Source organism: Rhipicephalus microplus, chromosome 3, assembly GCF_043290135.1.
Source record: "Rhipicephalus microplus isolate Deutch F79 chromosome 3, USDA_Rmic, whole genome shotgun sequence".
Taxonomy (NCBI): Eukaryota; Metazoa; Arthropoda; class Arachnida; order Ixodida; family Ixodidae; genus Rhipicephalus; species Rhipicephalus microplus.
In genome coordinates, this window is record NC_134702.1 from 87,556,817 (window position 1) to 87,615,957 (window position 59,141).

At 44.0% G+C, this 59,141-nt stretch overlaps 2 protein-coding genes across 2 annotated transcripts; both read left to right on the top strand.

Moving 5' to 3' along the window:
• The first annotated feature begins 33,154 nt into the window (after positions 1-33,154).
• Positions 33,155-34,683, top strand: LOC119172700 (uncharacterized). The gene is made up of 3 exons (XM_037423854.2): positions 33,155-33,194; positions 33,627-34,203; positions 34,561-34,683. Coding segments are annotated over exons 1-3 (582 nt in total). The 5' UTR covers positions 33,155-33,191; the 3' UTR covers positions 34,563-34,683.
• A 12,761-nt stretch (positions 34,684-47,444) lies between these two features.
• Positions 47,445-49,136, top strand: LOC119172689 (uncharacterized). Its single transcript, XM_037423842.2, has 3 exons — positions 47,445-47,498; positions 47,954-48,647; positions 49,006-49,136. Coding segments are annotated over exons 1-3 (699 nt in total). The 5' UTR covers positions 47,445-47,495; the 3' UTR covers positions 49,008-49,136.
• The last annotated feature ends 10,005 nt before the right edge of the window (positions 49,137-59,141 follow it).

Sequence of the window (59,141 nt, forward strand, 5' to 3'; positions counted from 1 at the left end):
ACGAAAAGACGAGTGTTTTGAACGCTTCATTGAAACTACACGGCGCTGCCAACTACCGGTCACCTTGCTTTCTAAAACAAATTCGTTTTTTCAAACCACCCCTAGATGGCACCCGTGTCTCTGGCAGCGCCTACTCACCAATTTTCTCGCACAAAACTTCAAATAAGCGCTGTATTTCCTCTCCAGAACAAACACTACCGTCTTTCGAGGACATTTGCCAAAGATGCAAACAGATACGCCACCATTTTTTTGAACACCATATCATCATCGTGTATTCAGAAGTAAGCGCTGAATAAAATTTCCATATTTAGGAATCATTATTATTGTTCGAGTGATTTTTGAGAGCAGTACGAACATGTTTCTGAAATTATGACGCCAAATTGCTGTCATATATGGTCGGTATATATGATTGAGAATTGCGTTTTTTAAAGTAGAAGCGCTAGGGAACATTGGGTTAACCCCCACCTACCTGCAAGTTTACCTCTTTCAATGACCCGGTAACTGTGGCACTAAATCTTCAGGCGGAATCCTTAGACGCCCCCCTCAAAGTGAAATTTGATCATCGGCATCATTGTCCCACGGCGTCAAAGACGAGAGATGCAGGAAACCGTCATTACTTGAACACTTCAACATATGACGTATCGAAGTGTTACGCGTATTGCCAGAAGTATTGAGATCGTTATGACGTGATTATGACAACGCACGATAACGCCATCACATGGTAAAACAGTTTTATCAAAGGGGGTTCAATCGCAGAGGCAATGCGAAATCAGAAGACTGACTCTGACCTCAGAGGCGGTGGTAAACCGTTCTACATGCACACAGCTTTCAAAGGGAGGCGAGGCTGCGTGAATACTATGAGTGAGAAGAACAAAAAGATGAACTTCACCTTCAGGCTGAATTAAGAGTGTGCCTAAGGGAACCTGTAAGTTTCTGTCAGTTGGGCCCACCAGTTTGGTGAGTATAGAAACCATACCAATGTTTAGAAAGCAAAATACCAAACGAAGACGATAAAATGTGACTGTATATAGACCTTTTAAAGCCCTTAGGAAGCCCCGCAAATAAACTTACCTGAAGTAATAAAAGGGCAGAATTTCGAACCTGAACATCCCAGGCAGCACTAACAAAGGAGCACGACTGATCCTTCCATCATAACAATTGCTATAACACTAAAGTGAATCATCTGTTCGCAGGAGTAGCTCATTGTTTATGGTACATTGAAGTATCCGAGCTTGCAGTGTGTGGCAGTGCTAGCACAGCTTCACGTGGATGAGCACATGGGGTGCTTGGAGACACATTTAAATTTCAAGAAATAATGCCCAGGATGATAAGTTAATCTTTGTGGTAGTCTAATGAGTTAACATACACCTTGGTGCATCATATTGTATCGTGGCATCAACAAAACAATATAGACACAGGCACTCAATATGCACTATTCAAAGCATCGTCATTTGACGTGAAGGACGTTAAGCTTATAGAAGTTTCAGGAGCGTTATATATTTCATACAGCAACATTTGTTTTCATTTACTATCTTGAAAGTGCACATATACAGTCCGTACATGGTTGACACATGGTGACATGTACAGAAAAATGGCACCATACCCACGAAGTGATTGACACTGAAGGGACTTGCTCCGAAGTTTATTTCTAGTAAACCGCGAATCCCCTCGACCATCATACCAATACGTGTCCCAGGGGCCGCGAAGATTTTATTATGTTAAACCCAAACAATTATTGATAATATAGTTATATATTATAGCGCAGGTTCGTCACAGCGCACCCCCTTCTTATTGCGCAACAATTGGTGGATTTGACCGGAAGTCGCAAGCGCTTCGTGCCATGCCACTATGGGCGCGCCAACGAACACTGGTCGCGTAGGTTATGTCTCGCGCCGGAGCTTGCGCTTTGCTAGCGTAGAAACGATGTCCCAGGGTGCCCTCTCGTGCAATAGGAGACGCACGCATGGCGTTCTATTTTGACACTGTCATTTGCTTCAAAAGGAGCGTGGATACTACGGCGAGATGAATGAATAAGGCCTGAACAAAAATTCCTCAAACGTGTTTTAAAATATAACGATGAAATTTGTTGTGGAGCGAACGGAGGCCTGATAACTGTCGGTATGTAGCCAGCCTTGGTACAATCAATTTTTGATTCACGAGTGGTCCATAGCTGCTGTGTTGTTGTCGTCGGAAGATATGAAACTGGCACATCACTTTTGTGTTGCTTGAATTTGGCTTGTCACCGAGATAAGAACAACGTGCTTCTGATATTGCGAAAAAAGATTCACGTGGGGCTCACATGTATGAAAAACGTAAATAATAAAAGTCTTTTTACCTTCTTATCAGTCGAACAGTCTGACTTGAAGTAGCCCGGCAGCAAATGCATGCCTAGCAAAATAGGTTTTCCGCGTCGGGTTATTACAAGCACGACCGGCGTGTAGCCAGAACTTTTCTCGGGGGAGGGTGGGGGGCACCTCCTTCATTACGAGAGGGACAACTCCTTGAAAGTGTCGTTTCTCGCTCTGTGTGCGATGCAGAAAAAAAAAATTGGACGTGGAGGAGCACTTGCTCAGTGGGCCACCCTCTGGCTACGCCTCTGATGCACAGTGCTAAGTCATTATTCGATGACCGGAAAATCCGCATTACTGGGAGACTATCTTGGGTTCCTCAAGAGATTGCGATGAATTTGCATGTTTTTTTTTTCAATTTCATGTTATTCATAACAATTCTGAAATTTGCCACACTGTTTCAGAATGGTATGCATATACCTTTCTGAAACCATGTTTCAGAATGGTATGCAACCTTGAAGGTAAGTAAGATGTCTATGATTTTAATCACGCCATAGAACACCGACGGTTAACCAATCAGCGTGTTTCCTGTGATAGGTCCTCAGGTGAGTCGTTGAGTTTAATTTTAAATAGGAAGTCTCCTAGATGGAGTCCTCACGGCCGCAGAATTGAAATTTGGCCATGACCATTCGAAGATATGCACTGTGGGTGACTTTACATAACACATTACGAATGTAGCGACATTAGCTTAGGTTTTCCTTCAAGGTACCCGCTGTATGCTCGATGATTGATATGTGGGGTTTAACGTCCCAAAACCACCATATGATTATGAGAGACGCCGTAGTGGAGGGCTCCGGAAATTTCGACCACCTGGGGTTCTTTAACGTGCACCCAAATCTGAGCACACGGGCCTACAACATTTCCGCCTCCATCGGAAATGCAGCCGCCGCAGCCGGGATTCGAACCCGCGACCTGCGGGTCAGCAGCCGAGTACCTTAGCCACTAGACCGCCGCGGCGGGGCACCCGCTGTATGCTCGTGGATCATTCTAAGCTCATTGGTTAGTTGTAGGCAGATCCCAGAGATGAATCGCTGCCGTAAAATTAATGTCTGCTAAGACATGTATGTAATCTGTACGTGGGCTTACGAATTAAGAACAGCTCGTATATGTAACACACAGGCACGCAGTGAATCGTGCTTATGGATAAGAACTATCAAAGCCAATATACAATTCAAAAAGTTCTATAGGGAGATAATTATTCAAGTGGCAACAAGGATACGAGACTAAGGATGTTGAAATAGCTATTTTGTGTGTGTTTTCGTCATCTAGACTATGCGCGGTGTTTGCGCTTTTCTGACGTGCTTATTTTGAGCTCGAAAAAACCAAAATCAAGTTGTCATTCAGATAAATAAAGACTAACGGCGCCATCTACTTTTCTTTACACGTACTACCAGTCGGTAGTTAAATTTATGGCGTAGCGGTGGAGCTACAATATTCATAAGCTCTGTCCAAATGTCGCATTCTGGCTCGCCGAAGCTCGTTCTTTCTATTATATCGACACTTCACTATATAAAAACAATAACTAAGGTAAGGGTGTGCACGCATAAGTTAATTTAAATAGAAATAAGCATGCAGTAGAGGAAAGTAATTTACAAACTGGTTGTTTCGGTCTGGATGGCCAAAAGACCTTCAGTAAAGTCCTCCGCAGCTCGTTCAAGCACGTACCGGGCGGCTCCTACGTCGGAAAAGAAAAAAAGTATTATTTCTTTCATCACAGACCCGTTAGTCTTTGTTAACACTAGCAAACAAACCTATTCACGAACACATTTCGGGTCAGGCCTTCCTGCTAACTTGACAGCGCTGTTGCTCGAGAACTCTGCAACACTGAAACCAAAATCGCAAACAAACCACTATAAAAGCACAGACAAGTGAATTTCTTGTTCCTTTTTTTAATATTGTAAACCTGCCTAAAACAAAGGCGAGAAGGTAATAAATAAAATATTCAAGCTACCTTGGAGATAAGAAAATTTCTTTTGGTATAACAGAACTGCACTTTATAAAGTGCCTCTTTTTCAATATTGGATATTTCAAAACAACTTGACACAAATCAACGTGATTTAATGGCCAACCAACCTAGTAGCAATATAATATTTGATCTGGAAACTGAAAATCTTTCTGAATGAGTAAACAGTAAAGAAGGCGAATCACTCATCAAAGAACAGGCCAAGAAATCTCACTCTACAATCTCTAGTATGAGTAATTTATTCAACACTGCCGAAAAGCCTGTCCAAAACCTACAGTGCGACAGGAAAGCGCCACACACATTACACAACCCATTCGATATGTGTACGCTCAATTGTGGCCTCACAATCTGCAGCACAAGCAATGCAGTGATTGAGTACGAGGCCGAAAAAGAAATAACTGAGTTTTCCAGACATAAGCATCCACAGACTAAAAAAATTTTTTTGACAAGGGAGATGCTGAAGGTGTAAGCAATGAGTCTCTGCAACCAACAACCACTTAAACACAGGACATAGAATAACGATGAAACATAGATCAGCATACAAATTTAGTTTTAGAGGCCGTTCTGAGCACAACGTGTCAGAACAACTTTGCAAAAAAAAGTCACTGCTATGTAAGGTGCGTACAAGGATGCTTGTATACTAAATTGGCCTATAGGAACATTATTAAAAAAGAGAACCTATCTGGGCACTCGACGAATACGAGGCACTACCGAAAGGAAACCTCTTACTCAATAAAAATATATATATATTAGTATAAGCCTTATGATAATCGATTTTCCAGTGAGAGTTCATAACACCATTTGAAAACTGTTTCTTTATGCGTAAGCGAGTTTTTATTGCGCGAAACATGACGAGGTGGCGCTAAGGATATGCACAAATGCACACATAGACACAGGTTACAGCTGCACGTGTTTTATATAGGCAGTTGTTCATAGCTGCGAACGATGATAACTGCAACATACACATTAGTAACACCAGAAGCGCTAAGCATATATGTAGCGTTGATTCTTGCGAGGATGGTGGCCCTACATAAACCAGCTTCAGCAGATGGAGCTTAACAGCAATTGACATTCACCCGACGTGACGGCTGTATCATGGGAGAACTTATGTGATGTTTATAAAATTAGATAGGCAGCGCTGCAACCACAATAAATTCTTCACGAACATTACGGTCTATTTGAAGAGCAGTTTCGAGGTCTGGTGTGGCTCTGTGATAGAACACTTCTTTGCAACGCAGAATGTTGGGTTTTAATTCCTGCTGGGACCCTGAGATTTATTCTTTGCATTCGTCGGGGTCAACGCCACTGATTCAAGCTTTTAAAGACGATATTCTTTCTTAGGAAGCTTCGACGCGAAAATTTTAGTCTCTCCGTCTGTCTGTACATTTGTATGTTTGTCCAGTCTTAACGGCATCGGGTACTTTTTTATTTTTTTATTTACTCATACTGTTGGCCTGTCGGCCATTACAGGGTGGGTCAAAGCGGGACATTTGCATGGTCAACATTGTGTGATTGGAAAAGAGAGAAAATAAGTATCCATATTAGATAAGAAAAATACACAAGCGAACATAAAAAAGAAAGAAATCATACTACATAAGAAACCATACATAAGATACCACACACAAGAAAACATAGGCGTACATAGGCGAAATAGTTCCTGTATACATGATCAAATTACATGACATCATAAATGCACAGTTAACAAGCGATGCTAGAAAATATAACCGATCATTACCGCACAAAAACACACAGCAGTACATGCGAAATAATCTGTACATACACCAATCAATCAATACAAAGCTAACAACACAATGCAACAACTGAACTCGGACAACCACTAAATAGACAGTATTCGTAAAGGCGTGTGTCATTAATGACCTACTAGGTTATTTTCAAACTGTTCTACACTATTACTTTCTCGCGTTTGTAGTGGCAATTGATTCCATTCTTGGGAAGAAAGAAAACGCGTAACTGTTAATGTGCATTTGAGGTATTTCGAAAGTACCATCTTTGATTCTTCGCAATGCTCTACCTTGTCGTGCTATCAAGTACTGACTGCTATTGATGTTGAATTTGTTTTAGAGAGAAGGTAAAAAACTTTAGTCTTGCTATGCGCCTGCGTTCAGCAAGCGTGGGCAAGTTTAGCAAACCGAGCATTTCGGCGACGGAATCTGTACGAGAGTATCGCGCTAGAATAAACCTTGCTGCTCGTCGTTGAACTCTTTCCAGTCTCTGAATTAACCCTGACTGATGAGGGTCCCAGTTTATACTGGCATACTCTAGCGTGGGCTGAACGTACGTCAAATAAGCTGTTAGTTTTACTGACTGTGAGGCTAATTGCAGTTTCCGTCGCAAGAGCCAGAGCTTCTTTTCCGCAGTTTCGCATATTTTGCCAACATGGTAAGACCAGCTTAAATTCGTGGATATATTTACGCCTAAGTATTTCAGCGCGTCAACCGTAGAAAGCACCCAGGAATTCACTGTGTAATTAAAGTAGAAGATGTTATTTACTTTATTTGTTACGCGCAATAAAACAGTTTTATTCTCATTTATTTTCATTTTCCATTTGTCGCACCATTCTTCTACTGTCCTAAGAGCGTCACTGAGTAACTCCTGATCAACCGGGCTATAAATTTCTTTGTACAATAGACAATCATCAGCGAAAAGCTGGACAGTGATCCTTTCGTCAATTTCAGAGGCGATATCATTAATATAGACTAGGAATAGCACTGGGCTTAACACAGACACCTGGGGAACACCTGACGTCACGTTCAACGGTTTTTATTTAATGTGGTCTACTTCTACGTACTGCGTTCTGCCCCGAAGGTATGCGGTTATCCATTTTACTATTGGTTCGTTTATTCCCATAACTGCCAGTTTCAGAAGCAGTTCTGCTTGTAGCACTCTGTCGAATGCTTTCGACAGATCAAGACAGATGGCATCTATCTGTTTCTTTTTGTTTAACGTCATGGCAAAGTCAATAATTGTTTCAAGAAGCTGTGTTGCTGTGGAAAGGCGCTGTCGGAATCCATGTTGGTTGGGAAAAAATTTGTTGTCATTTTCAATATACGTGAAAATTGACTTGGCTACAATGCGTTCTAGGAGCTTGCAGCAAACGCAGGTCATCGATATTGGACGACAGTTTTCAATGAATTGCTTATCACCAGATTTGTGCACAGGTATAACCTTCACCGTAAGCCAATCCTCAGGGATTGGGCAATCTGCGAGTGATGTGTCAAATATAATCTTTAAGTAATGAGCAACCCATTCCGCATACCTGTGCAGAAACGCATTCTGTATTTCATCAGGGCCTACTGACTTTTTACGTCAATATTCAGTAGTTGGACCACAATTCCCTCATAAGAGACTTCTACATCTGGCATTTTTGCCGAGCGAAGCAATGGAGAGGGAGCGGATTCGACACCGGATTGTGACGGAGTAGAAAACACCGACGGAAAAAATTCGTTGTAAGAAGAAGCGACTACTGCAGGATCAGTAACCACTGTGTTATCCACTACAATGCTAAGTGACTCGTTATCTTTTTTCGACATGTGACGCCAAAATTTATCAGGAGACTTTGTCATAAACTCTGTCAGTGTTTCTTTGTAATATCTATTTTTGGCTTCTGTCATCATGGAACACAGTTGTGCAGACAATTCAGTTATTTTTGCGCGGTCTTTTGTTACTTTGCGTCTCTAGCGGCTTATTCTACGCTTCAGTTGGATTATTTCTCTGCTTATCCAAGGGTTCCGCTTAGCTTTCCTTCTTTTCTGAAACGGTAAAAAATTTCTGATACAATGGAAGATAATATCTTTAAAAGATTCCCACATGGCATTGACGTCACCTTGAGAATCAAACCTGTCCAGTGCAAATGACAAGTAGTCAATGATACTTGTGTCATCAGCCTCAAAAAAGTTGGGAACATTGGTGATCGCTTCTTTATGTTTTGACATTCTTTCATTATGTGTTATTTCGACAAAGACAGCTTCATGGTCTGAGATACCCATATAAACTGACACTTTGAACAGCTCGAAGCGCCCGTCAAGGAATACCAGATCCAAAATAGACGAACTTTGCCCCGATTTCCGCGTACTTTGGTGAACAACTTGTGAAAGGTCATAGGTGAATGCAATGCCTTGGAGTAAATTGCAGTGTGCCTGTTCCCGACACTCTGCTGTGAACGTGCCCCAGTTAATTGCAGGTAAATTAAAATCGCCGGTTAGAAGCAGCCGACAGTTGCGTTTTTTGTTTGATTCTATGTAACTCTGTATCGACTTCAAGAAGGAAAGAGGGTAGTTTGGCGGTCGGTGAACGGTACCGAGAAAGACTAGTGACGTTCCAATATGCATTTCACACCAAACACTTTCGTGGCCTGCAATACCGCCTAGTGTTTTGAATTCAATATCTTCCTTCATTATTTTTGCAACGCCGCCTTTTCGAGACTGTCGATCCCAACGCATTATCTTGTATCCGGGAGGTACAATCTCATTATCTTGAATCTTTGAATGTAACCACGTCTCCTTGATTGTAACTACATGAGGATCATATTTGACTAAAATGTATTCTAAGTCTGCCGTCTTCTTGACAATACTTCTAGCATTAAAGTTGACTATACGGAATTTCTGTTGCTCTCTCCATTTTGTTCAATCCTGGCTTGCCGCTGACAGCGCGTTGTTATCACGCCTGATTTTGACTCGACGATTCTTTTCGTCGTCCCAATTGAACATATCAGCATCAATGAACAGTTTATCATAATCAAGACGTACACGCTGTCCTCGTTTTTGTTCATCCTCCGCAGCATTCCAGAGAAGCTTGCGTTTGGCAACTGTTACCCTGCTGTAGTCATCAGCAATAGATATACCAGTTTCCTTCAGTTTCTTACAGTTTTTATATACTTTTGATTTTTTTCTGGAATAATAAAGTTTCAGAATAACAGGACGCGGCTTGGTCTGCCGCCTCCCAATCCTGTGTATTCGTTCAACTGTGTGCAGGGTTACGTTCAGCTGTTTATCAAATAAATCGCTGAGCACCTTTGTAGTTAGTTCCTCCGTTGTTTCTTTTTCGCCCTCTGGAATTCCAAAACCCAGAAGGTTATTTCGTCGGCTTCTGTCTTCAAGTGAACCAAGCCTATTGTGCATCGTTTTTACAGTCGCGTTCAGGGTTTTGTTTGTGTTATTCAACTAGGCTATCAATTTGCCTTGGCCCTTGACAACCTGTACCACATTCTCAACTTGTTTTATTTTTTCGCCCAACGCGGCTAAATCAGTTTTGATGGCCTGTTGCCCTTCAAGTAGTTCTTTCAAGAGCGCTGGCGTGTTAGGTTGGTTGGTTGTGAAACTTTATTGAGGTCCTGCAAGGCGCGCGTCAGCGCGCAGCGGGCGACTCCCACGTCGGGACCGTTAGGCCAAGCCATCGGCCGTGTTAGGACCTGGAATCATTTCGATGTCCCCAGATAGCAATGTACACAAAGAAGTGAATGACAAATAAAGCACTGTCGGGCATGGCAGCACTACAATGAAGCGATTATCGTTCTTGTAAACATAGTGCGAATAGAAACCAACCTGTTCAAGGAACAGAAGACGAGTTACAGGTGACATGGCTTCTGCGGTGCCACCGTGCCCACTGATGCAGGCTGGTGAGCCCACTGCCTTTAGAAGACTGGACGACGTTCTCGTCATCCTTCCGTAGTATCTGGCGGCGATGCCGTCGCTAACAGGCACTTCCCAGTCGAAGATGGTCCTATCAGGATCCGGTCCGGCGATACACGTGTTGGATACGTTGTGGCGGGATGCGAAGATCAACAGCACCTGTTCAAGGAACAGAAGACGAGTTACAGGTCCCATGGCTTCTGCGGTGCCACCGTGCCCACCGTGCCACCGTGCCCACTTGAAATGGCCAACCCCATCCGCAGCGCCAACCTATGTTGCTCAAGGTTGAGCGTTCATGCTTGTGCAATTGTAACTTAAAAATACAATTATTGCGCATGTCTGGGGCACCATAACAACACGTATATATTCTGCATGTGCGCCTCTTACTATAAAAGGCATACATAAGTAATTTTAAGGACCGTAGCGCTTATCACGCAGTGCCGACCATGCAACGCTTGCACGGAAAGGCAAGTGTTTCCAACGCTTTTCTAAAACGAAACGGTGGTCGCACCTACCCGTCGCCTTGCGTTATACACCTTATCACCTCTGAGATGGGCGCGCACACCCGTCTTAGAGCAACGCGTTTTTTTTCTAAGACAACTGCCAGATGCCGCTTATGTATCACGTGTGAGACACAAGCGGAGTTCGGTTCGGACTGTCACGGTGGATGGACGTGTTTTTTGAACGCTCCGGATCAACTGTGCAGATAAGTTGTTTTGCATGTGTTGAGCTTGTCTTTATAATTATAGGGCAGCAGTTAAAATCTCTGTAGCACCAATTTTAATGTACGGCTTTTTCGGGGGTCAGTCACCAGGTATTTATTAGTTTGTGCGTGTGTGTGTTTGGTTTTTTTGTTTTTTGTTGTTTTTCTTTTTCTTTATGCCATTCCGTGGAGATGTGTACGTACATTGAACACTCAAATTTTTGTAGTAGAGTTTAGATTTTGTCTTTTTCGTACGGCAGGACTCGAGTTTTGTACTTATCGAGTGAGACAAGTCATAGGGACAATTGGTGTCGGAAAGACATGGTTAGAAAGGCTGTGAAGTGTTCAGAATGTGGCGTTAGTTTGAAAGTGGACCCAAGTGTAGAAACGGAAGGAGAAGAGGCTGACGCGAAGTGTAGGCAATGTGAAGTCGAGGAAAAAATGGAGAAAATGATGGTTACCCAGAGTGACCTGCTGATAAGAATCACCGAGCTCGAGACAGCGTTGGTGACAGAGCAAGGGAAAACGAGGGCTATGGGAGAAAAGCTGAAGACCGCCGAGGAAGCACTAGCCAAGGTAAACTGAGAAGCGGCCTACGGAGAGAACAGTAGAAAACTGGCAACCAGAACTGCGGAGAAGAAAGAGCAAGCAAGTTTGAAAAAAAAAAACAGGTTCAGCTGGTTCATTTGCCGCAAGGCCCAGCTTCAGCGAAGTAGTGGTGAGGCCGGGAGGGGACAAAGCAGCCGGCGTCACAGGTGCAAGTAACCCCCAGGTGCATGACCCTCCAGCTGAAAAGTCACAGCATGTGATAATCGCCGGGGACTCGAATTCAAATTGATGCGCAGAAGCAATCAAAGAGAGGGTAAAAGATCACAAGAGGGTTGCAGTAGGGACGTTCCCAGGATGCAAGCTGGAAATCGTCATGAGGCAAGCAAATGCAAAACTCAAAGCTACAGCTGATAGACGAAACCTCGTGATAATTTCAGGCGGTTTAAACGATCTCTTAATTCAGGATACGGTAGGACCAGCGACCACACTGGCGAAAGGGGTCAATGACATGCGCGCCACTTCTTATGTACAGGTAGTGATATGCCTGATACCGGAGGTACCGGAGCGTGACGGCAATCTGAAAGGAGTGGTTGTCAATGCAGACCAAGAGATATGGCGGATGAGTCGAGAGGAAGGCTTTTAGGTGGTGGAAATAAACAAAGAGGTGCATGGGGGGGGGGGGGTTCAACGAGACAGAATTCACTTCGACGGGCGGCTAGGTCATGAGATGGGTTGGCGACTTGCAGGACACGCAGTAGTTCTTTTTTCGGGGCACACGTGCCCCTCGGTGTGCAGGATGGCTAGTATAGAGGAAAACAACCAGGGAGACTCTTTGACAGGTGGTATGGACAGATACGACTCCAAAGTGGCACCAGTATCTATGATAGGTAGAGTCCGGGGTGAAAATAGACGTAGCCACGAGCGCCGAGCCAAATTCAGACATCGGGTATATTAACATGCAGGGTGGTAGGATCAGGCTGAAGTGGGAAGAGATAGAAAAACAGCTAAGGGAGGAGAGGCCGCTGGTATACGGTTTTGTAGAAACACATCTCAGGGACATGGAACAACCTCCTAACGATGAGGACAACGCATGGGAATATTGTAATAGAACAGAAGGCAGCAGAAAGGGGGTGGCATTTGGGCGTTCATTCATGAAAGTACAGACCGGCAAAGGGTCAAGCAGGAGTGCAAAGAACATTTGTGGCTAAAAGGGAAAGTGGCAGGGCAAATGACACTCCTTGATTTCGTTTATTTGTGGACGGGAGCAAAGGCCAGAGAGGAAAACCAGGCAATGGCTGAGTGTATATCAAAGGACATTTATGAGTTAGGAGGAGAGTGCGAGATAACTATACTAGGAGATATGAATGCACACATAGAAGATATAGATGGGTATACCGACCCGACAGGCCAAATGATCATGGATATGTGTGAAAGGCTTGATTTGATCGTTTGCAACAGTACCGAGAACTGTGAAGGGCAAATAACATGGGAGGTAGGAAGGCAGCAGTCGACGATAGATTACGCACTGATGTCACATAGGATCTAGGATAAGCTCAGGGGAATGCACATAGATGAAGGTGGCTCCAGAAGTCTGGGTAGTGATCAGAAACGTATCAAGCTAAGTTTTGGAAGAGCAGTGAAAGTGAGAAGGAGACAAGATGAGCAACTGCCGGAAAATTTTTATTCAGAAAGGCAAATTTAAATAGCCACTAAACAAATTGAGAAATTAATCACTGAGGATAATAAAACAATGTGGACATACACGAATATTATTAGATTGTTTGAGCTAGAGCTTGCTAAGGCACGTGAAAAGTCACCCCGGAAAAGAAGACACAAACTCAAAATTTGGTGGGTTGAGGAAGTTAAGAGAGCCATAGCAAAACGTCAGGAAGCCTCTAGGGAACACAGACATGCTGAGCCGCGGGGTCAACCGACAGATGATGTTGAAAGAACATGGGAAATCTTTTTAAGCTGTAGAAGGAATGCATCCCTTCTGATCAATAAAAAAATTAGAAGAAAAGGAGCCCAGTGGCTGGCAGAAGTACATAAAAAGATAGAAAGGCAGCTGCGAAATTTTAGAACCATCTAAACTCCCTAAGAAATGAGACGAGTCTAGAGCAGAGGTTTATAACTACAACTCAAGGTGCTAGGCTAGAAGGGCACGCAGCTATTGAATATATAAGAACAAGGGGGACAGAAAAATTTAAACAAAGAAGTGCTTTATGCACCAAAATAGACAAGGATGAATCAAGTGGCGCAATGGCTCCATTTTCACAACAAGAGTGGGAAAGTACTGAGAAAAGGGTTCCTAGTAGTACATCAACATGCCCAGATGGCATTCCAATTACGCTGATAAAGACCTTAGGTTCGAAGTCTAAGAAGGCTTTGAGAGAGGCAGTGAGCAAAATAATAATCAATGGAGAAGTTCCCGATGGACGGAAACTTGGCAGGATGAGCATGATCTGTAAAGGAAAGGGGGATAAAGCTGACATGAACAACTACCGCCCTATAGCAGTGACATCAGTGGTCGACAGGCTGGCGATGCTGATCATAAAGGAAAGTATGCTGGCATAAATAGAGGATGAGGGGGTGCCGGCGGAACTGCAGAATGGGTTTCGGAAACGCAGGAGGTTGGAAGACAATCTGTTCTCACTGACGCAGCGCATCGAAATAGCAGAAAAGGAACACAGGCCCCCGTGGCTAGCATTTTTGTATATCAAGGGAGCGTACAATAGCGTGGTTCAAGAGGAATTGTGGGGAATACTAGACACACTAGGCATGAAAGATGTAGTCACTAATCTTTGATGTAGTCTTTAAAGATATGTATAAAGATATGTATAAAGGCCAAATTAGAGGGAAGTGGACTTGGCTTCAACCTCTCTTTCGTCAAACAAGAAAAACTCATTGAACAGGCACTACCAGCATTCATGTACGCAGATTATATAGTGCTAATAGCCGACAACAAGGAAGATTTGCAGAGATTGGTGGACGTCTGCGGTAATGAGGGAGATAGGTTAGATTTCAGATTCAGTAAGGAAAAATCAGCAGTCATGATTTTTAATATCAATGAAGGCTGTGAGCTTAGAATACAGGAGGTCACGCTAGACATAACAGATAAATAGAAATATTTGGGCGTATGGATAAGCAATGAAGCCGAGTACCTAAGGGAACACGAAATAAACGTGTCGACTAAAGGTAACAGGAGTGCAGCGGTAATGAAAAACAGGGTACTGTGGAATTACAATAGATATGGCACTATTTACTGATCGGGCGGTGGCTAATTACACTAGCCACCGCCCGATTCAAAGGGTACAGCCATATCCATCCATCCATTCATCTATCCATCCATCCATCCATGAATCCATCCATCCATCCATCCATCTATCCATCCATGACGTGACTTGATGCGCTCGTTTGCCTCCGCTGCACGTTCGAGACACCTAATGCAGCGCCTCCCGAATACCCTTCACCAATTTTCTTGCACAGAACGTCAAATAAATGTCTTGTTCACTCTCTCCACACGCAAGACTATCGTCTTTCGACGAAATTTGCAGATTACTTGCAGATACAGAGCCAATTTTTTTTTCAGGCTCACGCGTTGAAATTACTCATGCATGTTAACGACGTTCCTGGGTAGATACGAACTGTCAATTACCTTTGGCTCTTACTTGCACGCCTTTCGCAAAGACACACCATCGGGTATGTGCCACACGTTTGGGGATAAAGGTTTGACGACGTACGGGACGTAATTTTGACAATATTTATGTCATGACCAGCAAGTCGTATTGGTCAAACCATTTTACCTCCCATACCAATTTTGGTTTACACCAAGATAAAGGGGTCATGACGACAGCACCTCGACATAGATAGATAGATAGATAGATAGATAGATAGATAGATAGATAGATAGATAGATAGATAGATAGATAGATAGATAGATAGATAGATAGATAGATAGATTCGCATTTAATAAGAGACGGCTGCGCAGCATGGTTGCGCCTGAGACGGAATTGTAGACACAACATGTAGTAAACGGGGTAATACAAGAGACAAGTACTGCATGTGCATCTCGCTTGAGATACAGCATGGGTTACAACTGTTTCCCAGGTGAGTGGTACCTCCGTAGCCCGGCCGCGTAGTGTTATCGAGGGACCGTTTCCGTCTTCTATGGCTATTTCACTAACATCAATGCGTCGCTTGGAAGCAAACTGCAAACTTTGTGTATGTACCTTAAGCACAAGTAAATACATTACAATTAAAGCCGGTAGCAAATTGTCCAACTTTTTGAGACCCACAAATATGGCTATGATACATGGTGTTACATTCGATTCACTACGCATATACATTCAGCGAGGCAAAGCCTACTAGCCTCTCGCAAAAACAGGCACCAATCTCTGGTTTTTTCAATTAGCGGAAGCCATTCGAAAATATTTCCACTGCTATATTCATGCCGGTGCATCGAAACTTGTACATTGCAAATTTGTCGAGCAGTTTTTGCCTTACAGCATACAATGAAGCTTCGAAGAGAATGAGCAATGCTAGTGAGCTTGTTTACATAAGTTAGTTCTACATTCTCACAAGAAAAAGCCATTTTATTTTTTGGGCCTGTTTCCAAAGCCCCGACTTATAAAGTGAAGTTTTCTTTTGAAGACAAAAAAGACCCTCCTTTCACGAAGGCTTTCATTCCAGAATCTAGAGTTTCATTTCTACAGATGCGAAACTTCTACTACCTCCAAGCTGCCGAGCTTCAAGGACTCTGGCATCGGCTCACCCAACGGAATAAAGTTTATTCTTTTTTTCTCAAAACAGAAAAAAGAAAATGGGTTCTCACAGTTTTTTTTCTTTTTTTGGCTGGTGGGAACTCTGGGAAAAATAAACCGGGCAAAAATATGGTGACAATATGGGTTGGATGTTTTTCGCAATGTAGCTCAACAATATGCGCAATCTGCCATGGGCATGAATGGCACTGCGTACACTTGACCTCAACATTTGTTAAAGTTTTCCAAGATGGTTCTTTTCTATACGCTCAGGTAACTTTGCCTTCGGTGCCTTAAATTGTCATTTTCTCACCCAATAGAGTAACAAGTAGGAATAGTATGTAACTTTTGAAGGAAGGAAAAGGAAAATGGGAAGAAAAGAACGGCAGGGAGGTTAACCAGTCTATAGGCAGCCGGTTTGCTACCCTGCGCATGGGAGAGGGATGGGGGAGATGAAAGATAGAGAACAGAGAGGGAAGAGATATAAACACAGCACATTCGGCAGCCCACGCGCGCACACTCAGTCATAGTCCAGTCTTTTCTTCCTCGGTGTGTGACATTGCAGTTACAGCCACTTGTTCAAGTCCGTGTCGCATAGGAATTTCAACAGAGCTTTTGTCGCCTTCTGTTGCAATGTCTTCTCTCGGGCACTTCACAGAATAGTGTCCACAGACATTTGGCTGTTGTCGATGCGCGCAAAAACGGACGCCAGTGACTGTCTCTGGATGTAGAGAAAGATGGATAAATAGAGAGGAAAGGCAGGGAGCTCAACCAAGCTAGGCTCGGTTGACTACCCTACCCATGGCGTTGGGTAAAGAGAGAATAATAGAAAGGAAAGAGCCCAGCGCCAGCGCTAGCGAGGAAACGCTTGAGCACATTCTATGTCATTGCCCAGCGTACCAGTCTGAACGACGTATTGTGGAAGCCAAGCTCCGTCAGCTGGATTCACGGCCGCTTACTGAAGAGAAGATCCTGGGACCATGGCCGACGGTCTCCCATACACGCAGAGCCACGAAAGCTCTCTTGCACTTCTTAAGGACCACCAGACTTCACGACCGCTTGTGAAAGAACAGTGTGGCACCATGCTGTGTAGTCTCGAGTTGACTATTCATCCGTCTCTGGATGTAGTTTTGTGTTGCGATTACGGCCTCGAAGTGGAAGCGGAAATGTGGGTACGTTGGAACCTTCCTCTAACTAACATTTTTACAGTAACGAAAGCTGAGAAGAAAACTTGTCTTTTTTTACACGCAAATAAAGTCCCATTTAGCATGATATACCAGTTTAGCAAGCATCTGTGGCTGTCCTAAATAAGTGATGTCAGGAGAATAGTTGTTTTTAATTTCTTAACGCAATTATCAATGACAAGATGTGTTTATGTTTTGCCGATGAGAAATGACATGAGTTTGTTGGCATGCTCATCAAGCGATGCTGACCAAAAGATGCTTATCCAGTTTGCTGCCCTTCGGTAAGGAAGACGTAAAGGACAAAAAAAAACAAAGAGTAAAATTACAGTAAATGCAACTACTAGCACACTTAAAGGGACAGACAACTGGCCAGAAGACGTGATTAGATGCTAGTAGAAATACAACGGCCACCAAATAGAGTCAGAGATTCCAGCATTTTTTCGCATTTTGACGAAGATTCATATTATCATATTGTCACGGAGTCGTGGCCGAAGACAGGAGACTTCGTGTTGGGATTTAACTGTTTATTTGGGCGAACCTGTGCCCGGTAAAAGGAAAGTCCAATTACAACAGCAGTCTTGCACAGATAGCAGTCTCGGACTGATAGCGGCGAACGGAGCGTCGGCCTTCGATCAACAACTGACAAGCGGCGAAGCGCGTCGGCATTTATACTCTTGCCGTCGAATGTTCTAGCGTTATCGCTGGCGGTGGCGTAGGTTCCAGAACAATCTGTACCGTTCACATAGTGGGCGTGATCTTATCGAAACGATCTACTACAGTCCGGAACCTTCTCGAAAACTGCAGGCGCGGTTTGCGCTGAGAATCGTGTATTGTTTTGGGACGATAACAAAAGCTTGGGAAATGGAACGTGGCAGTGCCCCCCTCTGAAAAAAGGCATCGTCCCGATGCTTTAACTAAAGATGAAGGTACAATCACGATGCAAGAAAGTACAATGAATAAATTACGATACAACAATAATACAAAAAAAACACTGTTTTAGTTTGTTAACGCGCATGAAACGGCTTGAGGCGCGCGACATGGACGACTTCAGGTCGCGATCGGCGTCGTTGAGAGTTCGTGATGCCATCGGGGACAACCTCGTAATCAAGTGGGCCGAGACGTCGAACCACCCTGTACGGTCCGAAGTACCGTCGCAGAAACTTTTCACTTAGCCCACGTCGGCGTTTCGGCGTCCACACCCAAACACGTTCACCGGGCTGGTATTTCACGAAGCGTCGTCGAAGGTTGTAACGGTGGCTGTCGGTCGTCTGTTGATTCTTGATACGGAGACGCGCAAGTTGTCGGGCTTCTTCGGCGCGTTGAAGGTACTCGCTCACATCGAGGTTTTCTTCGTCGGGGACGTTGGGTAACATGGCATCGAGCGTCGTTGCCGGGCTCCTTCCGTAGACCAATTTGTATGGAGATATCTGCGTCGTCTCCTGCACCACCGTGTTGTATACGAAGGTCACATACGGAAGAATGGCGTCCCACGTCTTGTGCTCGACATCGACGTACATTGACAGCATGTCGGCGATCGTCTTCTTAAGCCGCTCGGTTAGGCCGTTGGTCTGTGGGTGGTACGCTGTCGTCCGGCGGTGGTTTGTTTGGCTGTATGCCAAGATCGCTTGAGTTAAGTCGGCAGTGAATGCCGTTCCTCTGTCGGTGATAAGGACCTCCGGGGCGCCGTGACGTAGGACGATATTTTCGACGAAGAACTTAGCTACCTCGAATGCACTGCCTTTTGGCAGGGCTTTTGTCTCGGCGTAGCGGGTGAGGTAGTCAGTAGCTACCCCGATCCACTTGTTTCCGAAAGCCGACGTCGGGAACGGCCCCAGTAGGTCCATACCAATCTGCTGGAAAGGTCGGCAAGGTGGATCAATTGGCTGCGGAAGTCCTGCTGGCCTTGTCAGTGGTGTCTTGCGTCGCTGACAGTCCCGGCATGTTCTCACATAACGAGTGACGTCAGTGGTAAGACGTGGCCAGTAGTACCTTTCTTGTATCCTCGCGAGCGTGCGAGAAACACCGAAGTGCCCTGCCGTCGGATCGTCGTGCAGGGCCTGCAGGAGTTCTGGTCGCAGAGCTGAAGGCACCACAAGGAGGTACTTAGCTCGAAGCGGTGAAAAGTTTTTCTTTTGTAGAAGACCGTTTCGTAGAAAGTACGACGCAAGTGCGCGCTTGAATACCTTCGGGACTTCGGCGGTCCTGCCTTCGAGGTATTCTATTAGGGCCTTAAGTTCCGGGTCGGCCCGCTGTCGTTCAGCGAAGTCGTCGGTAATTATCGTTCCCAAGAAGTAGTCGTCATCCGGGTCGTCGCGTAGCGGTTGGTCGACAGGCGCACGAGAGAGACATTCGGCGTCGGAGTGTTTTTTGCCGGACTTGTAAATGACAGTAATGTCATATTCTTGAAGTCTCAGGCTCCATCGTGCGAGGCGACCTGAAGGTTCCTTCAAGGTGGCTAGCCAACACAAGGCGTGGTGGTCGCTCACAACTTCGAAGGGCCTGCCGTAGAGGTAGGGGCGAAATTTCGACGTAGCCCAGATGATGGCGAGGCACTCCTTTTCTGTTGTGGAATAATTTGCTTCTGCTTGGGATAGCGATCGGCTGGCGTAACTAATAACCCTTTCAAGTCCGTCAGTCCTCTGCACAAGAACGGTGCCAAAACCTACGCTGCTTGCGTCAGTATGTATTTCTGTCTCGGCGAATTCGTCGAAATGGGCAAGTAGCGGAGGCATCTGGAGGCGATGTTTAAGCTCCTGGAAAGCGTGTTCCTGTGGCGTTTCCCACTTGAACTCCATGTCGGCCTTGGTAAGGTTAGTAAGAGGATCGGCGATGCGGGTGAAGTTTTTCACGAATCGCCTATAATAGGCGCACAGGCCCGAAAATTGGCGCACGGCTTTCTGGTCAGTGGGCCGCGGGAAGTCGGCGATGGTGGCTGTTTTCCGTGGATTGGGACGAACTCCAGACTTGCAGATAACGTGCCCCAGAAGCAAGAGCTCCTCATACGCAAATCTGCACTTTTCTGGCTTCAGTGTGAGCCCGGAACTCTTGATGGCTTGAAGTACAGCTTCAAGGCGCCGAAGATGCTCGTCGAAACTCGAGGAAAACACGACGACGTCGTCCAAGTACACAAGGCAAGTCTGCCACTTCAATCCTGCCAGTACTGTATCCATAACGCGTTGAAAAGTTGCAGGCGCTGAGCAAAGGCCGAAGGGCATCACTTTAAACTCGAAGAGGCCGTCCGGTGTTATAAACGCCGTCTTCTCTAGGTCTCTTTCGTCGACTTTGATTTGCCAATAGCCAGTTTCAAGGTCCATTGACGAAAAGTACTTGGCGTTATGGAGCCGATCAAGTGCGTCGTCTATTCGTGGGAGTGGATACACGTCCTTTCTTGTGATTTTGTTCAGGTGGCGATAATCGACGCAGAAACGTAGGGTCCCATTCTTTTTCTTCACTAACACCACGGGGGATGCCCATGGACTCTTGGACGGCTGGATAATGTCATCCCGCAGCATTTCATCAACCTGTCTCTTCATGGCCTCACGTTCTCGCGTCGAAACCCTGTACGGACTCTGACGGAGTGGTCTGGCATTTTTTTCGGTTATGATGCGATGTTTCGTGATTGGGGTCTGCCGAATTTTCGATGACGACGAAAAGCAATCTTCGTATTGAAGGAGCAGGGCCTTGAGCTGTTCTTGCTTATCGTTCGGAAGTCTGGGATTGACGTCGACAGCTATGGGAGGGGCTTGGTTCCTCTGAGCAGGTTCCGCAGAATCAGCGAGGGCGAATGCACTGGTGGCTTCGACAATTTCTTCGATGTATGCGACCGTTGCTCCTTTGTTCACGTGTTTGTACTCATTGCTGAAATTCGTGAGCATAACCGTTGCTTTTCCTCCCCGCAGCTCTGCAATTCCTCTTGCGACGCAAATATTTCGGGTGACCAACAGATGCTGACTGCCTTCAACGACGCCTTCCAAGTCAGGTGATTTAGGAGCGCCGACTGAAATAATGACGCTTGATCGAGGCGGAATGGTGACTTGTTCTTCCAGCACATTCAAGGCAAGGTGTTCTGACGGCGTGCGCAGCGGTAGTGCTCCTTCTGGTGATAACGTTATCGACTTCGTTTTTAGGTTGATGACAGCACCATGGAGGCATAAGAAGTCCATGCCAAGGATGACATCTCTCGAGCAACGCTGCAGGACTACGAAGTCTGTAGGATAAAGACGGCCGTTAATGGTGACTCTCGCTGTGCAGATTCCTGCAGGCGTTACGAGATGACTTCCAGCTGTGCGGATTTCAGGGCCTTTCCAAGCTGTCCTAACTTTCTTTAACTTCGCGGCGAACGACCCACTGATGACAGAATAGTCGGCTCCAGTATCGACGAGAGCGGTCACACTGTGGCCGTCGATAAGAACGTCGAGGTCGCTAGTTCGCCGTCTCGCATTACAGTTAGGGCATGGCGTCGGGTCACGGCTGCGTCGGCTTGTTCCGCTGCTTCCATGTTGCGTCGTCAGGCCACCTTCGGTAAGTGAGCTTTTGCCGTCAGGGATTTGCCTGGTTGGCGTTGTGTTCGGAAAGCTCCGTCGCGGCGTCGTCGTCGTCGGAGGATCTCCGGTAGTTCGTCGCACAGCAACCGCACCTCCACCGGTTGCTGCCCTTAGTTTCCCGGATACGGGCTAGGAGACCGGCCCCGCGTTGGGCCAGAGTACTGCCGGTGGTGCGGTGACGTGCGGCGGCTGGGCGACGGCGAATGCGAGGGGCTTCGTGGTGTCCACCGAGTTCCTGTCAGGTAGTCGGCGATGTCACGTGGTCGTTGTCCTGGCTGTGGACGTGGTGCATTGACGGCGAAGCCAAGCAGTCCCATCTGTCGGTACTGGCAACGGTGGTATGTGTGTCCGGCCTCGCCGCAGTGGTAGCAGAGCGGGCGATGGTCAGGGGTGCGCCAGACGTCAATCTTCCTCGGTGCACTGCACTGGGCCGCTCGCGAATGGTACGACGTCAGTGGGGGTGGTGGCGGCGGTGGCGTTTGTCGACGGAAGTGCGATGGGGCGGCGTTTTGGCGGGGACGGTGAGGAGCGCTGTGGCGCAGTGCAGCGGCGTAGCTCGTAGCTTCCGGCTCGGGCAGCGGTGCGTGGGGAATTTGAAGCGATTGCCGAACTTCTTTTCGCACAATGTCGGCGATTGAATCCACTTGAGGCTGCACCGAAGGGAACAGCTTGCGCAGCTCTTCCCGCACGATCGCTCGGATCGTTTCACGCAGGTCTCCGGAGTTACTGGCTTGAGCAGCAGCGCAGTCTGCAGTCAGGCGACGATTATACTGTCTGGTGCGCATGTCCAGGGTGTTTTCGATAGTGGTCGCTTCGGCTACAAATTCTTGGACGGTTTTCGGTGGGTTTCTCATCAGTCCCGCGAAGAGCTCCTGTTTCACCCCTCGCATGAGGAAACGAACTTTTTCCTCCTCAGGCATGTCTGGGTCAGCGTGACGGAATAGTCGGGTCATTTCTTCTGTGAAAATGGCGACATTTTCATTTGGTAGCTGAACCCGGGTCTCTAATAAAGCAGCGGCCCTCTCCTTGCGAGCGACGCTCGCGAACGTTTGCAAGAATGCGCTGCAGAAAACATCCCACGTTCGGAGCGTGGACTCTCGATTTTCGAGCCAGGTTCTTGCGGTGTCTTCCAAATAGAAGAACACACGACGCAGCTTTTCGTGATGGTCCCAGTGGTTGAGGGCGGCCACACGGTCGTATGTTTCTAGCCAGGACTACGGGTCTTCGAACGGTGACCCATGGAAAATTGGTGGTTCTCTGGGTTGATGCATGACCATCGTGGGCTGGGACGCTGCGGTTGTCATTGTCGCTGCAGTCGCGGTCATGGCCTTGGTCTTCCGCACCTTGTCTAATAGAAGCCCGTACTCCGGTGGTAGCCCTTGCTGTCGGCGGCTTGTTCGCTGCTCCTGGTTGGCGTCGGTGTCTTCTCCACGACGTGGGCTGGGTTCACGGCTTGACGGGGGCGTCCGGAAAACGAACGAAGCAGCACCTCCACCAGATGTCACGGGGTCGTGACGTGGCTGAAGACAGGAGACTTCGTGTTGGGATTTAACTGTTTATTTGGGCGAACCTGTGCCCGGTAAAAGGAAAGTCCAATTACAACAGCAGTCTCGCACAGATAGCAGTCTCGGACTGATAGCGGCGAACGGAGCGTCGGCCTTCGATCAATAACTGACAAGCGGCGAAGCTCTTCGGCATTTATACTCTTGCCGTCGAATGTTCTAGCGTTATCGCTGGCGGTGGCGTAGGTTCCAGAACAATCTGTACCGTTCACATAGTGGGCGTGATCTTATCGAAACGATCTACTACAGTCCGGAACCTTCTCGAAAACTGCAGGCGCGGTTTGCGCTGAGAATCGTGTATTGTTTTGGGACGATAACAAAAGCTTGGGAAATGGAACGTGGCAATATCATACCCAAATTTATTAAAAACCGTCATGTACAGCAGCCTAGCGGAAGAGAACTGAAGCTGGATTATGAAAAAATTTGCAACATATCGACTGAGTGAATGATGATGAGTGGAGGGAAGTGTGCATCCTGCCACTCATGCATCCGCCCGCCCATCCATCCGTGCGCTAATCCGTGCATCCATGCATCCATTCATTCGTCCATTCATGCCTCCGTCCGCCTATCCGTCGATTTGTGCGTCCATTTGCACGTCCGGCCATGTGCTCGCCCGTTCGCGAGTACGTCTGTCTGTCTGTCTGTCAGTCTGTCGGTCTGTCTGCCTGCCTGGTGACGAGCACGACCCTCCACGGCCCTCCGCGCCCGCCACTATGCTTCATCTATACCCCACCAATGATCTGAAACGTACGGCACCGATCCAGGAGACTAGGAGAGCCACTCGTTCTCTGCACACCCAGGCACAGCCCACGTGGCCGCCAATCACAGAGTAGCTGTACTGCGCCACCTAGAGTATCCAGACTCTTGGTGTTTCACACAATATTACCTAAAGAGGAATCTGTCACTGCGATCATGTACCCTCATGGGAATTATGGAACATACTGGCTTCGAATTGGATTGCGTTAGCTAGCGCACCGTGTACAAACATTTTTGTACTGTTTCAGTCTCATTCTTTGCGTAGCGTGGGTAGTGGACTGTGGTAAAAAGCAGTGAAGCAGTGCTTTGTTGTTGAAAGAGGCTCAAGACAGCTTGGTCTCTTGACTTGCTTCAGCGTTGGAGCATTACACGTTGTATTTTATAGTTTTGGCGAAGTGTTGTCCACTCACCACTGTCCATGGATGTAGCGTCCTACGCCAGTGCAGGATATTAATGAATTTCACGTTAGTTTTAATAGTGAGTCTTGCCAAAACCTATTACATTGGCTGTAAAACGACGACGAAGCTAACTAGACGCACATTCACGCTCCTCTGATTTGACTTCAGAACAAAACGAGAGATGTGTTGAGGGCAGAGACGCACCTGACATCGCAACAGACCAAGCGTTAAGTGTTCCTCACTTTATACTCTACTGTTATTTTCATAAATAGATAACGAGCACTTTCAAGGGCAAAACGAGGATGTTTATTTTGAAGTGTTGCAAAAATAATTCATTATATTTTGATGCCGAATTTGACCGCGATGGCAGAGCAATGCATACCCTGATGGTTATATTTGCACAGGTTGAACTTCTACGCTATGTTTGCGGAAGTCTTTTGCATTAGGTGTCACGTACAAAAAATGAAGCAAGTTTCTATTGGATGTATTTTATTATACGTTTGTTTTACAATGGACAAATGAGTGTCTCGAATCTCAAGAACGTGATACAACCGAATCCTGCATTTCTCGACATTTCCGTGGTGGCATTAGCGCCGCTGAAGGAGCCCACGTAGACACTAGCGCCAGATTTTCCTCCAGGTACTATTGTATGAAACTCAACGTCCTCACTCAACTGAAGTTTGAATGAATGAATAGATGGATGGATGGATGGATGGATGGATGGATGGATGGATGGATGGATGGATGGATGGATGGATGGATGGATGGATGGATGGATGGATGAATGGATGGATGGATGGATGGATGGATGGATGGATGAATGGATGGATGAATGAATGGATGGATGGATGGATGGATGGATGGATGGATGGATGGATGGATGGATGGATGGACTTATCCGGCTGTGCCCTTTAGATAGGGCGGTGGCGTACGCCACTTAGCCATAAAGTTAAGTACTATCAGTATGTAATTCAGAATTGCATTTCCCTCACGCTTTAATTGTAGCTACTAATGAGTTGGCCTCCTTTTAGTTGTTTCTACCCATTTTAAGTCTATTTTGCCTCCACTATGCCTAAATCCTAACGCTTTAAAAAATTCCCCGCCATTATCCTTGACTATAGAATGGAGTCTTTTACAGAACATTATCAAATGTTCAGACGTTTCCTCCTTTGCTCCACATGCAATACATAACGTGTCTGTGCCCCCGTATCTGGCTCGGTACGTTTTGGTCCACAATATTTCCGTCTGGCCTCGAGCAGCAAGGACTACCTCGAGAATTATAATAAATCTTTTACAATTTTCTGCTTCAAAGTTCGGTAGGTGTCCAGAGATAATTCCTTAAGCATTCCGATCTTCCACGTGTCCCTCAGTTTCCTTCACCTTTTTCTTAACCAATGTTTCCTTTTGGCTTGGTATTGTGTTGTTGTCTAAATACTTGCTTGTTCGCTTGCTCCATTTAGTATCAACATTGTTCATATACAAGTGGCTGAAAACTCTCCTAGCGGAACGCTCCTCCCTCATTATTCTTATTTGCTCCTTAAATTCTATCTTGAGGCTAGTTTGCTTGCACTCGAACGATGTCCATTCCATGTCACCCAGTACCCCCTGGTTAGGGGTACTTCCGCGTTCTCCCAAAGCACGTCTACCTATGCCACCTTGTTTAATTTCCAATCTTGCGTGTACTTCTGTGTGACAGCACCACCTATTATACTCTTTGGGAGACACTACCAGTTACGTATGACGTGATACAACGTTCGACAGCAGAGCTTCGCTCCTAAAACATGGAGTTGATCACGTGGCAGCGTAGTCTGATGTTGTCGTCCGTGCCAGTTTTCGAAATTGGAATATGTATATTAATATTATCCAGCCGCACTCAACTCTGTGCTGCTTACGACGTAAGAGGTGCTGCACGTTGAAATGCCACGTTGCCGTCACCGCCGCTAGTTGACCAAGTCAAGCCGTGGCGCATGAATGCGAGGTGCACACATGCGTCGTAAACACTCTCCTGCTAACTGTCTGCAGCATGCGAGTATGCGAGTTCATATTCGCTGTAGATAGAAAAATCCCGATTGCGAACGTTTCGCGGCGTTGTCATTTCATTATAAGGCTCACGGAGTGATAAGCTTTCCGTTCCAATAAAAAAAATGGCACCATAAAAATTGGTTCTGGCCTGGGAGTGACATTGCTTTAGCGAATCCGGTTGATCGCCTTCAACTGGCGATGTTACTCGATGGGGAGAGTTTTTTGCCTTTTTTTTTGCATCCCTTATAGCTCGGAATTATGGCTATCACGCTTCCGTCGTTTTTCTTCGATAAAGGCGATGTCATCGTATATGGTGGCAACCGTCTTTATTGTTTCTTTTATTTAGCTCTTTTCTTTCCCGTTTCAGGCGATGACTGGTTTTCCAATAACTTATGCCATTGCGAGCGTTTCTGAATTTGACACCCCCCTCTCCTTCCCGCCACGTTTTACAGGCTCCCCCCACCCTTCCTGCTTCATTGAAATTGTGGCTATGCTTCGGAGCGTTATGTCTTATCGGAAGATTTCATCTTGCTTCGCCCCGCATTTGCGGAGCCATCAAGATATTTCGAAATACCAATGAAAAGCGCTTTGCGACCACTCTTCCAGATAGCATCCTGCTTTCCTTGGTGTGGTGTGGGCCCTCTGTTACGTCTTCTTCGTGTCCCTTTTTCTTTCGCGCTCACACCTAGACCTTAGATTGTGACGCTTGCTGACACTAGCCTTTCTTAATTTTTCCCCAGAATGGTTGGCCAAGAAGTGCAATGAAAGCATGTTTCTCGATAATAAACCATCTGCGTTGCCGGCCTCCGTGCTTGCTTGTTCTTTGCTCGAAGGCCAGCAGTTCTGCGTGTCCGGATACGTAAAACCCGATTTATTTCGATATTCGTACTGGCCTACCATTGAAGGTAAATTTTATACTTTTTCTATTGCACTTTGAAGTCTATATCCTGAAGCTTGTTCCATTAAGATACACGGGCTACTTCAGATTGAGATGACTCCATCTGGCGATTGTTCCTAGAATGCGCATGTGGATTATGTGGTTGCCAAAGCTGCGGTGGCATGTTCGAAAGAATTTGAAATGTCCATATTCTCACCTTATAAGCCCAGCTTACCAACCTTGTGTTCATCCAATTTTATAATATGCTTGTACTCTTCGGGATCCGCCACAAATAGGTTTGAATGACAAATTAGCGAAAACTCGAAACATAGCAGCCGGATTAGTCTTGAATCGGTATGGAAAAAAATTAATTGTACGAAAATAAGAAACGAATTAATCTGGGAGTTACCATCATGCCAATATGAAAAATACAAGGGAAATTATTTTATATAGGAGATATTTTATAATAAAACAGCAATCGACATATACAATTACTAAAAACTGTCACATCAAATATTTGAACGTATAGTTCACATACACAAAATAAGGCAATGCCGGCCCAAGATAAACCTGTGCTCAATTTTTTTTCGAAAACTAATAATCAATGGTATAGTCTGCTGTCTGACAATGAAGATGCATTATTTCATGTTTTTGAATCCCCTGTTGTAAAGCCTCTGAGCAAAGTGGGCATATGTAGGAATAGAGAATGTAGAATGAAAAAAAAAAACCATCAATACCTTTTGATTCGCTTCGCCTTCATCTACAGCATAAATGAAACTAATTTCCCGCCTTTTTAGGCACTGCACGACTGTCTGTTGCGGTGTAAGAAAGGTGGCGATCAGGAGGGGACGTGAAGGGCCCCTGATTTCCCGCTGGCTACTCCACCGCTAAGTAAAAATGGGAATTCAGCAAGCTTGTACGGATTAGTTAGTTTTGAAAGAAAAAAAAATGAATAAAGTCTTTCTGAGGTTTTTCGTTGTGCCATTTTTATAAGACGCCACTGTTGCCAGATCTTGAAAGGATCTTCATCCGAATTCGTTAAGTCTCTGGCATCATGGTAGATCACCGAATGCGAAGAGCAGAATTTGTAACGTGAGTTTAGAACACGTTAAAGTCTGTGCTTTTTACTTGCGCACGTCAGGCTCATTTCTTAAGGGATCCCACAGGGGCAGGACTGCTCTGCCTGGCGACGAGAATTTCCAACAGCTTTTTGGCGTAGCATCTTGCAGCACCGCTTCTACGGGGCACCACGATGGCTACAGAAGCGATGTATACATGGCGCGATTCTGCCTTCAAGCATGCACCCTTGCATTTGTGGTGTTCTATTGTTATAAATAAAGGAACGTCTATCTTTTGAATATAGTGGATTGAGTGGCCGGGAGGGCGGAGAAGGGGGTGGATATTGAAGTCGGGTAAACTAGGCTAGCCTTCATTTATTTCTGAGCTTCCCACGAACACACTCATAGGCGCCAGTTTTGTGACGGTAATGACCAGCGCTAAGCATTGACGTGAAGTGACTCAAAATAAGCTTCGTGTAAATAACACGTGCCAATCAACTATATATCACCCCGAAAAGTAAATTCCATTTACCCTTTAAAAGGAGAAATAACAAAACTTAAGAACAATTCGAAGTTTGCGACAAAACCAACTCCACATGGTGTGTTGATTTTAAACTTGTAAATACAATATTCTAGCTTATTTTGAAACCTTACGATGTAGCTGGTATAAAGAAGCAATTTTTGAAAACCTGGTCACCATTGTGTTATTTACTCAAGTGCAGTCAATGTCAGAAGATTGATCGTGTTAGCCGAGTTTGCTGGTACATAGTGGTTTGGAGCTGTTGTGTAGAGCGCCGCCATGAAAAATTCTGCCTCAATGTACCAACTAACATGGCTTGTAAGAAGCATCATCATTGCGCTGTCAATTGAAGAAAAATTGTCACACGTAATGAAAAAGATGGTATAAAGAACAGCTAAACACTGAAAAAAGCGTCTGTTTTTTGCCTGTCAGAAAGTGACAATGACGTTTCTATCAAAAGGGAGGCGTTAAAATACAACTGCCCAACCTGTACCATCATCGCAATTTTCGACGCCATAAGATAACTGAAATTTTATTTGCTGCCAGGTGCTACCACCATCGCCATACCCTTTGCAATCAATCAACAGTTCACAGTTAGAGAACCGAAAAGACGCAGAGACTATGAACGCGATGGCGCATTGCACTATTGCCCATTCCACTGACTATGACTGCAACAAACTCGCGTTATTGGTTACATTTTCGAAGTTTTTTATATGAAAAATATCTACACTTGCTCCCGAAGTGTACTAATGGCCGTGGATGCCTTCCACGGCCATTAACAACAAGTCCTTGGAAGCATTCAATAACACCTTGGGTTGCAGACTACTATATCTGAGTCAGTCGATGTGGAAGAATGCTCTGCGACAGTTCGCAGCTAAAAATATTCAGGGCTTACGTCATGAATGTTGCTATGCATATGAGCGTACTGGTTGTCCTCTATTTGTTTCTTTAAATTTTTCTATTTCTTTCACTGTTTACGTTTCCTCCAGTGCTGGTGTACCAAACAGGGTACAAATTCATTGACCTTGGACACCTTATACCGGGAGTCTCAAACTCACCGCAGCAAGCGGGGAGCATTCATGGGATATGGTCTTACATGGGCTAGGGCAGGGAAGAAAGTGAGAGTGGGGGAGTAGAGTGAATAGCCTCTACGAAGGGTCAAAAAATTCTACCTTTGAAAAAAAAAGCTTCATAAATATTAAATACGAGTCAATTTGGAAGACAATTTGGCCCCCAGGATATGCGCCATTTCTTGATACCAGCCTAAAAAATAGGTAAAATCTAGACGCTGGTTCTCGAAAATAAAAAAAATGTATTGCACTTTTTAGCGTCAGCACAGAATGGACACACCATGTGTCTTACCAAAACAGCGCTTAAGACTAGTCATGCCCCTGTAACTTATGTACACACATATTAACAAAAATAAATGATGATACCAAGACAGTCGTGTGCGAGTCATGGGCTGCATGAGGCCCGCGAACCGCGTCTTTGACATGTCGGCCCTTGACTTTGCCTCTCCCTCTCTTCTTTCAAATTCGCCTCAAAGGGCGCATTTGATCTTTACGCTGGCTGTAGAAGTGTCGTTGATGTCATAGATAGAGGTGCTTAGCTGCAACACAGGGAAAGGAACGCAGCTATCTCCAATCTTCTCGAATAGCTGACACGCCCTTGATTGATTCCTCGGCCTTCCCTGGATATGAAATTATTCACTTGCACGCACTTTGATGACACCCGCAAAATAATTTAAATAGTACAATACCGTAACTTGTGAAATCTTCTCAGAAAGCGTACAAAATGCTTTTTTAAGGGAATCGCAAGCTATATGCGGTGTAGCTAGTGTAACATTTCCATTATTCGGTTGTCCTTCTGTCATATCTTTGGAAATTTCTTTCTACATTCGCTCTTTTACTAAGCAGGAATCTTCTTTGAATCACACAGTAGTGTTACCTGCTCCGCTTTCTTCACTTGGTAGAAACCCCACCCCCATCCAACCTTATGATATGCTACACGCATTATTGTACAATATATAGGGCCACATCAAGCAGGAACTTCTATTGAACTTACCTTCATATAATTGCTCTTAGTTATAATGTAAATGGGAAATCGAAACAAACCCATTAGTTATAAAAGGCTGTTATTCATACCTCTGTTTGAGACTCGATAATAAATATTATTTTTGATTTGAGATGCCCGGAACATAATTTCGGTTTTATATTGCCTAATTTTCTCAGTTTTGTTTTGTTATCGTAAACATCAAGTTATTCTAACATTTTAATGACAATAATTGTCAATTAGCCACAGGTAATTCTATCTTTCAAGGAAAGTCTTCTTAATCTGCTCGTAAATGTGGCTATTCTAGTCCTTAATAGCTTGCTGACCTATTTCCGTCTATGAATATAGTTCTTTCATATCTTACCACAGAGAAGCAGTGCACAGCTTTACTTATGGTAACCCGTGGTTATGAGACATTAAGTTGTATTTCAATACTACTAAGCAGCGACAGCAAGAGGAATTGAAAAGGTGCCTGGTATTTGAACATAACGCAATCATTGTAAAGTTAATAAAGAGGCTAAACAGAGTGAGAGCTTTACGTCTCGAAGTATTCTTTTTATTATTGCAATACCAAGCGTTTAATTATGGAGTTAAGTGTAACAGATAATATCATTGCGAGGAATTTTCTCCGAAAAATATTCTGCCTATTCAGTCTTAAAAAAATAATACTTCACTGCTAGTCAATTCCCGACATAGAAGGGCAGGTTGCGAAGAACGCTTGAGCTACGGAGAAAAAAAAACAAATAAATCTTTAGTGATGACATTGCCCAAGTGGCCCCAGTAGACAAGAAAGGTGTATGGACAGTGAGTACTAATTTCTGGCAGTTGTAGCAGCGAGACAACGTCCATTAATGTATTTGTGGCACGGAGTAAAGCTCGAAGCACTACTTAGGTGTCCGAGACGATGATGTCACTGCTTATCCTAAACTACATAAGGCATCTAATGCCACGTGGTGACAATCACAATCATCATCGTTTCCAAATCCTTCTGTGTTTTCCAAGATATACTCTCTGGTAAACCACGCACGGTGCAAACTCTTTTCCCAGATGGCCCCTTTATTTCACATGGTCTGAGAGTGACAAAATATTCCCAGTGTACCGCCGAATGACAATCCTACGTTCGTCGTGAGGGAGGCGGCCCTGTCCGGTTCAGACTTAGTGCATCAAGTAGACCATGTTTCACCGAGCCCGGGCAGCTGCCAGAGCCAATGGTATTCCGGACAGGAGGTCTAACCGCTAGTGACTTATATACTGACAATAAACCTTTTATCTTTTTTCCCTTCCTGATCAATATGAAAAGCACAGTGCCTTCGTCATTTCGTTCGTGGGATGTTCAACAAGCGTTTATATATTCTGGCAAGTCTAAAGAAGCCCTTTGTGGCCGATAGCCAATTATGTTTAGGCAAGCATGCTCCAACGCAAGACCTCAAGACAGATGAGGTGGAGATGTGCGTGCAGTGTCATAACTTACCACAGTGGTGATTTCGTATATTGCAATAAAGTAATTCATTATTTTTGTTGGTATGTGTGCAATGAAAATCGATAAAGCAGCATACAGTGATCTGAACTTGCCTTTTGGGTCTCTAGAACTGCCGCAAAAATAATATAAATTTCACACATCCTGATGCTGAATCCCTACCATAGCATATATATTTTCGCCTGTAGCACTAATGACGAACAAATACAGTTTCCGTGGTTATCACCAGTTACATTACATGTAATTACTACATTGTTATATACATTACCAGCCGTTTCATGCTTAGAATGAAGGCATCCAAATGCAAATCGTTCATGCAAGTAATGACAAAAAGGACAGTAACAATCTTTCATAAAATGTCAGCCGCAAGGGTGTTTTCTGTGAACGCATCTGGTCTCGGCTATTATAACTATTCTGCATAAATCACATCACATTGTAATTCTATCCTTGAAAATGAACACGGAACATCTTTCTTCGAGCCTCCCAGAATAAGGCTTCCAATACGTAAAAGGCTACGAAAGCCGCAAAAAACGTCTCTACTGAACTGATGATTGTGTCGAAGCTCATAAATTTTCGAAATGCGTTTCTGCATTTTTATGCTTCGCATGCTGTCAGGCCCCGGTGCCCTAAGGTACCGGCTATGCAAGATCATCAACTTTTTTTCTTATTTAGCTTACTTACGTGCATAAATAAGCATAGCTCGTGCTGGTATAAATGCAACCGCAGACGAGGCACACACCAGCAGTTCGCACAAAAGTGGCTGTAGGTTCAAGATGGTAAGAAAGTTCTGATACCCCTTTTTCTACTTTCTGAACTAGCACAAAACAACTTATTACTTGCCCATATACTTCCTTCAACGAATATGTTGTCCCACTTATGACACTAGCATTCAGGAGAGACTCTAAATTTTATTTGGGAGCTAATAAAGTGAATTTCTTCAACAATAAAGATACCTTATCCAGATGATTTCAAAAAAAACATAGAGTGAGGTGGGCTGACTATGCGCAGCTCAGGTATATTTTCATAAAATATGTAAGCTTCAGAGCACTCCAATAAAGCACCTCAGTGTGAACAGCGTATATTATTTCTCACCTGTGTGCTTAGTGGGTGAGTTTTCGGAACAAAAAATATTCTAAACTTTTCTACGAATAAGATGTCGGTGCTATGTACGTCGCCATCATTCCAAAGCTTCAAGTTTTCTTTTACAGATCCGTGCTTGCATTGTTCTGGCTTTCGCCACCAGCGCTTTCGCTGGTTTTGTTGGCACCACTAGCTACGGTGTTGGCCTGGCTGCTGCTCCAGCCGTGGCCACCATTGCTCACGCTGCCCCAGTGGCCTCCTACGCTACTGTTGCCCACGCCCCAGTGGCCACCGCTGTTGCTTCCCCAGTCGCTTCTTACGCTGTTGCTCCAGCTGTGACACCTGTCGCCACTGTTGCCCAAGCTGCACCAGTTGCCACCGTGGCTGCTGCCCCAGTCGCCTCTTACGCTGTTGCTCCAGCTCTGGCCCCTGTTGCCACTGTTGCCCACGCCACTCCAGTGTCGACCTACGCTGCTGCCCCAGCTGTCACTGCCGTTCACGCCACCCCAGCTGTTGCCACCGTTGCCCACGCTGCCCCAGCTGTCGCTGCCTACCACGCCGCCCCAGTGTATGGCTATGGTGTGGGCACCCTCGGCTACGGTGCTGGCCACTATGAATTCGGCCATGGTCTTCTTGGCTATGGCCTTAACTACGGCTACGGTCTTGGCTCTCCTCTGAACTACGCCACCCTCCTCCGAAAAAAATGTAAGTATATGAGGTATGTTACTTCTAAAGAGGCGCATTGTTTGGTCATTTAGTTATTTTTGTTTTGTGTATTCCTAAGTCAGTCATGTTCTCAAGCAACGTTTCTATTTGGATATAAAACGTATTTAAAAAAATTTGTCACTGACAAATTGTCATCGCTAACTTTCGCATTTGTGCAACTTAACATCACTTTGCGAGACTGCTAACAGGAAATATTTCTAATAATTGCGAGTTTGATGCCCGAAGGTGAATAACGATTTGTGACACTTTTGTTCACACAATGTGCTTTACGATCTATATTCTGAAAGAACATGCCGGCTTTGTACTTCCATAATATTTTTTTTGTTTTGTTTGCAGAAACAACTTTCGTAGTGGCAAGAAGAGAGGCAATCGTGGACTAAATTATTACGGCTGTCTTTGGTTTATACGTCAACGATGCTTGAACACTACATCAAATGAAATAAAGTTGTTCTCTTTGCATTTGTCTACATTTGCTTTGATTTGTTAGTTTCTCGGTTATTCAGCACGTATATGTACCAGGAAGGCGTAAAACACTTTCCTAACATTGTATAAGAAATACTGCAGACGATTCCCGCACCATATATGCGGAAATGAACTTGTGAGACTTCCGTTATTTCTTTTTGAAGTGTTGTCTGTAACCGGACATTTAGTAAAATAATTGCACCACTATGTATACTTACCAGGATTAGAATGATAGTGGCTCTCTTAGGGGAATGGGTTAAACTTTCAACATATCTTCTTTTATACTGAGTTCATCAAAATGCATCTAAAATTACTCAAATAAAATTATTTTATTCTATTTATCAGGCAATATCTTACATTCAATCATTTGACAAAGTATTCCCCAGACTACGTCGGCCCGACGTGGTGGTCTAATGGCAAATGCTGTAGGCCCGTGTGCTCAGATTTGGGTGCACGTTAAACAACCTCAGGTGGTGGAAATTTTCAGAGCTTTTCACTACGGTGTCTCTCTTGATCATTTCATGGCTTTAGAACGTTGAAGACCATATATCAATCTCGGCCACATGCTAAATGATAATTAGAAGAAAAACAAATATTTATAAGCGAAAATGTTGTGTGAGGTGCCTTACAAAGTCGGGAACTGCTCTCAGGGTGCTCAACATTGCAAATATTATTTTAGGAAGGTTTTCTTCTTCCTCGTGGCCCTTCACGACATAACCTCTCTGTATTGAATATTGATGCTTTTTGCAATATGCAACCCAGACTATTTGCATTTGATCTGCTCTGCAAATATTACAGGCAGTGCTTTGAGACAACGGGAAAGGGCTATTTATAGTTTATTTTGTGTGCCCTGTTCACGCTGTCTACCCATCAGAGTCGGAGAAAAAATTTAAAGTGTTTTAATATGATAACAAAGCTCCCGACACTGAGTAACTAAGCCAGCCTCACCGTAGCGGACAGTATACGAACGAGTCAACACAGTTCCACTGAGTGGCTAACACTATGCCCTGAATGTACCCTAAATCACCGAATGCACTATCTGGGTCACTGGATGACAATGCAGTCATTGTTGTATAAGTCCACCATGAGCAAATAGCACAATCTACCTCAAGAACGACAGTAGTTACTGGCGCCCCTCGACGACACACTAACATGAATAACAACTGAAAATTTATCCCTTCAGTATCAAAACGAAACCTCTTCTGAACTAGCGGCGCTAGGGATATAGTCAATGCGTTCTCGGGCACTGCGTACTCTTTTTAGGGTTGTCGATACCAGTGTTTCTATTTAGAACAGCAATCGGAAAATACTTAGACCATTGTGTGTGTATTCCTCTAACGAAAAAAAAAACGTAGTGGTTGGTGGAGTTTCAAATTCTAAGCAAAAGGTAAGCTCCACTATAGTGACACCAAAGGAAGTTCGTAACACGAGCACCCACAGATTGCCGTTGTTATATAGACCATAACAATATAGAACTTCGAATAATATATATATATATATATATATATATATATATATATATATATATATATATATATATATGGGAAACAAATGTATACCTAAGGGCTCGTTTTGCGTCTTTTTTTACCCAATACTACAATATTAATGAGATCTAACAGACAATAATGTCATAACCAGTATGGATAAGATAGTCGAGGTGGCGGAAGAGTTTTACAGAGAGCTGTACAGAAGCCAAAACAATCACGATGATATCGAGAGAAACAATATTAGTCCGATCAAATTTGGCATATACATATATATATATATATATATATATACATATATATATATATAAATATATATATATATATATATATATATATATATAAGGGAAAGAAGTGTATACCTAAGGGCTCGTTTTTTCGTGTTTTTAACACAATAATAATGAGATATAACAGACAGTAATGCCAAGGAATGTACAGGGGAAGTTATTAACATTAATGGAATGTAAATAAGAAGAAAGAAAAGTGGATGAAAAAATTACCAACTGTAAGCAGGAATCGAACCTACGACCTTCGAGTTACGCGTTCGATGCTCTAACCACTGAGCTATTACAGCGGCACTCCCTCCATCCACTTTTTTGGGTTTATCTGTGAATTTAGAAGTGGGAGCGACAGTCAGCGCCATCTATAAGCCAAACAACGAGTGTGAAAACACACACATATATATATATATATATATATATATATATATATATATATATATATATATATATATATATGTATATATATATATATATATATATATATATATATATATATATATATATAAAAATTTTTCAATGAATACAGCAATTAACCCGTGGCCCTCATACCCCTGCGGTGGTGAAGCGACACTCCAGGGCGGTGGTCAGATCTGGGACGCACCGCAGGGTGCTAAGTATCTCTGGGTCCGAACAGGCCGCCATTGAAATATCAAAGTCACTACAATGAACGCTAGAACACTAACTAGTGGGGCTGGCATCGCTGTGCTATTCAAGAAATTGGAGGGTGTGAAATGCGATGTTGTAGTAGTACTCAGCGAAGTTGGGAAGACTTGTGAAGCTAATGCAGTGCTGAAAAACGAATACGTTCTATGCTACCGTAGATTACTTGACAGAAAAGAACTAGGCTTGAGGTTTCTTATACACAAGAATGTCACTGACAACATAGAAAACACTTCCGCCACAGCGAGAGGGTGGCAAGGATCATAATTAGGCTTACTAAAAGGTACAAGATGAAGGTTGTACAAGACTGCACGCTTACATTGAGCCTTAATGATCATTTGGTTGAACGCTTATATGAAGACGTGGTTTCAGCCAATAATAAAGAAAAAACACAGTATAACATTTTGATGGGCAATTTATTGCCAAAGAAGGCAAAAACAGGCCGGAGATCATTCAATGGGGGATTATGGCATCTGCTCTAGAAATGCCAGGATAGGGTTAGTAGAGTTCCCAGATTGTAAGAACTTGCAGATCTTGAATACATTCCTCAAAAAACAGACTGACCGCAAGTGGACGTGGCGAAATCCTAATGGTGAAACTAAAAATAAAATAGACTTCATTCAGTGCGCGCACCGAGGCATTGTACAAAATGTAGTTGGCAAGATCTGTTGCATGACAAAATATTGGTAAGAGCTTGATATACATCCAGCGTTAAATTAGCAAAGACAAATTTATGCCTTAGATGCCAATTACTGAGCTAGCGATGAAAGGGAGAGTATTGGAACTCAGAGTTTTGTTTCAGAATAGATTCAAGGCTCTAATGAGTTAATCGATGTTATCGTTGACACAATGAACGATAATATTACTAGTATAATCAAATATTGTGCAATAAAAGTCTGTGCGGTCACTAGACAGGACGCTCAGGAGAAATTTCTCAGGAGACAAAAGATCTCATAAGAGATGACGAATTATGAAAGCCTCGAATTCAACCGACAATAAAGAGCTAGTCGAGAATTCGAAGTTAATCAATAGGTGAAAGGCATATGATATCACAAGGTATAACATGGAGAGAATTGAGCAGGCTGCGAAAAGCGGCAGAAGCCTAAAAGCTGCGAAGGCAATCTTACGCATATGCAAAAATTGGATGTATGCATTAGAAACAAGGAAGGCAATGTCATAACTAGTATGGATAAGATAGTCGAGGTGGCGGAAGAGTTTTACAAAGAGCTGTACAGAAGCCAAAACAATCACGATGATATCGAGAGAAACAGTAATATTCCAAGAAACTTTGGCATCCTACTAGTAACGTCAGGGGAAGTAAAGAAAGCCCTAGAAGTATTGTAAAGAGGCAAAGCCGCTGGCGAGGATAAGGTAACCATGAGCCCCCTGAATTATGGTGGAGAAATTGTGCTTGAAGAATTAGCCACCTTATATACGAAGTGTCTCTTGACGGGAAGGGTACCAGAATATTAGAAAAACGCCAACATCATCCTAATTCACAAGAAAGGAGACATCAAGGAGTTGAAAATTTACAGGCCGATGAGCTTACTGTTCATTCTCTACCAACTATATACAAAAATAATAGTTATTAGGATAAACAGGACAGTACAGTTAAATCAACCAAAAGACCAAGCAGGATTTCAAACAGGGTACTCCATAATAGACCAAATTCATACTATCAATCAGGGAATAGAGAAATGCGCTAATTACAATCGACATATATATTTTATCTTTCAATTATTAGGAGAAGGCATTTGACTCAGTTGAGACATCAACAGTAATTCGGGCACCATGGAATCGGGGCATCGACGAACTCTACATAAACGTAATGGAAAAAAATTACAGCGAATACACAGCCATCATAGTTTTTCATAACGAAAGTGACAGAATTCCAATAAAGAAGGATGTGAAGCCGGGAAAGCAATCTCTCCGATGCTATTCATTGCGTGTTCACGGGAGGTCTTCAGGGCCCTAGAATGGGAAGAGTTTGGGATAAGAGTTGATGGAGAACATCTTAGTAACCTGCTGTTCGCTGATGAAATTGCCTTGATGAGTAACTCAGGGGACCATTTACGGCTAGTGATTACTTAGTGATTAAAAAGAGAGAGGGAGAAGTTGAGTGCGAAGCAGATCGTGGAATAGAAAAAAAAATTATCCGGTTCGCTGTTATACACTGAGGAAAGGGTAAAGAGTGATAAAAGATAGAAATGATGAAAATGAGAAGCGGAAAACGCACCACATGATAGCTTGTTTTATTTAACGTCGCGGGCAGCGATATGACTAAATTGTACGCCATTGTAGAGGGCTACATAAGAATAGCAGCACATCCACGGAGTGCATGGTGATGAGAGGGGTAAAGCGTCTATCAGTTCGTCCGCACCTCTATCGTCCGTCCATTAGTTGTTGCTTCCGTCTGTACATGCGACAATCCATGCGTCCAATAATGCGTCCATCCATGCGTCTATCCGCCTGTGCATCCGTCCCTCCGTCTATCTGTCCATCCGTCCGTCCATCTGGCATCTTCGCATCATATATTCACCATATAGAAATACCGCCATCGAGCGGACGTTCAAAAAACTAGACGAGAGGTGGCCCGGCCGTAGTAAAATAACAGCACACGCGCACTTTCTTACGGCCTGCGTGTCGTATTTTGTTTCCAACTTTCCCCGCCGCTAGTTCATGGCACTGCTGCCCAACCTCGCTAAAACCAAGGAGGTTACGGCCAGCGGGTGCCTTCGGTGCCTTTCATGGTCAGATAGTGCTCAAAGTGCGTCCTTCTGTTGCTAGTTTTTTTTTAAGTAAAGATCAAGTTCAAGGCAAATTTTATTTCAGATTTAGTCACGGGTACTCGTTTCTGTAAGTTACTTCATTAGAAACAACGATCTTTTTGCTTAGGATTAACGTGCGTGGGTTTCCTCTTCGACTGAAAAGAGTGCGCGCATGCTGCTCCACTTCTCCGGCCGTGAAAGTGGCTGCGTACTACTACGACTACTGCTGCTGCTGCTGCTGCTACTACTACTACTACTACTACTACTACTACTACTACTACTACTACTACTACTACTACTACTACTACTACTACTACTACTACTACGACTACTACATACATCGTGGATGCAAGACCCACGGCTTAAGGAGCTTCACCTCTAAAATTTGGAGCTTGTGGTGCTCGTTAACATCCACCTAAACTGAAGTGCACTAGCCTGAAGCATTCTCCTCCTACATAGTAAATGCCTCCACCACGACCAGGATATTAGCCCGAGAACTACAGTTCAGCAGTCATGCTCACATTTACTAGCCGACCGTGGCTTTTGACGCACAGACGCTAAAGCGCGGGGCGTCATAGTATATGCGAGCCCACTTGACCGCGCTTAATCGCCGCATTACTCAAGGGAAGAGACCTTCTTGTTGTTATTGAATCTATTATAGCTCAGGAGGGCTATCACCCTAAGAGGGCTATCCTCATGTCGTCTTTCTGTCTTAAGTAAATATATATCGCCGTATATAACACCAACCTTCTTTAGCGTTTTTTTTTTTGCACTTTTCTTGCTTATTTAAAACGCGGACCAGTTATCGCTTCAAATCGCACTGTACGCTAGCGCTTATCAATTTGATTCCTTCCCACTCCTTCCTCATCCTTCCATTTTTTGCAAGCTCCCTTCTTCCTTGAACTTCAAACTATGCCCTGGAGGCTTATATCGTATCACGAAATACGGGAAACCATTCTGATTTCTCCATGCCGTCTGGCTTTGCGACGTAATCGTTGAGGCCCCGACGTATTTCGAAATGGCCTATGAAGAGCGTGGTTTAGGACGAAACTTTTGCGGAGGTCATTCCGCATTCCGTGGTGTGGCATAGGCCCTCTGTTATGTCTGCTGTATGTCCCTTTCTCTTCCACGCTCCCACCTGTTGATAAAATTGTGACGCTCGCCGACACTCTGTTTCCTATACTTCTGTACCAGCGTTTTTGGTCAAGGTCATAGAAAGCGCGTCTCTCGATAATAAACTAGACCTTTTCAGAGAGCCTTCATGCTTATCATCTCTTCATCAACTGCAGGCGCTTGTGGTGCCGCCTCATACATAACACCCTGCCTTTTTTTTCGATAATTCATCTAAAATTAAACACCAATTTCATGCTTCTGTAAAACTTGCAGCTGTGAAATGTCGGGGAGACGTCGGATTCAGCGGCTTTGCAGAACCTCTGTAAGCCAAACCCGCTTTTCGAGCTCTTATTTTATTCGTCTTCATCGTTATTAAAACACCAACTCTGGACATTTTTAAAAACTGCACAACTATCTGTGGCAACGGAAGAAAGAGTGATGGCATCGGAGAGGAGAGGGGTGAAGCCCCAAAGCTCCCGCTTGCTACGCCATTGCGAAGTAGAACTGAGAATTAGTAGAGCTGGTACGGACGCATTACTAATCAGACGACTTAGTTTTTTCATCTCTTTATGTAGAGTGTTTTTCTTAATGTGCCACTACCACCACATATTGTAGTGCTTTTATGCGGATCTGCAATTTCATCGGAATTTCTTTATGTTACAAAGCACCGAGATTCTCAAATCCAAGAGGCAGTTTCTTATTTTTGCCTCAAATGTGTGAAAGTGTGCGCTTTTCTATTGTGCACTTCTGGCCCATTTGGCAGACGTGCGTACAATCAACAAAAGTAAGACTGCTCTGCCCTGTGACGAGAATATCGCGCAGTTCTTCAGCATGACACCACCCTGTGCATCTTCTTCAAGACGACGTCATAGCTGCGCAATTGAGGGGTATAAAAGACGTGCCCCCCCCCCCCTCAAACAGGCATGAGGTATTGGTGTTGTGGTGATCGGATCGCGCTCCTATATTCTGAAATAGTGGACACTATAGATAAACTGACTGATCGTGTGAACCAGATTAGCTATTCCTAAAATTTTCCCTGAGAAGCCCACGAGCTCTTCAACAGATGTGTCTTCCCAACGGAAACGACAAAGCGGCATACAAACATGTTCACGTTAAGAAATAGTTTTCCATAAAAGACCTATCACTGCGAAAACTCAATTCCATTTACTGTGTAAGAGCAGTACTGGCAGAACCCAAGAGACTAGATTCTTTCGAAAAAAGCATGCTGCAGTTAATGTGTTGTTCACAAGCACAGCATGTCGTTGATATAATAAACGCAAAGCCTTTCTTCGCAAATCAGAAGCACGTTCATTGTTTCTACCTACAAATCTACCAATCTATCTACGTCTGAATGCTCTTTTGGTCGCTTTCTCGAATAGGTATACTGACCGAAAGTGGGATAAAACGGTATATATGTATGAGGAACCTCACTGCTGGTAATAATAAATGCATGAATGAATGATTGAATAAATGATTGGATGAATGAATGATTGATTGAATACATCTATTGGGTTTAAAAGGAAGGAGTTTGCTAAAGAGCTAGATGGGTGGTGCCTCAAGTACAAGGCTTCACTGCATGAAATGCGCCGCCAGCCGGGCTGGTCCAGGAGTGCCAGTTGCACTTCAGGGTCTGAGCTCACTGCTGGTAATCACTTGAATAACGCGGGAATACCGGTGTGTACGTGACGAAACACTTTTTCTCCAGAGACGTGTGGCACATACCTGTACACTATGACCCACGGCTTGCGGGTATGCGCCACAGGTCTTTCACATTTTACGTCTACCCAGTAATGGTGAGAACACCTTCAATATCAAATGGAATGGCATCAAAAAGATGCGGCGTCAGCTTGACCAAACAAAAGTGAATAATAAAAAAAGATGAGCCCAGCACGAATTAAACCAGGCATTTTACATGGAAGTAAAGTTTTCTACAACCGAACCGTACCATATCTTGGAACTTTTTTGAAAGAAATCTTTACGCTATTTGGTTGGTGTAACTTCATTGGGGTTCCAGTGCTTGCTCCACTTTAATAGCAGTTAAGTAAACATTATTACATAAGTTATTTTATGACTGAGCAATCTCTATTAAACCATTGCTTGATCGCAAAATGATAACCTCACGAATGCCGCTTATGATATGTGCAGAATCACATGTTGATTGATTGATTGATATGTGGGGTTCCACGTCCCAAAACCACCATATGATTATGAGAGGCGCCGTAGTGGAGGGTTCCGAGAATTTCGACCACCTGAGAAATTTCGCCCAAATCGGAGCACATGGGCCTACAACATTTCCGCCTCCATCGGAAATGCAGCCGCCGCAGCCGGGATCAGAATCGCATGTGAAATAGGAATCAAACTGTGGCCTACGTTATGCCTCAATGACAAAAAAAAGTCACACCTTTGCCGCAAAGGTGAAGCAATGAACGCGAGAGCAACAAATTGGAAGGACACGTGCATAATGACAAGCAGATCGAAACATTCTTCGCGTTTCTCACGCACAAATGACGCAGAAAACGTGCTCACTGGTAGAGATGAACGTGAATAAGTTGTTACTCAGTTACATAAGTTGCGTCTCAGTTGTTACTTTGCTGTGTCTGGAAAGCGCGCCCTTTTCGCAAACGGAGGCTGTGCAACGATTGCAGTGACCTTCGTGTGCCCCGTAACTACAACAGAATCCTTCCAGCGCAAGTCTTACACCAGCCAAGGCGTATGATCGTCCCCACCGGGAGATAAGGGTGCGTGCGAAATCGTCCCCTCTTCTTCTCTCAGCGGGCCAAAGTACGCATGAGACACGACAGCCGCCACACACTCATTTCGCCATCTCGCTGATAATGCTTGAAACACAAAAATTGCCTCCAGAGATGCCCGCCAACAGCGGTAAAAGTGGTAGATATAAATATATAGCCATTTTAACTTTGAAGGAGATTCCCTTGGTGGCTCAGTTTTTAACGCCTCGCATTCGCCACGCGGAGGTCCCACGTTCAATTCGGCGTGCCGGAGTCTTCTTTCTGGATTTTTTTACTATCTTGTGTTTTCTTATACACAAATACGTATACGTATATGGTGCATGACACCGACGTCGACGTCATAGGCAGTGGTGAAATCCCGCCGAGATTGTTCATATATCGCAATATCGCAATAAAAATATTGAGCAGCTTTCAATGGCTGTGTCAAGCTGAATGAAAGCGCTGAGCTGGGCAGCCTTTCATGTTTCTCTGAGGTTGTTTCTTTCATCACTTCTTTTTTTCATTTACTTGTGTGAGTACGACCATGAAGGTGCTCGAAGAAAAAGAAAAAAAAAGGCTTTCCTGGAGCGAGCAAGTGCCATTAATATGGGTCACTCTTCCTGCATTACACCAAGCTGTGACAAAACACGAGGATGACAGCATCTGGCGGCACATGACAGCCTGGTCTCCAAAATACTTCGAACTTAAAACTGACATCCACGTAATGGCATCAGTGTTGACATACCACGAACGATATGTTAATGATGAATGTCAATGTAGACGTCCCACCTAGTGCATACGCACGATGTGCCCAAAACAGCTTTATTTACAAAGGCACGTCTATTGAACTCGTAAAGCTTAAACTCAAAGCCGAAACGTACAGCAAAGAGAGCTGCTTCATGTAAAACGAATACCCGCAATGTGTCGGATCTCCGGTATTTCCTTTTATTTTGACTTCATTTTAAAACCTTGCGAAGCCGATGGTATGAAATAGCAGCAGCTGGAATCGTGGTCATCACACTTCACTGTGATCAGGCGTAACAGGAACAGGTGATTCGCTCTCATGTACAATGCCTCACAAAGACAAATATTGCCGAAAACTGCCATGACATCTCCATACTGGCATGGATCACATGAAGCTTAATCAAGTAACTGTTCAATAATAAAATAGACCAGTCCATATTCAAACAGATGGCAAAGGATGACTCAACACATTGATAGGCCGGTGGCATTGTCGGAAAGTGAAAGAGACGTCCCCGCCCTACAAGCACCCAATGTTGACCATACCCACAATCGGCTTCTTCATCGGATCCTCAGACTTGTCTTCGCCTAATAGCTTCTATTACTGTCGTCACCCTCACCTCCTGTAGCCAACGCGTTACACTAGAAGAACCAAAAAGAAGCAGAAGCGATGAAAGCGCCGGTGAAATTCTGTAACCATCATAAGCACCGTTTCGTATTCATAGAAAGTTGGTTATCAGACTCCACTGACGGAAAATAAAGGCAGCACTGTAAAATTCCAAAACAAAAAGCAAATCGGAACGACTGATGTGAGTTTCAGATGAATCCACAGCCTGTCTTCGCAATGAAGACTGACGTGTCACCGTTTTTTTGAAATCTTTGTATGAAGAATGCACCCAGTTTTCACCGGAATGACAATTTGCCGACTCGAAGCGCACGGCCAGTCTTTTCAGGTCTTGTTTATTATCATTGGTTGCAGTTTACTTCATCCAAGAGAGTCGATATAAAACCGTACTCTGCGACACATCAAAGCTTCAAGCGTTCTTACTGTGTGTCATGAACGTGCTATGCATGATGGCGTAGTTGTGGTCCACTGTTTTTTTTTTGTTCATTCCTACATTTGTTTAATCCCATATTTCTCGCACAACGCTGGGTATGAAATAGACTACAGCCTTGTTAACCTACATGTATTTCCCTTGCCTCTCTATTTTTCTACTGGCTCCTAGGAGACCGCATTTGGTCGCTATACGCTGGCTCTACGACTGCTGTTGGCATCGTCGATGGCGGTGCTTTTATGCAGCCCAACAATACAAACGCTTCTAAGTTAATTTTTTGCAGGAATACTCACTTGCTGATGTCTATTTCCTTACTTCCTCTTGGTCGGCAATTATTCATTTCAACACAGTTTGATAAAGTCAGCAGGCTACTCTAAATAACGAACTGCTGCCCAATTCATGTTATCGAATTAGTAAGCATGACAAATTATTGTTGATTATTTGCAAGTCGCATTCGCTACATTAAAAGAAAAATTTTAGTACTGCAGTCAGCATTTCGCCACAGATTGAAGAACAAGTTTGCTAACAAACACCTGGGCATAACCAAAAAAAAGGGTTGGTTCTAACACTTAGTAGCCATTCCAGCCGGATTCGGACCAAGTAGATAGCTTTCAAGCTCAAAAGACACGTTTTAGAGATATTAAAGAGCTGAAAGCATGTGCTTTATGTATCTGTGGTTCTTTTTCACACCACAATCTTAGTGGAGTCATCTTGCAGTTTGTCGGCAAATACCATCAGAGTGAAAGTAAAAACTTCTAAAATAAATTACCTACTTGTCCAATAGCATAAATAAAAACATATCACTGGCAGTTAGTTACCTCAGGGTATAGGAACCCCAGCTTGCGGGAAACGTGAGCAAAACAGAGACTAAAAGATGATAAATATCTAATGCGTATATTATCCCAGTCTTCACAGCAGACAAGGAAGCAGTACAGGCAGGGAAGACGAATTTCTGACAGTTGCAGTAGTAGGAAAACACCCATAGCGTGATTTGCGGTCCAACGTATCAAGAGCTCAAAGCACAAACCAGATACGGACAACGCTTATGTGATTGCCTCATGATAGTTATGAACATTAGAGTAGTTTTGTTCTGTTCATGTTCAGCATTTATGATTTCTGGCAAGCCCATATTGGCTAGCCTTGGCTCAAACTCACTTTCGTTAAGGTGATCCTGCCCGGATGCAAGTGCCCAAGCAGGACAAATGAGGTATGGAACTGGGCGTGCAGTGGTGATCCTCACCATTACTTTTTCACGATTGTATAAGACAATATAATTGCATCATCGCTTTTCTGAAATACAATTGAACAAATCAGCATTCAGAGATAATTGTCTTTACTGGGTCTCTGTCGATATCGCAAAACATTGTTAAAGTTTTGACGTGTTTATAGACAATTGCACTACAAAAATTTCTCGAACTTCAGCACCAATGATACTGCGAGTGTTGCTGCCATAATTATGAATTATTACAGGTACTGTTATAAACCTACTTACCCTTTTACGCTTAAATTAAAGACACACCATGTGCGAAAAGCCCGTGGAAAGATGCTAATACTGGTAGTGATTATCTGCCAGGAAAAGGGAGCCACGCCCGCGTTTTCCTTACACTCATCCTCTTGGCGCTATTATAACCTTAGTGCATGAATTGCATAGCATTGTTATTCTAGCCTCGAAAATTAACATGGAACATCTGTCTGAGTCGACGTCTGCATCAATACGTAAAACAATAAAAAAACGCAGGAATAGTTCCAAGTAGACTGTTATCTGCGTCGAACCTCATTATTTTTCGAAATGCGTTCCTCCGTTTTTATCTTGGCAAGTGGTCATGTCGAGGCGCTATAAGATACTGGATATGCAGGGTCATACTTTTTTTATTTAGCTTACTTCGGTGCATAAATAAGCATGGATCGTTCGGGTATAAAAGCGACCGTGGAGGAAGCACACACCAGCAGTTAACACAAAAGAAGCTGTAAGCTCAAGATGGTAAGTAAAGTCTGATATCCTAACTCCTACTTGGTGCACTAGGCCACAGGTATTTATCAGTGGCCTCATTGAGAACTTACAGAGGTTATTTTCTTATGCTTATCTATTTTTCGCAATCGAGACCATCACAATATTATTTTCAGGCCAAAGTAGTGCATTCTGTGCTAGAGCTGTAGCTGATTCATGAAAATCACCTGCCGGTACTTTACGTAGAATCTTAGTGAATGTCAAACAGTGCAAAATTATGATTACAGGTGCAGCTCAGGTGTTTTTTTTTTCATAAATATATAGAACTTGGATAGCATTGCAAAGAAAACCCCTTGATTGCACATAAATTCTCACTGAAGCAGTTTCTTAGCGGATAAATTGTGAAAACAAAAAAAACGTGCAATTTTTTTTGCATACAACTTTGATGTCCGTGGTCATCCTTGTAAGACGCTTTTATTGCCTAACAGATCCGTGCCTGCATTCTTCTGGCTCTCGCCACCAGCACTATCGCTGGTTTTGTCGGCACTACCGGCTACAGTGTTGGCTTGGCTGCTGCTCCAGCCGTGGCCACCATTGCTCACGCTGCTCCAGTTGCCTCCTACGCCACTGTTGCCCACGCTGCTCCAGTTGCTACCGTGGCTGCTGCCCCAGTTACCTCCTACGCTGTTGCTCCAGCTGTGACCCGCGTCGCAACTCTTGCCCATGCTACTCCAGTTGCTACCGTGGCTGCTGCTCCAGTTGCCTCCTACGCTGTTGCTCCAGCTGTGACCCGCGTCGCCACTGTTGCCCATGCTGCTCCAGTTGCTACCGTGGCTGCGGCCCCAGTTGCCTCCTACGCTGTTGCCCACGCCGCTCCAGTCGCAACCGTCGCCGCTGCCCCCGTTGCCACCTACGCTGCTGCACCAGCTGTCGCTGCCATCCACGCCGCCCCAGCAGTTGCCACTACCACCGTCCACCACGCCCCAGCTGTCGCCACGATTGCCCACGCTACCCCAGCGGTCGCTGCCTACCATGCCACTCCAGTATATGGCTATGGCGTTGGCAGCCTCGGTTACGGCGCTGGCCACTACGGGTTCGGCCAAGGTCTTCTCGGCTATGGCCTAAACTACGCCTATGGTCTAGGCACTCCCTACCACTACAGCGCACTTCTCCGCAAGAAGTGTAAGCATACGATCTTTGTTACTTTCTAATTGCAGCAGCGTTTACTAATCCAGTTGTTTCGATCGGGTGGTTCTTTAGACGGCGGCGTCCTCAGATGGCATTCATTTTGAAATAGAAATTTGCATTTGAAGGAACTTTTCAACTATTAATCTTGATTTCTTGCTTTCATTTTAATGAATTTTAATGCAACTTCTGCTGGTAACACCAGATATTTTGCAATGACTGCGAGCTTTATAGGCATAGGGACCCCACTCTTTGAACGTTTAACCTCATGGAGTATGCCAGAATTCATATGGTGGATTAAATTGGCTGTTCTCTTTTTTGCACATATGTAATATCCTTCTGTTGTTTTTTGCAGAAACAATTTCTCCTGTTGCAAGAAGATGGACAATGATGAACTAAATTGTTGCGGCTGTCTCATGATTGGCGCATCAGCGACCGTTGGAAGCCACATCAATAGAAATAAATTCGTTTACTTGAGTTTGTCAACATTTTGTTTCATTTTTGATGGTTTGAATGTGGGCATGCTTTTGCCAACACAAAGATGTAAAGCCCTTTCCTTACTGTGACAAATTGAGAGTGCACAGAATATACCCGCATCTCATTTGTGGAATTCAGATCATGAGACTGCAGTTGCCACTACAACAGGGTTACACCGGGGCTTTTTTTTTTCATCAAAGATCTTTGGTAGGAGTCTTCATCTACTGAACTTGTGAGAAAATATGTGGCTATTTCTGAATATTTATCAAATGTAAAATAGTATTTGCTGGCCCAAGGAAGAGAATGAACTGTGACAATATCTTCTGTGATGGAGTTAGGAGAGTATGTTGATGTGGCATCATCGTTGCGAACATCTTCATTCTCCTCTATACACCTCTTACACTGCGAGGCCTCGCTTTATACTAAAAGGGACGTCGCTATCGTTGCTGAGCTGGCAGCAATTTTAGGCTGAGCTTGACAGATAATTGGTGCTTTGCGTGGCACCAGTAGCCACTCGTTGTCCCGCATACCCGGGCTTGTGTCAGGTATGAGGCACGGGACCACTCCGGGGCAATTTTAAACTCGTTTCGTGGTGAAACACTGACTCACTAATATCTAGCTGCCACTCTGAAGACAATCCACCATATGCACACACCGTATAAGGATACCATACTGAATAAAATAAATAAGTTAAATAAGAGAGCGAGATGAAGCTACTGGCTTCTTCATGTTATTTACATGCCGGTCAATGCCATTTCATAATGTGACCCTATTGCTAAAACCAGCACGACTGGGTACCAGCGTCCAGCACCATGCCTGATTAAAGACCCAGCATTGCACTGGTACTGGACGCCCTAGCGACAGGGTCACAGTACCAGCGAGGCGCTGGGTACACTGCGCAAAGTGGCTTCACAGTGCTAAAACGGGGTATGCTCATTGGCCATAAATAAAAAAATATATAGGTAAAAGAAGCCATGGAACACGCATTCACTTTAGAAAAAATTTTTTTAAAAAAACGTCTGACTGGATTTGAACTTACCACCTCTTGCTTCCGAACCCAGTACTCTACCCTATACACCGTGCCACAACACGTTTGCTGGGTTGTAAAATGACTATTTATCCAAAGAATACGTTTACATGTTTACAAGTCACACAGTCAAGATTGACGCGATTTTCTTTTCCAAATACCAATTGAATCTTAATTCGACAGTGACGAACGGCTTCCGCCCACCACGTGCGTATGTTGGCAAGAGCACAGAGTTTACTAAAGAATCCACATCTTAAATCTCTCAAATTGACTGGAGGAACAGCCACGAATTGTCGGCTTGCTGCCGATATTTTACTCCTTTATAGTCGCTTCTCGCACTTGCCACTGGTCAACATGTACAGATGATTTAAAGTGACTTGTTCGGTACATATGCACGCACACAAATGAATATTGAGTTTTTTTTTTCGCGCATGCGACGGTATGGCAGTATACATCTGGCGTGCCAAATTACATACTTTGCAGTTATAGTGATACATGCAACAAAAAAAAACCGCCGAAGAAATTACTAATTCAATCCACTGAAAAAGTGTGCTAGTTTGTTAGTTTACTAAGGCGTACCAAAATACCAACTCCAAATTGCGTGTTAATACATACAAGTCATACAAGTACCGGCTGCTGCTCTCGGAAGGAAGCTTTCCGTCACAGCCTGCATCGCTGAAAGTACGACACATCGATTGTTGTCGCTTCTTCTGCGGGCACCGCACACGCAGAGGAATGGTTGATTTTGGCTCAGGGATGTCTAAAATGTACCTTACTGTCATTCTTACACATTTGAATTGTGCTTACATGAAGGAAAAAGCACCTGTAGCATGTACACTGACGCCACCGGCACTAGGCTTATAAACGCTGCAACGTGGAATCGCTACAGCAGCACACGGCTGATGCGAATAGGGCCAGTATACGCATGGGCATGCGAAAAAAAGGTGCATTAATTGCCGCGATACGTACGTACGTCACAAAAATTACGTGTGCTAGGGATTTGTTATGGTAGCGTCTCTCCTTGTCATCGAATCAAGCGTTTTATTATCAATGACACCAAAACATACCACGGCACACGCTACATGATGATGCACGCTGCGCTGATAGAAACAGTGTGTGCTCCAGTATTCACCAGCGCTTTCCAGTGAAAATTCCAGCGCTTCCAGCGCTTTCTAGTGTGCACCATATCACAGTACGTTAAGCCAGCGCCCCTAACAGTGCGCGACAGCTGTTTCCCAGTGCGCACAGCGAATTACCACTAAATACCACCGTGTACTAGTGTTTTCAGCTCGTACCAGTGTCAAAAAACGTACTGGCATCACGCTGGGGATGCCGTTTTTTGCAATAGGGAAGGTTTATAAATTCAGTGATCTTTGTGTTTTTTGAGATAGCATGCTGAATTTTTTTGTTCACACTAAACGGGACCCCTTGCGAGACATTCGTTGTCTTAGCAGTGTTTTCAGAATCGCTCGAGAATTCAGTTCTCCTGCATCCTTCCACAATTTCTACACCACTAATTGTCTTTCTAAACTTCAGTATGCATTTGTAATCTGGAATGGCATTGCTAAATCTGGCAGTGACGCCATTTAGCGAGCGGAGACAAAATTCATGAGAATTTGGACCATCGTTTCGCTAGAAATTACTCTTAATCTTGTTCTAACAAGGGCAGAGTATTAGATGCGAAGCTTTTTTTAGTGAACTTTGGCGACTATTAGCGTATCTATCTATCTATCTATCTATCTATCTATCTATCTATCTATCTATCTATCTATCTATCTATCTATCTATCTATCTATCTATCTATCTATCTATCTATCTATCTATCTATCTATCTATCTATCTAGCCGGCTGCGTTTGGCTGCTCTCGTGGTTACCTCCTTAACTTGGCGTGAATCAAAATTAGCATGGGAGGGCAAGATGATTAGACATGAATAGTGTCACAATCCCGTCGCACACGTCATCAAACACTTCCCGCCAGACAGCGGCGCATGCCCAAGGGCGGGTATGTGCCGATGGTATGCGCGTATATGCCACAGGGGTTGACTGTTAGTATTCACCAAGGAACGACGAGAAGACACATGGGCAATTTTTACGCGCTAGCGTTAAGAAGTAGCCAACATCAGTGTCGTGGTACTGACGAATGCAAAGAATAAATGTCAGGGTTTCAGCTAGAATCCAACCAAAGAATTCTGCGTGGCAATGAGGCATTCTACCACAGAGTTGCGCCAGATGTCAGAAGTACTTTTCAAATAGACGCTAATATTCGGGAAAGGTCAATAGTGGTGTTTTGATTTGTGATTCCTGTACTCGTTTACTTTGCAGAAGTACGTGACTTGAAGGAAATTAAGGTCCTCATCAAATATTACTCATACTATTCACTTTTGAAGCTACTATTTATTGACAGTGAAGGTTTTGTTTTTTGTTTTGTTTCAGAATGTATAAATATAAGTACTACAGTGATATTTCCTGGCTCAACGCAAAGAGGGGAACTCCAAGGACACATAATCTGAATGTGTTAACGTTTATTGCTATAATCAAAACACGAAGGTACATCTTCTAAAGTGTTGATAGTGCAACAATAAATAGTGGTTTATTTGATGGATCACTGACTTGGTCATGTTTTATATGAGCATTACAAAAACTTCAATCAATAGCGCATATCTTACGTATGACACCAAGAAAAGAAAAGGGGTTCTTCTGGAGTGCACAACGCACGTTTGTGACTTTTTGTGGAAGTTTTCTATCGTACAGTGATCCTAAAGTAAGGACCTCTGCAGATTCAGTGAGGAAAACGCAACTATAGTAATTTTAAGCCAGAGACCTTATAGTATATCCTGACTTATTGAATATACATTAATGCTTTTCTCGTGACAAAACTTCAGCGACTTTTGATTCCACGTAAACTGACACTCAAATTCATTCAGCTTTGTCGGCCTTTTTGTGTCGGTGTGCCTCAGTACATATACTTTGCCCGGGAGCACGTTATAACCTCTTACGAGACAGTAGCCTTATCTGCATTGCTGGTTCGTTAACATACGTTCATCTCCTCTTTATAGAGCAGATGATGCGTGTACACCACTTCCTTCAAATCCTGTATACCTGCACTGCACAAACATCGCTGTCAAGTCATTCCTACTGAGATGGCCGCACTGGGGACGGCTTTTTTATAGTATCAAATATCTGACACGAGTCATTAGGACGTCGGAATACACTACTTTCTCGACCAGTAATCCTGCATACCAGTTTTTTTTGGCTGTGATGATTATGTGTACCACCGCGATTTACCATCGCAATGTACTGCGCTGCAGTGGTTAGAATTTTTTCGCAATATCCTAAGCATTGTTCATGACGACTGTTGTAACTTTCTCAAGAAAAGATGCGGTGACTTAGGTGTCAGCGTTTTGTTAGCATCTGCAGCCATTTTCGTAGATTGATGCAAGCACTCAGAATGAACAACTACGCGAAATAACTATCATATGGTTACTCTATCTACACCTTCTTAAAGCCATCGCCATTTTGTGCAATAAAAGAGCGTGTGAAATTGAAATGTTTGCTGTATATGAATGATGAAACCCGTAATAGGTTGTGAAACAAAACAAAACCCGTCAGGATCTGCATGAGTAGTTACACTGCCCCGTGTAAGGATTTTTGAAGGCTCGAATGTAATAACGTTTGATGATGTCTCGAGGTGTAAGTCAAGTAGTGCTATCCTGTTAGAGCGGTGGGCATATTCTTTTGTATAAATACATGAGAAGGAACTCTGGCGCTTGTGTCTGTGGGAGCTGTGATGCACGGTGCTTCAGTCAGCATCGTGATGATGGATATTACAAAAGGTTATCTACCCTTCAGTATTTTGGGTTCGTTTGGCTTAGCGTGACCTGAAGCCGCTTGTTCACGAGACGACAGTCGGCAAATGTTCAGCAGTTGCACTTCACAACCCTACCTTTTTAGGGTCGCCAATTCCAATCGAGATACCAAGTTTACAACAGTTCATTTATTTTTTAATTCAAAACAAAACACAGCACAACAATGAACAAAGTTTGAGAGAAAGAAGACACAACGGATGTATGCTAGGCCGGCTGTTTTTATTGTCACTTCTTCTCGTTTTATACCACGCCCCACACGCACATGTCCGAGCACCCCTACACGTACATTACACTCGGCCACGCTGCGAAATTCTAAGGGGAGCTCTATAAATGCATTCAGGCAGATGAGATTGGCTGTGCCGCAGAGGTAATCGAAGACCCACAGGCCCTGAACCCTGAAATTTAATAATTAGGGATAATGCCTCTGGCGGGCAGTGTTGGCTGTGCCTTGTGGGTCCTTTGAGTGTATGGCAACAACTTCCTCGCTGTGTTGTCTGACACTATGGTGGTCGGCAGTGCCTGCATCGACGATGCTGCAGTGCGCTTAGTAGATAATTCAGCTGCTGCAGTTTGGGGCACCAGTCATCATCCACGTTTGCGTGGTGAGCAAGCAAATGGTTGCACAGTGCAGAAGGCGCGCCAGTTTGGAGAAGCTACAAAGAAAAGTCGTAATTCTGCATGGGAGCATATACTTTGCCGTCCTCGCAAAGGTAGTCGCTCGTGGCCCCGTATCGCGTTCGCAACTGTGAACGCCATCGTACACCCCCCCCCCCACCCCCACTGAAATCGTTGAGTTTTCCTGAAGGCAGTTTCATAGAGGTATCTCGCTACCGTGCTTGAATTGGTGACCGTCCAACCGGTTAAGTAAGTCGCCGGGCATTCAAAGAGGGGGAGAGCCACTTCGTGTTGGCTCCTTGGTGGTATACCGAATGTCGGAATAGACCATTTGCCAATGTCAGCAGACTGGCACGTGTGGGTGCTGGAATGGCTAAAGCTAGCTCCTCCGACCTGAGGTGCATCACTGGTCTTCTTGGTGGCTACTTTGAACAAAGCATTTGCACCATCGGCCAATGGCTGACTGGAAGCCCGCAGATGCGTGTCCATCTGGTCACACTACCTTATTTATTTACTGAAAACTGGAGGCTCAGTTCAGAGTCAATGCTGTAGTGGAAAGGTGCACTTGTACGAAAAATACATAATCCAAATCAGCAGTCTACGCTACAATGTGCACATATAATTATTAATCTCATACATAAAAGTGTACATAACGATTCATAATCAACAGCATTTTGACCAATGCCAACCTGGACACTGAAACTAAGTGGGAGGTCATCCCTCTGAAATTTTGAAGAAGACAAGCCGGGCCTGGTGTATGGGCGAGGATGGGCTGCCAAGGAGCCGGCAAGCGAGATGCAGTGTACAGATGTAGCTTCCAGGAGGTTTCCCTGAGCACCATTCTCAGCAATTATCAGGTTTAACGTGCAGGTGTCGTGACCAATCCGACCAAAAGCAGCCATGAGCTGCCCATTCCATTCTATACACGAACTTTGCTCGACACAGCATTACCGTGAATGGGGTTAATGGATATCACTCATATTTCACTTGAGGTCAAGGCTGGAAGCATGCCGAGCGCAATTATAGTCATGAGCCATGTGTCGGTGTCTTCAGGGAAGCCACGAAACACCGGTAGTTTCATATGCACTAGATATTTAATAAGAATCCTGGGCCAATAGCACAGCGCAACGAGCGAGAGTGCTGGGCTTCTTGGGAAACTTGCGTAAGAGCAGGCAAGGAATCCACAGCGTTGTCGGCTAAGAACCCTGCAGAGCCAGGGCCGTCATCAGCAGCCCCGGTACTCACAACATTCGTTGGAGGCTGACGGGATAGTGGAGCCCAGTTCATTATATATCGCCCCTTCACCGCACCGAGACTTTGTGAGGTGATGAGAATACATAAATAATGTCCCCCAACCATGCTTGGCGCAGTGGCAGGAAGCTGGGTTTTATGGCCGAAGAAGCGTGGATGGCTTCTCTTGATTGGCGGGATAGAGGCACAAGGCAAAGACAGTGTCAATTTTCATGACTGTGCCGTGTCCAGAGAAGTAAGACAACGTTTTTATGCTAGGCTAGCTATGCTTATCCTCACTTCTTACTTCTCGTCTTCTACTATACCCCCCTCCCCTCTCGTACCGATGTCTGAATGTCACTATATATCTACATTACAAATGCTACAAGTGTTTTCGAAGTTGCAAGTACGCAGACCAGAGAAGCGCGTGTAGTACCATCATTCTCATGGCGGCTGAATGATTGCAGTGGCAGTCTATTCTAGTTAAATTTTGGAAACTATATGGCGGTAGGTACATAGATGCTCACCTACATGTAAGGTCAAGAAAGAACAGCTTCAACTAGCCGAACATAAAGCAACACACTAGGGTTTACACTGTGGTGACATTGGTTGTCCTCCGAATTCGGACATCTAAATATTATTAGAAAAGACAGTTTTCTCCAGGTGCGACATTGCGGAGACCACAAAGGTAAATATTTTGGCTTAAGGGCAACTCCACTTTTCGTTGCTTGCCTGATCTGCCAAGGGAGTCTTCTTGATGACGTCTGGTAACAAGCTCTTCATAATAATACTGCGCAGTTTTATCTCTAATTTCTACCACGCACCTCTCGTGAATGGAATGGCCTTCCCGCGGACGCTGTGAACATTATTCGTCAATAACAGTTCCGTATTCTGTAGTTAACATTGCATAATCAGTTTTTTATATACACTGAGCGTTCAGAATCTGCTGCTTTATTTTATATGCATTTCGTGTTACGTTTTTGTTGCTGTAGATGATTTGTTCTTGCTTTTTTCTTTTTTTGTAAAAGTATTCATTCCACTTCTTCTCTGCAACACCTCTTGCTCTGAGGGGTATAATAAATGAAATTGTATAAAATGAAATAAAACGGACGCTCTCTGACATCACGTGAATAGTTTTTTTATTGTTTGCTATAGTATGTAAAACCTCTGGCACTAAGCTTTATTTTAAAGAAAAAACTTTTGCGCCTCGTGTCTTTTTCAAAGACTAGGAGATAAAAAGAAATGGCAGATCTTCGTATTTTTGTAATTTAATTTCACGTTCTTATATCTCATGCTTGTGTGAGGCTGCAGTATGTATTTCAGCGTGTCTAAGAAATTGCGCCACCTCCAGTATTCAAAATAACTACTTGTAAAACACTCAAGGAAAACGCAGACAAGAGGCTTCCTAATCTGTGCAATTGTATGCTTAGTTCTTTATAACTCATTTGACTATGACGCACAGCGTATACATTCATGATTTCTTGGAATTCTCTCCTGAAGGAACAAAAGTCATTATCGAGTCGACGCGGATACTCTCAGTGCCCACGGTCTTATATTTCGACAAAACGAGATTGCTGTCCATCTGTCACCCTGTCACGTAAAGCGATCGTCGCCAATATTGAGCAACTGTGTCAAAGAAAATTTATTTTTTTGGTGGTGCTGTGTTCCGAACTGGCACCGACGCACTCCTAAGGGGAGCATTTCAAGAACTGGCCTAATGTTACACTTTCAGAATTACAATATGCACAACGATTATGAATGTGCGTATGTCTGGCGCAAAAGAAGCGATACATTTAATATTATAAATAACAGTAACTTTTAGGATGTCGCAATAAAGTTTTTTTTTCTGGGCCAGACAAATTGAAGGATTGCAAACGTCACAGAAAGTCTGACATGCCGGAAAGTTTTTTGCGAAGCATCTGCGTGCGCCATCACCAAGAGACTTCTAGAAGTCGCAACACTGTGTAGAAGAGCCGCCGCAGTTTTCCACAAGTCCAGTCCGAGACATGCAATAAAACAGCACGCCTACGCATCTCTCGCATAAATCGAAAGGGGTGTTCTATGAGGAGTGGTTTTGTATTCTGTTCATAAGAACCACACGTTGCTCTATATACTTGCTCTTTTGTCATTTGAATGTTTTTGTTGAACGATATCTCACAATCACACATTGCTAACTCGCTTTATTTGGCAAGATTTTATTTGCGAAAAACATTTTGCCATCGTCCTCTTGTCCTGATAACCGTGCAAAAAACGCGACAACCCGTAAAGCACTGCAACTTTTACAAATGCGGTCTGTAAGTCCATGACCAAAAATAGTGCATATGTTCGAGTATAAAATGAAGCAGTGAGTACGTCCACAGATATTTTTTTCTTTAGACGAATTACGTGAGAGGGTGAAACACTCAGCAGTTATTACACTTCATGTAAAACACGGAATCATAAATAACGTTACAAAGTTTTTCGAAATGACAAACTTGCTGATATCTACGATTCACCGTCTAAAGTACAATGAAGTATAAAATTTAGACAACGTGTTCGCGTCTTCGAATATTATTTTGCAAACGTCAGGAGGTATTTTCTGATAGCCCGTTGTTGACCTAGGTTGATGTCTTGCTGGACCTCACGCCAAAAGAAGAAAAACTTCCTCTATCTCCCATTCCCCTTCCCCAAAGCAGGGTTTCAAACCGCATACTTGCTTTCCGGTTCACCTCCCTGCCTTTATTTATGACATATCTCCCTCACTTAGGTATTCCATGCGGGTTAGCGGCTTAGTTTATAAAAAAATGAAATTCAGTAAACGTACACCTTATATACCTTTGTAACGAATTCAAGATTGTATTACCGTACTGAATTATTGCAGTGCCGTAAGCAGCAGCTTTTGTTCCTAAACATTGACATGAGATACCTCACGTCTCGTGAAAAACTAGCAAGATTCATTTCGAGGCGAGACGACTTCTTTACCTATAGCATGCAACATATACAATACCTCAAAAAAGACCAGGAAGGTATTAAAAAGATAGTTGATGAAAGTCGTTACACTTGTCATCAGTCTAAAATAGTGCTACTGTGAGCTACTGTATATTTTAGCCTAGGCTGGGGATGCAGTCGCAATAAAATATTCTGCTTGAGGAGACTGGAAACACCTGCAAGGTGACATTTGCATCGCGCATGTCTTATACTCCTACTTGAACTAGTTTTCTTTCAGGTTTTATGTATTCTAAATTATGCATCAAAAGTAATTGTAATTCGGTCCTTGGAACTTGAACTTGAACCATC